This window comes from Sinohyriopsis cumingii, chromosome 14 (genome assembly GCF_028554795.1).
Source record: "Sinohyriopsis cumingii isolate HCF-2022 chromosome 14, ASM2855479v2, whole genome shotgun sequence".
Classification (NCBI taxonomy): domain Eukaryota; kingdom Metazoa; phylum Mollusca; class Bivalvia; order Unionida; family Unionidae; genus Sinohyriopsis; species Sinohyriopsis cumingii.
Genome location: NC_142974.1, coordinates 83460327 through 83532415, shown reverse-complemented (window position 1 = coordinate 83532415; position 72089 = coordinate 83460327). Strand labels below are relative to the sequence as shown.

The following is a 72089-nucleotide window of genomic DNA, read 5'->3' as shown; positions in this document are numbered from 1 at the left end:
CGGGCCTACATCCTTTCTGTCCTGAGTCCGGAACGCTAACCACTGAACCAGAACTGATACGGTAATAGAACAACGCATACATCTTGACTAAAAAACAACATAATCTTCAGATTTCATGCAGTATTGCCGTATAATATTAAAACGTTCTTTACTAAAGAGCTTTCATGTTATATTACATATATTTGTATGGATATTTCTTCTTAAGATCTAAGAAGACGGGGAGGTTCTAGGCAAACGCGATATATAGAGAAATCGTATTTCAGAGAGTCCTTGTAGAGAGGGAGCACTATATAATGCAAATAGATTTAGTGACCGTACCTTTAATAATTCGATATCTTGAACAGTTGATATCTTTCCGTCTTGCAGTTTTTCCCATACGGCCTGCATCTGTATAATAGCTTATTCTAGTCTTAATTTCTTCTTTTCTATTTGCTGCAGATTCTGAAGGCTGTTTACTGCTAACACGCGGCCAGAATCAGACGATCCCTCTAGGAATATAAATTCAAACCATGTTGTTGCATGTAGTTATTTGTACAATTGTAATTCGTTTTCTTATGCAGATTAAGCAACAAGGAAAGAACAAAGACCGATATCTGCCACAGCCCACAAACACTGAATCGGAATGATCTCTATGAGACAGCCCATGATAGGAAAGCAAATCGGAGTCTAACTATTCAATGTTTTGCGTGCCATACACAACCGATTATAGTTTATGTCTTTATCTAGTTATTTTCTGCATAGATATTAATATAGAATACCACCGAGTGACTTAACAATACCATATAGCAATTTAACAATGACGTAATCTTATTAACGTTGAATAACACAGACTGACTTAACAATGATGTAATGTTATTAATGTGGAAAACCACATAGTGACGTTTAATGACTTAACGTTATATATAACGTGAAACACCACATAGTGATTTAACAATAAAGTAACGTTATTAATGTGAAATACCATATAGTGACTTAACAATAATTTAGTGTTATTAACGTGGAATGCCACATAATGACTTAACGTTAACGTAATGTTATGAATGTGGAATAACACATAGTGACTCAACGTTAACGTAATGGTATGAATGTAGAATGCCACAGCATGACATAACATTAACATAATATTTTTAATATAGTATATATACTAGAATTAATAATAATGCAACATTATTAATATATAATACAGGGCCCTGGTTTGGCCGAGTGGTCCAAAGCGCTCAAAAGTAACATTGTCATTGTCATCTCACATCTGTCCGTGTGGGTTCGAATCTCGGGATCCGCCAATGTTGGTATGTGAGAAAACATTCAGTACGTTATGTGAGGTGGTGTTCCTTACCCGAGTTTTTCTCAGGTTCTTGTCCACCACTTATACTGACCGTCATATATATAATCGCCTTGCACTGAGAAATAACGTTAAACCCGAAACAACAACAGCATGTAATATGGAATTATTAATTAATATTAATAATTAATATGGAATACCTCAGCGTGACTTAACAATAACGTGATGTTTATGTGGAATACAACATCGTGACTTAACAATAACGTAATAGTATAAATATGGAATACCACAGTGCGACTTAGCAACTGGCACAGTCATCAAGTACTGTCAATGGGCATCACAGCATTTTCAGCTCTGTGATACATATTAATTAGAAAGTGAGGAAAGCAATTTAATAGTGAATCATGTGATCAGTGATGGAACACAAAATTATGCGCCACCTCCCCCAGCCGTCGACATCCAAAATTATAAGGCCTCTCCCGATGGAAGAAAATAGAATCATTTGATGGGAATATGGTTCCTACTGGTCCTGCTGCAGACTCAGTAGTTGTAAAGGTATCTGGGAAGGTTACTACATCGGTGAGTGCCATTTATTATATCTTTCGTTATGTCTGCATATACATGTTTGCATATCGATAACCTTCTATGACTTATCTGATTTTCTAAATTATATGTGCAGATGGTACTAATATTGTCTAATTTAGATGGAGAGAAAATATTTGACCAACTTGATAAAAATAATTTTCACAACATGAAGTTCCTTCAGTGGCCATATGCATATGATTTATAAGTATGATTTATAGTTAAATGTGATCTAAAAGTGACTTCAAATAAGTACTGTAACGTCTACCTATATAAAAATATATATTATGAACAACGTTAACTATTAATATTTCGAATAAAACTATGTACAGTTATTAGTCAATTAAATTAATTTAAAAATACAAAAGAGGAAGGATTTATATGATGTGGATAATTTTATTTGTGGGTTATCCCACTCTAAAGCAATTGGATACGTGGCACCTGATACCCTGTGCAAAGATGTCAGCACACTAACGATACCAGATGCGAATGGAATAGTCTGTGATATGTATTGTGACATGTGCTAATTTAACCAGGTTTCAGATTTCAGATTCATATCTGATCTGCTATACTGTTAACTATATTCCGTCACTGCTTCTATTTTGGTACGCCCGCTAAACGAAATTCATTGTCAACCTGCTACACAACCGCACTTGCCATCATTTGGAATGGCTAGACAATACTCACCCTTATGAATCACTCGTGAGTGACAATTAATATGCGTACTAATTCTGAAGAACACTTTGTACCTTGACCGTGTTCACCTCCATCAACCCGTGTCCATTAGTCGTATAAACATGAAACCGACTGTAGGTATTCGTCGGCCATAGCGTACTTTTTGCGACAGGTTAACATGGATAAAATGATCCTCAACTTTAAAATTTATTATTACATACCACTAACATAAACAGTGATCAACGGGTAGCCTATTAATAACGCTTAGAATACAATTACACATTTAATTTACTTCTTTTTGGTAATTCTTCCGTCTGTCTGCCTTTTGTTTGCTCCGCTTTCGGCTCGTTTATCGGCTGGTTTATCTTAACCAGTAATCATCCATTTGGTGCTATGTTTCATTGCCTTATACCGACCCGTTTTCAGGGTAGCTGAATTAGTTTGAAATCCTACCCTAATTTGTCTGTCTTTATGTCAGTATTCACATTTGTCCCGTTGCATGTTTTTATTTCTGTACTAAGTTAACAAAATTCTCCAGGAAAATTGCCACTATGCCTCCATTCAGACCGCTTCCCATATTCGAGCCTACTCTGATGGTTACGGGTCTTCGTTCCGTCCTCATCTTTCATCTTTCTCCGATTATCTTGACCGTAGCATCGTATTGGTTAGAGCGTCCTCCTCGAATGCTGGAGGACGTAGGTTCGAACCTCGGCCGAGTCATACCAACGATTTATACTAACAGCTACCTCGCTAGGCGTTCAGCATCGAGAGGTTTGTGTTAGGACTGATCGACTTGGTGTCAGGATAATGTGATTGGGTGGGGCATGATGCTGTATATTTGTGGCACGATGCCTCAGCGCTAGACATCACTATCAACTGCCACACTGCATACGTCATAGCGATATGATTTAAAAATTGTTAATGCTGCGCTAAAAGTCCCCCCCCCCCCACACACGCTCTCGTGCGCTCGCGCGCGCGTGCACGCGCATTGTCTGTTGAGTAATATATTCGTCTCTTTCTAGCGCTAGTCCATATAATTATTTTTTAGGTTGTGTCCGAAAGGAGGCAAAAATGTATGAATTTTGTGAACAGTTACATTTAAATAAAATAATTTTTCATTACCTTGCCCACTGTCGCGATGAAGTATTCCTCTCATTTTTGCTTTTGTTCTCTCTGGATTCGTTCAGTTTCAATCGGAATTCATCTAAGCGCGCGAGAATGTTCTCTCCATAGCTAGCTATCTTGTTGGTAGTTTCTAGTGCTTGAGAGATTTTATTAGCAGCATTTTGTTCGAATTCTTTGATCTCCTCATATTCATCTGGAGGTTGTGGTAAAGACTCAATTGTCTTAATTTCCTGGGCAATACGATTCAATACGTCAATATCCTCCATCTTCAGTAAGGTTCCTTTAATATCTTAGCATTTTTCTCGATTAGATTGCATACTTTAGACATGTCAGTCTTACTGCTGACATATATAACCCGATCCTGCAAATTTCTGCCATATTCGTAGTATGTATCCATATCTGAAGACCCCATTGCGCATGAATGTCACCAAGACACTGTTAAGGATTGTATTTCGAAGTGAAAAGGTTTACGTTCTTCGTATTATATTTCCTTACAGTCAAATAACTGTCGATTTTTCGTATGTATTGTTTGAAGGTGTCAGATCATTCCAAAAGATGCACGCTTACAGACTTGATAGTACTGTTCAAATGCAAACTCGTCATGGTCATAGCTCATGAATAGTGACACGAAATATGACAAAAGATTGAAAGAATACAATAATATAATTTAGACAGCTGATTGAAAATAACGAACTTGGCGACTCTTTGAAAGTAGCGTATTTAGCTTCAATGTTACAATCGTTACATTACCTGGAGGATCAAAATCATCATTTTGGGTCGGGTAGGTGTGTATGGTGAAGAGTGTTTATGCGTGTGTGCGTGCGGCCGTGTGTGTCTGTGTGTGTGTGCGCGCGTTGGGGACGGGGTTGGGTCCAGGGAGGGCCGATAATACTACTCGGATATCCACCTAGAAAGAAGAACAAAAGACAGGGACCAGTGGTTTAGTAAGTTATTCTCTATAAGAATATATATATATATATATATATATATATATATATATATATATATATATATATATATATATATATAAGCACGTGTTTGTTATATTTGCATTACATAATTGGAGCAGAAGATATTAGAGTATTTGTTTGTATTAAACGTATGGTACTGCTGCCAACTACCCATACCAGCGTGAGAAAATCCAAACGTGTGAATCAAAGATTAGGGTGTGTGTTGTCCATAGTTTGATTATAGGAAATGTATTTGTTGGATTAAAGAACCAGCTAGCTGACAATAACATTTGTCTTGAGGTCATTTGGGTTAAAGGGGAAGGAACGACTTCAGGCCAGAGGATGGATGTATAATGTCTTCTACATCGTGTACTCTAGAAATAGACCAATCAAATAATTCTAACACATCAACAGCACAAGTTATATATAACTAATGCTATGACGATTTAACACCTAACAAGAGCACGTACATTACAAATATTAAATTAGCATCAGAATCCAATTTCAAATTTGTTCAGTGCTCATCATTTTCATTATCATCATCTCTTAATTAAAGTTACTAAACATATTTTGTTTTATATTACGTTCAATTGCTATTTGCAGTTACTTACGTGCACACATATCGTTTTATTTCGTTTTTTTCTTCTTTAGAATATACTTAGAATATACTTCTATGATGTCGTATTTAAAAACGCAATGGAAAGTATTGAACGTCCAAAATGGTCACGTGAGTATGGATCTAACCTGATGGTCGGTTCGTATCATGTCAAATGTAATAGAATATAATGTCAGATCCAAACACTTCCACTTTGGACCATCCATTAACCGATTACCTAATAACCTTGATTCCTATGCAGTTGTGGGCAAATTATCATTTTGACCTGCTGATGTAATTACCATATCTGACCCTTTAAGCACAAGTTGACTCCTCCCGAGCGGTTGGAACATGTCGCCACTATACTATATATCCGCTTCGTCATCATTCGTCCCATGCGACATAACAGTAATACTAAAAGAAAACAAAACATAAAATTTTCCTCGTAAGAGTCAATACAAATTTTTTCTTATGCAATAAGTCGTACATTTTATCATACTCTTTTCGACCTTTGTTGCGGTGAATTTAAAGTTGTTTCGACCAGGAAAATCTAATATTGACACATAACTTCATGTTCTCGGGAAGAAATGTCTAATTCTACTTTGTTACATGACTTGTGAACAAAGTGAAAATTGACCTGTTAACGCATTCCACCAATAAAGTAAACTGTTATGGCGTATGTTGTTACTACGATCCGATCAAATCAGTTACCTTTTATCAGAAGACATGCATCATTCACCTGGATCATGTCATAATAAAACGAAGCCGTCACCAGCGTTAATGAAGACTACCTACGTATTCAAAGATTCGCATCAAACGCGAATGAGTGTGGCAGTCTTGCAGTGACAGGACAAATATTCAGTGCGTAATTAAGCTGTTGCATCTTGACGAAAAGTTCAATCCCCAGGACATTATCGTGTTAACCTGTAAACGCAGCATAGAAACATTTCATTGAGAATACGTTATGCTTCGACTTAGGTCAGAAATGTTTTCTCGTATTCGTTCAAAACAAAATATATCTCTTTTTTAGTGTACTGTATAAGGCAAAAACCATCGATGTGCATGGCCAATGTTTCTCCATATACTAGTTTCAGGACAGCGACTTTTTTATTCTCTGTTTTATCGTGTACATATATTGCTTCGAACTGAGTATCTTGTCATATTAATGACTTTTGTCATACGAAAACTAAGGGAATTTTGTTTACGTTGTCTCATTTCTTATGCGGATTGATATAGCGAGCATTGCTGCGGTGAGATGCTGTAAACACGTGACAGTACTGTCGTATCCAAGGGACTTCAGATTTTGCATCATTAAACAACTTTGTTAATGTTTAGTTTACTTGGTGAAATGTTTGCCTCCTATTCATCTATGTTTGCATTAAAAAGAGAATTTTGATATGGTTTGGGCAAGTTTGCAGTCTATTTCAGAAACAGACGCTGCATCCAAATTTCGACTATAATTTATTTTCATTTTTCAATTAAGGGGCAGGGACCAGTTTTTATGTACACATTAAATGCCGTAATCAGCGAACTAGTAAAAAAAAATCATAAAAAATCAAATACGCAAGTGAGGTAAAAATGTCCATATTATTAGATACCTATATTAAAACAAAGCATAAGAATATTATACACTTGACCAGACAAGTCAATTGCAGTTCATAGCAGAATAAGTTTATGCACCCCAACTCCTATCTTTTATACATGCATTTTTCACATTCAAAGGCCATTTTTGACAGCATGTGGTGCTCACATTGCAAACGCAAGCCCTTTTCCTGGATGAAAATTTTGAAAAACACTGTCTATTAAATAGCTTGATTCAGTTCAGAATAGTTGTCATCCAAGCCGTTTTTTAGATACTCTACTTGCCTTGAACCCACGTGTCTACTGCTATGGGAGGCTAGCTCTTCTTCCTAGCCAACTATTGGTATTTCACTATCCTGCAGATCATCTATGGAAGGTGTACATGCCTGACATCAATTTCAAGAACAACACAAGCCTGAAACACTTAGTTCACAAATATATCCATATCTACAAATATTAAACAATACTAGCTGAAAAAGTCACAACATAGCCTTAAGTTAAGAAATTTGACAGGGGCCAAATTACGAAACTGAACCCTGTCACCTTGGTACTGATTAATGACTGATTTCTACATCATTTTGATACATGACTATGATTGTACTCAGATACAAAATGGCTAAATAATGAAGTTTAATTTACGTTACTTAAGTTTGTTTCATCAAAATAAGTACCGCTTGTTGCAGTGTTTTCTTTGTTTAAGATTCTGTATGGCCGACACCTGATATCGAATAGGTCATGTAAGTTCAATCACCGACAAGTTGCACAATTCATGGAGAAAACTTGTTATAAATATGTTTATTCTTGAAGCCGACATTTTGTTGTTTGGAGTTAGTGTGTAAAGTTTATTGGTATCGCCTCTTCATTGAATTTATCGAGATCGACACACACACACACACACACACACACACACACACACACACACACACACACACATATATATATATATATATATATATATATATATATATATATATATATATATATATATATATATATATATATATATATATATATATATAGACAGAGAGAGAGAGAGAGAGAGAGAGAGATTAAATATTTATAACTATGGCAATGCAGGTTTGATTTGCTATTATTGGGGTTATTGCCATTGTTCAGCACATGATAGATTATACATGGCGGCCAGTACATTCGGACGAGGAAGAACACGGCAGTTTTCAAAAATGAACGAATGACCCACGATATTCTACTGGCAAGATTTCCGTCATACCTTCCTTGATCGAGCCGATCCATGCTGACATGGATAAATTGTGAGTGAGCAGTGAGGTCGAGCGCATGATATCACTTCCCCACCCCCGGTCACACATACACTTTTAATAATATATATAATATTAGCTATATTTACTAAGTGAGAATATATTGCTGCAAAAGATATATTCTTTAAGGTAATACAGATGTTTTGTTTATTCCTCTGATTGATTTTAATATCTCATTACAAAATATATCATACAAAACCATGGATACACTCTGGTCTGGTAATGTATTTCAAGAGACTACAACAAAAGTCGCCAATGATCCGATACCTGTGTATAGCTAAGAGTTACATATGATAGTCTTGATGCAAAAGAGGATGATTCGAAAGTGGACTACCCGGATGCGAAAGGGGACAACTGTGATCCGAATGGGGACTAACCAGATGCGAGAAGGGACTATGCCATGACAAATATCTCTACTAAAAGGTTAGGCCAGTGGAAGAGGTTTAGCTTCGATCATTTTTCAAAGATACTGTTTGTTTATTATTGGAAGACCAATTTAAGTTGCTAACCTTTAACCCAATATTAACGGTGACGTATCATTCTGTGGCCATTGTATTATTGTTTAACATTTTCAGATATTTGAACGTGCTAGATTTAGGTGACATCCATGATTATATCCTAAGCCTACACAATATTGTCTTTGTAGCATGTTGTTGTTCGTCCTTTGAGTTTGACGATCAACATAGCATGACAATTGTTTGCTTCTTGAGAACACTTGAAATATCGGTCCGTTTTATTTTTCAGCTGTGTGCGATACAGTGGCTTTGTCGCTAAATGGTAATTTCCCATTTCTGTATATCGAGCTAAATTTTAAAAAAAATATCTCTGAAAGAGTGTAAACTATGGGCATGATTGGGTCGACCATTTTGCCACTAAATATATTGTGTCCCTTCTCGCAGCCTGTATTATATTCGAGAGCACCCGAATTAGGTAAGTTAAACATTCTCAAGATTAAATTCATTGTTGACAAAGAGTTACGTTTTGTAAAAAGATTTATGAAAATAGAAGACAATCAGTTAAAACCAATACCTCAAGTATAGATTTTCATAAACCTAAATTACATTATCTCTATTTGAAGAGCACATGTCACGAATTATATTTGGACCACCTCCCCCTAAAAGTCTGGTAATTGTTAAAATCAATATTGTAATGTGTTATTGTATCTACATATTGCAACATAATATCGAAAATATAATTGCGAACATTATTTAAAGCAAGTAATATACGCAAATGTCATAATAAAACACATTTCCTCGGTACTCGCGCCTCACCGATTCAGCAGGTAAGGGAGGTAACCTTAATGTAGTTTGACAGTAAGCGCAAAGAAGCCTTCAGGTCTAGTATATTTCAGCAGACAGTGTCTACAGAGTTATTCCCCTTTCGGCGAAATAAAATGTAGTCATCACTATCAATTTCCCTGAGTTAAATACATGACACTTAATTCAGGGATTAGTTTTCATTTTACACTGCCATTGAACAGTTTAATATTTACACTGACACTGTATTTTACTACATGACTGCAGAAACATAGTCTACTATTTGACTATTTTACACTCTCATTGTGAAGTGTACTATTTGTCTATTTGACTCTGCCATTGTACAGTTTACTATTGACACTGCTCCTTCATTTTGCTATATGACTCTGCCAAAGTACAGTTTGTTATTTAACTATTTTTGACACCATTAGCGACATTACAATGCATATTAATCTCAAAAATAAAGTTTTGTATATAATTGCTTACCCCCACCCCAACCATAGCAACAAAATCATTTGATTTTGTGTGGGAAAATAGATATAATTTTCACCAATGTAGACATGAGAAAATTAATCTGGAACATGGCATGGTAGATGCAATCTTGCTAATCTTTATCGCAAACGACGCTCTGTACTTTGAAAACGTGTGGGAACTTTAAACTCACGCAGACATGTTTGAAAAGTATGTATATTCTACAAAAAGTCATAAATGGCATGGCTTTCTTTTGTTTCTGTACAATTCGTCCTCCTGCCAAACTGACATAGAATTGTTGTTGATTAAAAAGTATTATAAACCAGGTGAACACAAGACATGACTTATCCTACTATCTCATTCCTATTTGAAACTTGTTCACATTTTATTCATTGACGGTCCCATTTAACTGCATCAGATATTTACATTGTTTTGCCGATTAAAAGTACTTTCCCATTGTAACTAAGAAATACTTAAATGTTGGCATTGATTATTCTGCAATATAACTAAAAAAATACCAAAACCACAAAAAGCTGCAAGGAAAGCAAACAAGCGAAATATAAAAAATAAAACAAAAATACAATCCACACACAAAAAAATCCAAACCAAACCTAAAACAGAACTCATCATATTCTGGACTCCCACTTATAAGCAGTTTGATTCATGTTTCTAGTTTTTGCAAACTGCGCGATCTAAGTTATGAAATATTTATTTTTATTGTCAAAGTTTAATCTCTATTGTTTCTTCTTTCTCTTGTTCTTATATCTTTTTCCTTTTGGTTTTAAGCTATTTCTTCATTTCGTGCTAGTTTAGTTAGTTTTTTCTATGGCATGTATACGTGTATAATATATATATATATATATATATATATATATATATATATATATATATATATATATATATATATATATATATATATATATACTTGTATTTGTAAAGCAGAATACGCATGATAAGTATTCTGAAAAATTGTGATTCGAACCATTTTTTTTAACCCATGTAGACTTGAGCAAATTCAGCTGGAACATGGCATGGTAGAGGCAATCTTGCTAATCTTTATCGAAAAAGACGCTCTGTACTTTGAAAAGGTGTGTGAACTTTAAACTCACGCAGACATGTTTGTAAAGTATGTATATTCTACTAAAAGTCATAAATGGCATGGATTTCTTTGTATTTTGTCCAATCGAAATCTCATTTGAAAGAGAGATAACCTCTTGTGAAATCCGAACGACAATCTGCAAATTGTATGATAGGAAAGTGTTCTCCAACGCAGTATTTTATCTTGTGCTTATTTCTTCTTTTTGAGCAGCTGAAGAAGATGATGTACTATTATGATGATTGCAGAGCCTATTTCGACTGTTATCCTGCTATCAACATGTTTTAATTTTTAATATTAAACGCATGAATATTTGTGTCCGTTAAAAGTGATACATTATGGTCATGTAAGGTCATGTCTATTTTCTGAAAAGTAAATGGCTCATTTTCACGACTTTATATACTTAATTTGACTGGATATAGGAATTCGAAATAAGGTCTCAGAACTTTTACAGAGTTAATAGCCTCAAGGAAAGTTCCTTGCGATTCGGCAGATTTCTCTCTCTCTCTCTCTCTCTCTCTGTTACGATGATATGGTCTTAAACGAAGTAACACATAGAAAACGAAACCAAGTTTTGTATACTAAAAGGGGTATTTCATTCTCAACCTTACGTAGTGAAAATTTTAAAGAATCATACAGTATTGTGAATAATATCCCAGACAATACTAAATATTATATTACAGGTCCGAAATTATAGAATGTTCCGAATGAATTCCAATAGTCCTTAATGTCTTGTGTGCCATAATGAAGTATTCCATATTGTCTTTGAATGCATTTACAATAATCCTGAACTAATGCTAATCCAGTCGATAAGCACTTGAACAATTCCATGATTTGAATAATTCCCGTGTAATTATACCTGAACACAGTAAATAACTCGACATACTGGTTTTAAAGTTAGAAAGAATAATTTGTTGTTTACTTCTGCTTTCTATATAAACTTGAGACACAATTATATGGCCTATATGTGGGTTATAAGTTGGTTTTCAGAACATTCTACGGTCAAAGGACCATGTTAACATGTTTACAAAACTGTATTATATTAAAGTACTATCTACAATCATGGACAAAAGATAGCTTTCTAAAGATGATGTTACAAAGGACCAATCATAGATAATATTAGGCATGCAGCACACACACACACAGACACAGACACACACACATTCACACACACAGTCGCTTTCTGTATCTGAAACATAGGTCCACGTGGTTGTGACCAACTTGTGCTGTTGATATGTTAGAATTATTTGATTGGTCTGTTTCCAGAACTTACTTGATTTGTTACGAGATAGATTGTCGTCGGTTGACCTATACAATAGCCGAATGCTGTTTTGAGTGATGTCATACAATATTGTTTTCATTGATATCTTATTCTAATACTCAGAGCAAAACACTGCCCAACGGCTACAACTAAAATGTAGTATACATAGTTCTTGTAACTCAAGATATGACAATTCATAATGGCCATACGCTGTCAGGACCATACATAAACTCATTAATAATTATATTTGACCTATGTTGGGACAAATCTAGATTGCGTTTGTTCTCTCGTTTGAATACTATAATGCTGGTACAGTTCACTTCGTAAGTGCGCAATTAATAAAAGAGTCTCTAGCGTTTTGTGTTGTATTGAAAGATAGGCCATCTATTATCGATTTTCCGAATTTGTCTAAATAGGAGGATACACTGTACAAAACAAGCAACAACGTGCGTTTCGATTCGTATGAACTATTTATCATTCATTTAAATTCAATTTGGGTGAGAACATTTAGACAGGGACGCGTGGTTACCGAGTATTGCCAAATTAGCCACAGCCATCGATCTTGCAAGGAAAACGTACAAAGGAAACCATTTTTGTCCTGTATGGAATGCTTTTGTAACTAAACTTTTATTCAGAGGAAATATAAGAAAGTGATTTGTGGCAATCGAATATATTTGCCTTGGATACATAATTACTGCTGTACAAAATATTGAACATTACTGAAAAAATAATAGACTCAGATGATGGAGGACATGCAAGCGTTACGACTTCTGACCAAAGAAATTCAGAACATTCAAACCTTGCCCAATCCTCCTTCATGTCTTGATGGGATAGAGAATTTTGAGACTACAGTCACAAAGGTACGTATCATATGTTTAAGGAAGAAAAATCAAATATTACTTTGGGCGGGGACCGTAATATCATTCTCTCGGTGTGCCGAATTGTGCCAAATCTTTATACGATTACCTTCTAATTAATGTATAGCAATCACTTCAGTCTGACGGATCATCTGTTTGTCTCTTTGTCTGTCCGATTGTCACTTAATTCATCGATCTTGTGGCCGTTTATTTCACAATGCATTTGTCTGGTATAATGATTAATTAGGAGAATCATTTAAATGAGGGCATCGCTTTTTTTCAGTGAGAATCACGCTACTTTCTCGTGGATTAATAGTCTATGTATTTTTTTTTATATGTCCTTGATAACAAGATTTGTTCACAAACGTCGATCAGAAAATGACGATTACAACATGTTGTTGCCTCAAGGCCTTTAGAAACCATTAGTATTCTTAATATCGCCATAAATGGTCATTAATTGATGAAATTCTTAATAGCTTTTGGAAATAAAAATTAATCATTAGGTACGATCCAAAAATTAAAGGCAATGTTTTATTACCCTCAGTATAACTGCTTATAAACAAATATCTCAGCTGCAAGTAGGGATCAATTTTGTAAATAAACCAAGACGGTAATTGTTATAATTATCGACGAAAATATAAAAATATTTTGATGCTGTACGTGTTTGCTCAAGTGTGCATAGAAACAAAATGGAACCTTGTCCATCAGAGTTACAGATAACAATTCTAAATAATTTGGGATCTACTATTGCTGGTCATGGTTTGCAGATATCCATTAACTGTGGTACAAGATCGATCCTGTCTATAGGCTTCCAGGGTAGGAACTTTGGGGAAGTGTCTCAAAAGCATTCATTAATTTAACATTTGTTGGTGAATTCAAACAGGGAACTGATATGTGGCACCACAGCATCCAGATATAACATTATTTCTTGCGTCTAATAGCATGCTCATGTATGGATACATAAGAGGTGTGTATCTGTATCCTTATTTGTTCCCCAGGAGGCGGCTGACGCATTAAACAATCTTACCAGATTATAAGAAAATATAAAGCATGTAACTATAGTCATGCATTGGAACATTTTGTTTTAATATTTGTATTTAATCAGTAATAAATAATGTCAATATATGCCTCGCTACATTGCTTTTGGAGATTTGGCATTTATTTCTGGAATTAAATATTAAACAAACTCTTATATATATATTTATTTATTTATATATATTGATCGACTTGTTATTGAAGTCGAATCCTCTGTTTTATTGATATGGCCGATTAATATTAAAACTTGGAGTATGTAGTCTTGCAGATGAGAGACGCCTTGATACAAATAGTTGTGACGTCATATCGCTGATAGACTACTGTACTGATTCGCTGATAGAATAAATATTGTTTTTGAATTGTTGGAAACAAAGATCACACACACCATCTATGTTAAACATATGTAGTGAAGATCAATACGTATTACGGAGACAACCGAGCAAGCAATTAAAAAAATGTGTTGTATGTGTGCAACCTACTCCAGGTGCTTACCGCCATATACGACGATAAATGTTGGAAACTCCACATTTCATCAAGACAAGTCGATATACCGCTTTACCGTGTATTTTCAACCTCAAGAAATTTCGGTCGAAAACGATCTAAAATCGATATCAGATCTAAAAAAAAACAAAGAAACTAAAATGAATCCCTTTCAATCCATTGACACATGAAAGGTCTTTTTGATGTAATTCCCGCAACAGGAAAAATCAGTAAAGTACTAACGCGTAAGAAATCTGCACTACGGCGTGAGACGTTGAATTAATCGCGTTAATTTTCATTTCTAACTTGTTACTTGTACCCTATTGATTAGCAAATTAATGCGTTATAAATATATAACAATTGCTTCCAACAAGTTAGAATGTCTGTTTCAAAACAGCCATTTATCCAATTCAATTCATTCTTTGATATAAAAAAGAGAAAATATTACGAAGAAGGTAGTGTGATTATGTTTGACAAACTGCGAGTATTTGATGTATCTTTGCAGCTAAGCGTTTATCAGAAGCCCTCGACACAGGTCTGCAGATTTCCAACATGGTCGCTTCGTTGTAGCAGATTTAAAACTTCTCGCAGGAACACCTGAACTTGTTCAAACAGTCGATGGTCGACACACACTGTACTGAACGTGTTAATCTTTTTTGTGTCAATTCTATTTTCGTTGATGTGACACGCTCTGACAAGATTATGTTGTCGGAGGATTCAGGTGGCTGAATGATGTCATTGAGGTACCTGTGGAGTTATCACAGAAACACATAGTGATTTGCGCAAACTTTTACATCGTAATTAAATATGTAATGTTTTATTTAAACTTGTCACGTTGAGTCTAGTTCAAATCGAACAGATTGAAAAAAGCAAAACATTTTTCATTTTAAATATTCACCGGGAAAATAAAGCGACCCCACATTAGCATTCGAAGGGCTTAATTCAGATCAGAAGTGAATTCCCGCTTAAATGCCCGCTCGAAAATAGATGACGATGACCTTTCTCAATATTTTTGTTAAACTGCCGACCGTGTTTCTCATATACCATCCCAAATGTGGCACTTACGGCAACTAACGCAACAAATTGTTGCGTTAGTTGCCGTAAGTGCCACATTTGGGATGGTTATGAGAAACACGGTCGGCAGTTTAACAAAAATATTGAGAAAGGTCATCGTCATCTATTTTCGATCGGAAGGGTTCTTTTGCTACAGCCTCGTAGTATATGATCGCTTTATGTTTCTCGGTCAACAGATGACCAATTTTAAACCCACGATGACACAGTTAGTTACATATTTCCGATGGCTTTCAAGCGGGTTGAACTTGCGTCAATTAATCTCCGCAAGTGCGAAACCGGGATCGCTAACCTGAATCCATGAAGGAAATATGGATCTCATTGGGTGGCATACTAGGCAAAACTTTCACACTTGTTTTATCTTTTCGTGGCTCGAATGGGCTTGCACAATCACAAGAAGTTGTTTATTGTCTACGTAGCTCACCGACTGGACGAATACCAGTTGCTCTACTCAACTGTGCCTTTTCTTATTCAAACAGATGGTACAAAATGTGAACATCTTTTCGAATCACTGCGTGCACTTGCAATACGCCTGACCCCAAAAGAGCTTGTGGATTTTGCGTTATCAAGTTTAGGATAGGCATGATATTTCATACAATATATATTGATATTTACAAACGTGGGAGCGCAGCGACCAGAACCAAATTTGGTGAGCTGAGCAGCCATATCCTTAGAGGCGTCTATCCAAACACAGTTGTGATTTTTATGATCGAACTAGAAAATTGCAAGAGTGAAACATGGATGTCAATGACCGTTTTTAAGCAGCCATCGCCAGAAACCGATCATAGATCATAAGAGAAAAGGGAATCAGAGACGCTGAAATGGCGGTTGCTTTAGCTTAAATTACGTGGACGATACTAATGTTGAGATAAACGATACGCAGATGGAAATACCACCTATATATTGTCATAAAGAGTGGTCGACTTGTTTTTGTTAGTGTCAGTAATGTCTGTCATAAGCATATATGTCACATCTTAAAGGTGTGCGAGTCAGGATCGTATTTATCCCTATTAACCTGACTCGGTGCCTGGAACGTATGCACATTAATAGATACTACACCAGAAGATAAACCAGAGATAAGAACAGCTATAGCTGGCATAGATCTGACCAAATTCAACATTACTACACAATCCCGGAATAAAACTCGTCTAAATCAGAGATGAAAATTCACCGAATGTATGAACAATGTAAAACTCCATTTTGATTGGCCAAAATAAACAAACCAATAAATCTCTCAAAGAGCGTGAACGATGTACTAATGCAAATGAGAAAACTACTGTTTGGGAGAAAGACACGCAACTATCATCAGCGTCAATGCATCCATTCCAGTTTATACCAAGGGCACATTTTCTAAAGACCAGGAGTCCGAAAATGACGAAATACCAATAAAATCAATCATTCTTGGTTACACCAATGCTAGATTTGGTACAGATCAGCTAACATCGTCAGGTGTCATTGACAAAATTAAAATCGGGTTGGCAAATCCAACAACGGACTTCTCTTATTGAGGAAATGCGCTGAACCGGAGCAGGAAGTCTTGTATGCACCAATGTTCCAAGCGCTGGCACCTTATTAAAGCATGATCGACAGGAGCAGAGACAGCATGTCAAAATGATGAAGACCACGTGAAGTGCAAAATGCTCGGCTTACCAATATGTCATTATTTACACGCTCAGTATACCTCTTTTACCCAGGCGACAACCACAAGGCGCAAAAGTCCACCATAATATCGTGTTGCCAAATTAAAATTAGAGAATGGGAAACATTCATGTGTCGAAGAACTGTTTAGCCAGCTGCATACAATCAATACAAACTCCGAAAATAGGAAGGTTATCTTAGCATCTTTCATTGACCGTGTACTCAACTGAAAACAAAGCACTCGGTCTCACTAAACCGATTGGTTAGATCAGAACGAAGCGGGTACGCAGAGACTTATGAATGAGAAATGTCAGCTACAAAATAACTGCTTAGAAGAAAGTAATTTAAGATTGTCATTTTATAAATCTTGTGAATCTGAATGGCAAAGAGACGACAATGATTTCGAAGATTTATATGTCCATTTAAATGTTTGTGTACAGCCTGTTATTAACTTTCTACACATGGGTCACGCTGCATATTTGTCATTATTCTGTTTAACCTTTTGCATTTTTTAAATGTAATCTAATGATTAAGTAGACTTAATTGTTTGATCATTTAATCGTCTATTGAACGAAATACAGATAATTATGACATAACTTTACAAGGAACTAAACTGAATAAAGACTATTTTGTGCACCATTTTTAAAATGTATATATTGTTAAAACTATTGGTTCTGTATACTTGCTTTAGTGAAGATAAAAATGAACCTCTCCGTTATTCGCTGTTTAAAGAACGAAAACGCTCCTGGAACATGTTGGAAATTCCAGAATAAATATTTGGGAAGTTTATATTTCCAATGATATACAAGCAATGTCTTGCTCCACGAAGAAATTTCAGCGGACTGTTCGTTGTCTATGACAAAGCTTATTTTCACAATATCAGTTTCGGACAATGTGGTGCTGATAACTAACAACTAACATTCACTACTTCGACGGTCAACGCAGTGTTATTGATTTCTTGTTGGTACTTCTGTCTCCACTATGATCTATCAATAGTACTGCAGTTTCCACATCATTGCTTTTCTATTTATACCAGTATTTAACTAAAAATGTTCAGAAGAAACAACAGCACACAAAAAAAAAAAATACTTGAAATAATGTTATTCATGTATTCCGTACATTTCTAACACGCGTTGTGCACATGGCTCAGTGTTTTGGAGAGGATCCGGTGGTATAATAAAACACAAAAACAAATGTGATCATAAACTATGCGCCGTTTATTTGTAATATTATACTGCATTACGTTCTTGGGCATTGTCATTGCATGACATGCAATATGCAGTAACTAATAGAAACACAAATATATTATTCTTGCTTACATCTGAAGTATAACAACATGATTTACTGTTTTACTTCAGATACGTTATAAGACAGGCCCTCATGTGGGGACATTAAATAACACTCCACTCTAGTATATTTTTTCACGCACATACAGACACATCGGAAAATATTCCTTGCTCATATCCATATATTAAAGTTAAATCCAAAATAAATTCAAGAAACTTTAATTTGGTTGATCTTTCTTCACGTATCATCAATATTAACCTTACATAATGATGGCCTGCACTGTACGATACTTTCATGGTGTAAAAGGATTGTATCTAAATCTACTTTAAAGTATACATTGTGCCTATCTCATAGGAAATATGTACACAATACTTCGTTGCATTCAAAACTATGAAAACAAATTTACATTTAGAAAAAATATTACAATGGTCAGCTTAAAAGAGGTACCGTTGAACATAACTATATGTCAGCTTCAAGCTTGACAGTGAACGCCAATCTATCCGTTGAACCTAAACCTTGGTAAAACGTCCGGCTTCCATTCGGTAGAATCAGGTTCGAAATGCGCAATGGCATTTATTCTTATGTATTGTACTAAAGCTTTGAACGTGTCATATGCTAGATAATGTTACTATGTTTGTGTGGCCATTTGTGGCATGTTTTGTTTGTTTTCAAAAGCACTTTAGCCCATTGATGTCCATATCAAACCCGCTATACCCTCACAAGCTAGCATCCGTGTGTTCTTGCAAAAACTGTATGCTCCCATCTTCCAGTCATGACACGGCCACTGATGTGCTAAAAGTGCCGTTAAAAAGAGTGATCAGCAGAAATGACCGCATCTGTATTACAAAGATACTACTTGACCTGGCATTAGTCACACACACACACACACACACACACACACACACACACACACACATATATATATATATATATATATATATATATATATATATATATATATATATATATATATATATATATATATATATATATTGGAAAAACCGCTGCAGTGTCTGCCATATTTACTTACAGGTGCATTAATACATATATTTAAATATCTTTCGATGAAATATGCAAGCATCATTGCTGGAAAAGATCCGATACTTGCTACAGCAAATAATTATAGATGAGTTGCATTCCCATCAAAACAAAGAATGATACGGCCACTGATGTGCTAAAAGTGCCGTTAAAAAAGAGTGATCAGCAGAAATAACCGCATCTTTTTTACAAAGATACTACTTTACCTGGCATTAGTCTCTCTCTCTCACACACACACACACAGAGACACACAGACACACACACACACACACACACACACACACATATCTATATATATATATATATATATATATATATATATATATATATATATATATATATATATATATATATATATATATATATATATATATATATATATTGATTGGAACAACGGCTGCAGTGTCTGCCATATTTACTTGCAGGTGCATTAATAAATATATTTAAATATCTTTGGGTGAAATATGCAAGCATCATTGCTGGAAAAGATCCGATACTTGCTACAGCAAATAATTATAGATGAATTGCATTCCCATCAAAACAAAGAATCGCAGTTCATTTAAGTCCATTGAATGACCATGTCACTGTATCTATTGTTCTATCTCTCTCCTTCTTTCTGTGTGTCTCTCTATTAGTAGTAATAAAACACTAACCGTCTATTGACTCATTTTGGTGGATTTTATGTTCGAAGGTGAAATCACGCCTTATATAATGACGACTAAAATTTCTTCGTTGGTAAGGTTTAAAACTGTATCCCTACACATAAGATAGCGTTGACACCACGAAATGCGCGTGGGGTTGGACATCAGTAATGGAGGTTAATATTTGTTCAGGTATATCCAAGCCTCAAATGCGCCTTCTTCCTGCTAACCGAGACTACTCCAACGTGAAAGATTACAGGTTGATTAATGTACGAAATTTATCTTTCAAGTAATATAAGTTACGTACTTCGGTTCTGATATGAAACATTGATTGATGTTTAAACAGTTACATTACTGTGTCGCATGGCACGTATGTCAACTACTTCAGACTGATAGTACTGTTCCACTTTAAGCCACGTTCATAATGGATTATTTTCTGATAAGATATAAGCTACACGGAAGGAAATAAAATTGACCCCCTTGTTTTTCATGTTTATGAAGCAAATGTTCTCGATAATGCATTCACAAACAACAGTCATCCATGAGTTAGGCTTTTAGGAATGCAATGCAATCATCTTAATGGAAATTTAGGAGCTAGGTTTTCAAGTGTGCAATATATGCAATACATGCGATCATCATTCAGCAAGGTGGAATCCAAGAGAAATCTATAATATTCCCAGTCTCAAAATAATACGCAAGTGGTTCACGGTTTGCTGAACAGTCTCATCATATCATTTCAATACTAATCCTTTAGTTACACGTAATATGTTCATCCACTCGCACCAATAAACCTACAAACCAAATAATTAATTCCAGCTGTAAATCTGAAATTAAAACACAGTTGAGCAATAAAACGTTTACTGTTTTTCGTTAAAGATATAGTTATTTCGTTTTAGTTATATAGAATAATCTGTGGAATGTTCTAATATTCCACTTGATAATGCTTTTTAAGGTACATTGTATGACATCATACATCATTTCGACTATATTTCTTTCAAAATTAAACAGTAATTAAATTGATTGTTCAAAGACATGTGTTTTCTGTTAATGTGCCTTCTTGCGAGCATGGCGCGTGCATGTTGACAAGAAAGTAAGGAAAACTATTGCGAATGAATATCTTTCATATCCAGGACGAAGAGGACGAATATCAGTCGTGAATACGAGATCTCAGAAGTCTCCAGGCCTCGTCATCAATCATATCAGCCATCATCAATCCTAAACAAACATTTCGATGTAATCATAAACTGACTTATTTGTGCCATGGAACTTAATATGGCCGCATATTGACTTGTTAGTCAGATTTGTCCATCGTACGTTCCACTGGTTTATTTCTGATGATTTTGTGGCAAGTTAAAACATTGTTTTACGCAGGTTTATATTAGAAAAAAAAGTCATAATTAATAATGTCTTTACAAATTTATTGAATATTTTATGGATAAACCTTATCCATGTTAAATACATGGAATAATGAGAAATGTGCATTATTTCAATACAAATCACTTAACTACCTTTGATATGACCCATTAATCGCTTCACATCGCCAAGTGTAAGTAAACCTAAGAACAAAATAATCTATTTCAGCGGAAACTTTGACTGTAGTCTACTAACCTATCGTATCAGTCATCAATGATAAACAATGATTAAATATTGTTAGATGTTATGAGTGACTGTGTTATTTATACAAAGGTACTTAGCACAGTTGCAGATTGACATTTAAGTTAGATTTGTTCATGATAAGTTACTCAGGTTTATTTATCGTCAATTGTTTACATGTTAAAACCTAGCTTCATGCAGCTTTATAACAGAAACAAACCAAAATAAATAATGTCATTTTAAATTTATTGAATAGTTCATGGATTGTAACACCGATAAATAAGTGAAAGGATGAAATCTTTGTCTTTCTTTTTGATATAACACAAAACTTAAGTCAGAAATTCAATCAAACAGCCTCATACGTATACTAAACATCACATTTTCTTTTCTGCGTGTACATACTTTCAATTTGATGTCGATGTAGTTTGCTGTTAGTGATACAGGCGCTTCATATTCCAATTAAATGATATATTTTACATCTGTTTTTAGAATGGATGTTTAGTAAACTTTATCCTGTCATTATTTTCTTAAGGTGTATATGATTTTCAAATAGACTATGTGGGGAGCCCCGAGTGGTCGAGTAGTCCAAAGCGCTCTCCGTTACGGATTACTGCTATCTCACGTCTGTCTGCGTGGGTTCGACTTTCTGGATCGGCCGATGTAGGTACAGGAGAAAGCTTGCCAGTAGCTTTTCGTGGGTCGGTGGTTCGATTTGTAACTCGACCCAGATGAAAGATGTGAGTAATATTAAGATGGATACTCAGTACATCAGCAGGTCCAAAGTCACAATTTCATATCACTGTTATAACACGTTATGTATAGCATATCACAGTCTGTGAGGAGGATGTCATCTCTTGGAGTGAAAACTGCGAAATGATTAAAAAGTACGTGCTATTTATAATCACAGCATGCGCTCTAACATTGCAAAGAGAATATGCTTGTCTCTGCAAAAATGATGTCTATGTTGGGCTTATATTCTTAAACAAGAGACCCAATTACTTTAATGTGCAGATAAAGAAGATGAAAAAAGTATGTATGCGTTTGTGTGGGTAGCGAAGCATTAACATTTTTTCAGTCATTCCGCTAATATATCTGCATTATGGCCGTATATCATGTTGACTATCACTGTGTCATCATGCCATAGGCATGTGATATCACGTCCTACCTAGTCACAATATCCTGACAACGGGTCTGCCAGTCATAACACTAACCTATTTATGTTGAGCTCCAACCGAGGCAGTTGATAGTACCGTTTTTATAAGTCTTTTATATGACTCAGCCCGGGTTCGAAACAGCGACCTCCCAGATCCAAGGCGGGCGCTCTAACCACTAGGCTATCAAAGCGGACTGCAATAAAGTAAATGTTCACTGAATCATAAAGGTCTTAGGAAGACGAATAACACAAAATAAGGAGAACTGGAATGGACATAGTATTTTGTCTGGTATACTATTCAAAGGATATAGTCAATCGTGCATTTTATGAAAATATCTGGGTTGTATTAAGAGCAATTTACATGCAATTTACATTCAATTTCTTTCAAATCTAGATTTGAAAAATACAGTTTACAGTCTCTCCTGAAGACCTTGCCTATTACGGCTACCATCGATTGTCATCAAGAACTTGTCCCGGATGGATTTCCTTAATATCCATTAGTGACATCATATTCTGAACAAGGACTATTTGGATGAGAAAAAGTTAAAATTCTTGTGTCGTGTTGAATATGGTAGGACAAATCGAATAAACAGATTAGGCAATACCATTGTTCGCATCATCATCAAGTGTAAAGGAAGGAATTGGGAAAACGTCTAACATTATGCAGAGTTGAACAAAATAAAATTACTGTCAAGAACATCAGAGACATTCGTCAGAAAGGGGTAATGCTTTGCTAAAATATTAGGTCAACATTTGTCTACTGGGTGGTTTGTAATTCCGCTTTTTAACTAGTAATGGTTATCCATACATATTCTGCAATGAAGTGAAGTGGGTGTGGGTTTGTTTTCGGGCATATTGTGTGTGTGTGTGTGTGTATGTGTGTGTGTGTATGTGCGTGTGTGAGAGAGAGAGAGAGAGACGAAGAAAGAGATGGAGATAAAAAGCGATGTAAGAGCATATGTAGCAAAAGATCGACAGGACATTGGAAGTGTACATATGAACAGTTATGCAAAATGACTCATATGCATTAGGTACAAACTATTTATGCATTTAAGTAGCTTCAATGAAAGCCATAGGGTCAGAGGTACAAGATGGAATCTCTAGTAAGTAATGCCACACTATGTTTAATGGATCACTCGTTTGTCTGGATGTTTTTCTTCTCAGTAGTGTGAGAATATGGCTTTTCAGTTGCACATATTCTAAAATTGAAACATTTGACGTTTTGGCCTAATGCACAGATCTGTAAAATGATGACAGGATTTGTAGGTGACACGACAAAATATATAACACGGTATTTCACGTAAAATATTGAATACACCACGATAAGTACCTCAGCTTTACCGTAGTTATATTAGTGATCAACTACATGTGATGGGACCTTTGTTAAGCCAATTTTCTGGCTCTCATATTGCTGAAAATAGTATAATTCTCTGTTTAGTTACAAAACAACACAATTTTATATCCGTTATATTACTTGAAACACCGTCCCCGAAAATACATGGTCCGTACCTTATAGGACATGAACATCGGTATCTTAAGGAAAGTGGGATGATTAAGCTTACAATATAACTGATACACTTTAATCAAATCTGTGTTTACTTTCGATAAAACGAATTGTTGATGCGGAAGCCTAATGTTCACTAGCTACACTACGAATATAATTGGCTGTGAAACTTTGCTAGGGACTCTTATCTCCAGATAAATTGTATATTAGAGAGAGCCAGTAAATATTAAGCACTCGGATCAAAGAATCTACATCAATAGAGGTAGAGTGAAATGTAACGTGGTACGCATACACCATCGGAAAAATACCGCTGTAAACCGGTATAATATGCATCTCCAATTTGTGCGCTCATGCGCCCTGGCAGCATGCCACATTGACCTGTTAACAGTAAATCAACAGGACTCTTTCAAACAATGTATGCACGCCCTGCATAAAATATGGCAGGTGGAGATTGTTAATAACTCAAATTATGCAAATAGACGAACATCATACCATAGTCTGATGTGTCTTAGACAAACAAGTCACGTTATTCAGTCGATGACACATTCCATGATAAACGTGAAACAGTATTTTAAATAAATGGTTGCTTTAAATCTACTTGTTTGGAGTTTGGACATTTGTGATGGCATTTGTACATTGCAAGCACAAATGTAGTGTTGTTACATTATGAGGTATGTTAGTTGTATCGAGGAGAGAGAAAGATCTTACTTGGGTCTACACATTACATTTTAAGATGAATAAATGCAATAAAATTACTAAATGGGAAATACAGTAGTTATTATCAAAATGGGTACAATATAGTATTTCGTACCATGATATATTTCCGGTTTTTGTCAGGGCGTGAAATGTAACCAAAATTAAAATGTTTAGTTGAGTTGCCTTCCTAACTTTGAGTAAAAGCATTATCTTGTGAACATATTTTATCAGTCCAGTCTACCTCTCTCTTATTAAGCATTGAACTCCTCATGACGATGGTCATAGATGAATTTGCGCCATTCATGACCAGTTGTTCAACATGAAAATGAAAAATAGGAATAGTATGATTACTTTGGAAAAACTTGGGAGAAACCGAATGATACTCAGAAAGGATGAACTAGAAAAAACTAAAACGAAAGCAACTTAAAATACACCGTAATAACTTTTATTTTGAGAACCTTATTTGAATAGAACTTTAAGTTTAAAGAAGTGGTGGTGATTGCTTACAACAGCAACGGAATCAATACCAGTTTATCCAGAGAATATGAAAATCCCGCAGTTTTGTCAATACAATTTTAAACATGCATGAGCCAAATAGGACATCACTAAAGCAACTTTTGTACTGTTATTATTATAATGGGTTTTATCTTCTCGTAATGGCATTATTGCTGTCCGAAAGATGATAAGATTTGCATTTCATAACAGATAATACAAAAACTGAGGCAAACAAAATAACATGATGGAGGTATTGCATACGCAGTCCTTTTTATTGAATCGTTTAAGTTGTTTTCAAATTATATACAAATTGATACAATTTTCGTACATGTTGCTGCTTTAGTTGCAGTACTTGCACAAATCTTAGTAAAACCTATAATTGTTTAACGTTCTTTATTACAATCCCTAGGATGAATTTTTATTTTTATTACCTGACCAAGATCTCCTTGTTTCATTTTTGTTTTGCAATTTTATGTTCCCTATGCTACAATGCTTCTACAAGATATTATCTCTGTGATTATCAAAAAGTATCTTTTCTGTTTTGATTTTTTTTTTTATTTCTTGAATGGCATGGCTCCGAGTGGCAGTCTTGTAAGAGAGAGATCATACTCACGTCTTTTAATAATCAATTGACTTAGTGTTGATCGTTGTGTCGGCTCAACTTCATGTTGTGTGTTACTGATTGAAATTGACAGTTGTTTGATATGTGCTCATACATGTGGTAGTATTGTCTTGATCATTGTAGCGATCAGCGCTGCCTTTCATTATTTGTATCTGTCTTGTATTCTTTATTTGGGTTATTTAGAAAAGTCAAACAACAAATTAGGTGCCTAGAACTTCGACATGTAAAATTAATTAGGTATGACTAGTGCGCAGAAGGAGATATTTCTGAACTTACTGTTTGCCATGTGCAGGATCTGAAGGACGTGTTTGGGGAATATTGTGTGCTTCACTCAATTAGAATTCAGCACATACCAGCATTCGTATGAATGTCCACATCTGAAAATGTAAAGTCTTTGTGAGATAATGCATTTCTCATTACAGGCACATACATATGTAACATAAATAACACCCGTTACAAAAATCTAAATGTCCCGTCTACGATTTAACAAAGGCTAAAACTGGTCATGTAAATGTTTAACTCTGAGAATAGCCCCGATTACTAAAATATTGATTGCAATTTTGAAAAATTCTGCAAATGGACAATTTGTACTTCCCCAAAAAATTGTATTTCCATTTAATAATATTAGTGAATGACAAATCAAAATGTTAAAATTGATAAAGAGTTTAGAATGTACCCAGTGTTAAACAGTTGTTTGACCTCAGAATAAATGTGGCAAATGCCGAGATTCACATTAGTGCAATTTGAGTCTCGGATTTTGTTGCCGGAAAAAGTAGTAATGCTTTGAAAGTTGAAAGATGTGCCAAATAACTCTAGCTTTTTGTAACTGGATCAATTTTTCACAAGAAATGTTTTCAATTTTATGGGGCAGGGCCATGGCTGAAACAACTCAAAATAATTTGGCCGATTAAAAGTAGTTCAACCACGAGTTCAATTAACACATTGTTCCACAGAACAAATATGGAGATAAACATTTCTTCGCAATCAAACAAACTAATCGTATTAACGTTTTAAATTGCAGTATTCTGAAAGCACGTGTGAGAAAAAAAATGGAACCTATTTGGCAATGAAAAATGTTTCCTAATATGTTAAAATGAAACTCAGATATTTACTATTCCCTATAAATTGTTTCATAATGACTTTGGATCAACAGTTGTAATAGTCAATATTAGCTAACCTTGTTTGAAACCCTAGTATCGGCGGACAGGCGGCTAAATCAATCCCTGTGTAATAAAAAGCCATCTCTTTAGGGTCCGGCCATTTAATTGCTTGTGACCATTTTTGCACACCTCGGGTACCCAAATAGATGGAAAACACTAATTGTTGGTGAAAATTAATAAAATGTACAAACAAAACATACAATTAGACCCTCTCCATTAGCTGCATAAACATTATCTTCATACAAACTGCAAAGGAATCCTTGCTCGAAAAAAATTCTCACGTGCAGATAAAACCAAGACCAAACATCCTACATCGATGTTTGTTTTGGTCACATACAAAGTTTTCTTCCATAAATCGCTAGACGTTATCTTACACTGTTTAAATAGCGAAGTCAATCAACTTATGAGACATTTGCCTGACGTTCACTACTCATAGAATACCCTAAATACTGGGAATCATTTTACCTTTAATTCTTAATTCACACTTACGAACCTTTTGCTTTTCGAAACGAAACTTTGAAGTATTGCATATCTACTGCATTCATCTTACGAGTGCTGGAACATATTAGCAATATTCTATAACTACTCAATAGTGTGGATTAGAGTATCGAACAAGTAAATGCCTCAAGCTAAGCTAGTTGTCATACCATGTGAATACTTAATACATTTGAAGTGTCGATACTCCACCAAATCTATGCACCGGCTCAACTACTTGGGAACATGACTATGATTTACGTTAAAAAACCGAACCAAAACTTAGATTTATCGCCGAAGATTACGACGTGGTGGATGGCGAACCTAAAATCCGCATGATAGTTTGTGTTGAAGAAGAACCAATGCGATACATTTTCACTACGACGTGGAATAATCTCAAGGAGAGCAAAGACAACAAAATAGGTGTGGGTTCTTTGCTTCATTGTAGATATGCTCGACTGGGCATGTTGACATAGTGAAATAAAACATATACGTGGAACGCATTTGCTCAAATTAAGAATTTATAAAGGAAAAGTACTACCACTGACACGTGTAGCATTCAGTTTTACCACGTAAATCGAACATAATCCCCATCACAGAACAATATAAGCAGGTCGTTGACAACTCTATAAAATAATCGTATCAGGCCACGTCACCAGCTTTATGAAAATGGAGCATGAATATATCTTCCTTGATGTCAGACTTTAGACAATGAAGATGTATTCAAAAAATAGTACATGCCCTTAAAATGCATCGCCGTAGAACACGTGTAAAAGAACAAATGATAACGACTGTTTACTAAAGTCATGTCGAATTTAATATTGCCTTAGACGGAATAGTTGTTGGATATGTCAACACGTTCACGATTATCAACGCTAATGAAAATATGTTAAACAGGTGGATATTACATATGAAGATTTATGAAGAAGTCGCATAGGTTTTACCTCCAGAAAGTATGTAAGGATATAGCGTGTGTATAGACACCCATGTTGCCTGAAGATGATGGCGTGCTCGGGAAAGCATATAACAAATATGTTGATTGATAGTATATCGTAAGATGGATTACATTGAAACATAAATAGCAGTGTGTGTTTGTGTGTAAGTATGTGTGTGTGTGTGTGTGTGTGTGTGTGTGTGTGTTTGGGGATAATATATAAAATAAGCCAATGCCCGAAAGTAGTGTGTGTTAGTGTGTGTGTGTGTGTGTGTTGGATTGTAATCAAGACGTTGGTGATGGATATTAAGGTATTTGTTTGGTCGTATATTACACAATTTGAACAGAGTATTTAATTCCCTTTAAGTATCTATATATTTTGCAACATTATAAGATAGGACTTCCAATTGTATACTGAGTGTCTCATTTCGAGGTCACCTCTAACACTTCAACAACATGAACAATTTCACTCAAAATGCATAAATGATGCATTAACACAGCCATTATTTTGGTGAAGTAAGAAAATATACAAGAGATACATATCGCAAACATATTAATACATGCACGTTTAGTGAGTTGATAAATAATGCAAATATTACCGTTTATTTCCCTGATATAACATCATAATCAGATTAAGCACATTGATGGATATGACCTTTAGATAATTATATTCATATTCTAAACTCTAAATAGTTATGTATAGTACCTTTACATCCCATTGTGTTATGCGCGTAAATTATATTGACCCTAATATTTTTATTTATGGATTTATGTTCTAAGATTTCTTTATCTGCTTTGCAACACCTATTCATAGTATGCATTTGCTCTTTATCACTTGTGAATCTATGTTAAATCGCGGATACCAAAGAAGTTCGGTTACTTTTGTTCGTTAGTGATTTATTTAGATGCATCAATAAAGTAATCCTCTTCTTAGTCGTTCATTGTACATTGTACATGTTACACTTTTTGCATAGGGAACAAACCTTTAATCTTTCCTAAATGTAGGTTTTAGAGAGGCTAGAATTTCTTCACTAAATTTAATCCGACACATCTGGTGTTTGTTTTATCTTGACACAATTATGGCATCTTTGGAAAAATCACCTTTTAAGTTAGACAATGACATATGGATTAAGGGACTCATTAATATTTATTCTAACAACGTACGCATAATTCTAAATTTCCACCAAATAAATATAATGTTTACGACTTGAAATGTTTGTTTTAAAATGATATTAACTATAACGCGTTAGAAGCAGCTTAAAATAACTAGTTGCAATAAATAGCTTGTTTGTGTTTACTTAAACGACATCTGATATTCGCCAAAGTTCAAATATTGAAGTGGTATACATTTTATATTATTTAAATCGATGCAATTCCTTTTAATCATTATGAGATTGCGGACTACATATCATAACTACAAATCCCTAAAACTGAAGTGCTTGACAATGAAAGTGCTTCATGAGCATGGGCAATTTTATGTTTTCGAGAAGCACATATTTATATATTTTTCAAAATAAATTAACTTAGTTCTAATTGCAATCAAGACATATTGTATTGACCTTAGCATGTACTGTAAAGAAGTCAGGTGTGTAGAACTATACTGTTAGAATCTTAATGTAAATGTGTTGATGACGAGATGGTTGGCATAGGGACAATACTTAAAAAACTAGATTAGAGAGGGTTTACGTACCGCGGTTGCAACAATGGACTAGAAAAGGTCAATGCTTTTATGTGCATGTTACACATCGTAGAGTGTGGAATATAAAGTGAAACACTAATACTTTAAGGAGTGCAGAACAGAAAACGAATGTGGCAATTATTTAATTCAATGAAATACGATCAATTGACTTCTAACAGTCCATTTACCCCGACAAAAACTGCGCATTATCGCCCGAAACACTGTTGCTCTTTGCAATTTTAAGTAATAATTATGAGAAAGGTCCACTCTTATCTACTTTACCTTCTGATAGCTTAGAACCATATGAGGACAAATTGTATACATTTATTTGAAAATGACGTAATTAAATCTATATGCAACGGCAAAACAGTAAAACAAAGCCAATCTATGATGTTTGTGTTCAATCAATAAGGTATTCCATTATTTGGAATAAGTAGGTTTACACATTCAAATTATACATTTAAAATTTCCTTGTTTCCTAGGTGATCGACCATGCGCTCGGTGTGGCACTGAAAGTCGCTGGATATGGGGAAGCAATCACTGCCAAGATGGAAGTGATGCGATCAGCAGTGGAACAATCAACCAAGAAAATACAAGAACAGCTCAAGAAAACATTCGAAATAAAAGGCAGGTCATCTAGTTATACAATCTGGTCACAAATATAGGGTGAAATATCATTATTACTATATTAAGTCGTGTGTAATTTGATCGCACAGAACATGGAATTAAATCTGCCGTGAGATAATATTCCAGTAGGTCGGAATGTACAATGTTTGGCTGGAAGAGTAGAATATATCTAGGCATCATTCGACTGAAGATATGGATCGGAATTATTAGCAAGTGCATAAGCGTTATGCATGGACGTTGCTGTTGTTGTTGTTGTGGGGTTTAACGCCATTTTTCAGCACACGATAGGCTATACATGGCGGCCAGTAATAGTGGTGGAGGAAGAACTCGGGAAAACCCCGGAAAGAACCACCGACCCACGAGAAGCTACTGGCAAGCTTTCTTACATACCCACATTGGCTGAATCGAGACTCGAACCCACGCAGACAGAGGTGAGATGGCAGTGTTCCGTAACGGAGAGTGCTTTAGACCATGACGTAAAAAGATTTTGCTAAATTCATGAAAACATTTAGAGATTTAGAAACTAATTATGGTCATATTATCATTTGAAAAATAAATGTATATTTCACATTAGTACAACTCATTTAGAATGTTGTTTTTAAATTAGATTCACCCAGGGCATACTCGTTCGATACATTGGTTGCAGTAGTGGCCCACTATTCAAATATGTGAGTTTGCCATATCCTATTTAGTTTCAGATGACGTTGGTATTAACCAACCTCCATTAAAAGTAATAGACTATGCGATGCGGCTTCAGAAGTTGGTTGTGAAGAATCAGAAATTAGAAGAGTCCGTTCTTAAAACCCAGGAGATAATGGATAAGATACAACAGGGCGTCGCTGTTACCGTTGGCGACATTGAACAGCTTCGAGGATCTATAAACCGATGGCATGAGGAAAAGGAACAAAGCAATCATGTAGAACGCAAATATAGATTTTATTTAGCTAGCTTATTTATGGGCAAACTGTGAATAACGTAAATCCACTTATATTGATGCATGTGCAAAATGATGCGAGTAGGGACTATGAAATTTGGGTTACATTCCAAATAGTACCATGTAATAATACGGACATATTGGTGCGATGTAATAATACGGACAAATTATTATAACACTCACTAAATAATTGAGATACTCATTTTAAAATGTGATGCTTGGCAAGATTGATCTAGTAATGAACTAAAGTGGTACACTTTTTAAAACTAAACTTAAACTCAGATTACTTTAAAGTTTAAAAAGGAATTAATCTTTACCAGCAATGGTACTTACGTGCGATTTGAAAGGAAATATACATATTTCGTACATTTAGCCTTAGACTTAGTGTGAAGTTTATAAGGTTCGTTTGTTTCATATCGTGGTTGATTCCGAAAAAAATGATTTTTTTGTGTGTGAGATATCTCATTGATTGCCTGACATCAGCGAAACATGAAACGTATTGGTGTATGATGTCCAGGTCTGCAATGAAAAGCTTTGCTATGCTATTCAGCCTAACGGGTAAAGATAATCTGAATGAAGTTGCATCTTCAGGTGCAGTACAGTATGTATACAGTATGCATATTTTGTATCATTAGTAAGGTCATCTCCATAATTTGTATACTTCCATATGTATGTTTGACAAATATGTAAACAAAATCTTTATTTTATAAACATTTTTTGTTCTTCATGAGGATAAAGGAGTTGTGTGTTTAACATTTGTCCATGATTGTAAACTTTACATGTCATTTGTAAACAAGATCGTACATAACCTACATTTGCCCAAAAGTGTATATTTTGTGTTTATTTTAATCTGATTTAGTGACATTTTGTACCATTGAAAAGTATGTTGCCTGCCTGATTCGTATGATGTTATTTACTTAAAAATAAGTTCAAGCCATGAACATGCTTACGAATTTGTTTGGAAGTGACCGACATCCTCGTCATCTGATTGTGTATATATGCGGGTTTTGTCATCAAACGTGTTCATTTCATTTTCGAATATCACGTTTGTTGGCTGCGTTCAGATAGAACATGAGGAATGTTGTATTCAATTTATGCACGGGACATATTTCGTGCTCATTAGAATTATTGTGAATTTATTAAAATGCTTTCTTGATTATGTCATTGTGATACATCAAGATGATTGATATATTGGTATATTCGACACTATTACTACACCTGCGCAATCAAAATTGGTGCTCATTCCGAACATAATACACTTTTGAACTTGTGTTAGAACATTTCGAATTATTTGGGTTTTGATGTATAAAACTGTAAGTTCATTTTAACGTTTTCCTTATTTAAAGTATGCGGTGAAGTTTACAAAGGTTGCTGGATTTGCTTGTCTTGTTACCCAGAGACTTTTTTAATCGTTTTATTGTTTCCGCCTCTTTATATATGGAATGCTGCTGAGAGATGTATGTTTATTTTCCTTCTACCAAAATAAGTAGGTTTATCAAATTAGATAGATACCCATCTCCTCTCTTTGTAGTATCGATAGAGGAAAACATTATTAAATTCAGCACAAACAGATCATTTCGCTATCATTTTCCTTAATGGCAAAACATATACTTAATTAATTCAAAAGACATACCCCAGTTGTATTCTTTATGGTCAGTGTTTTGTTAAAATGAACTGTTTTGGTAAAAATGAAGATCAGAAGAAATGTTGGGCGTATTTTAATACAGCTTAGGAACAAGCAACGACTGAAAAACATTTTTAGCTAGCATTTAGAAGCAGTGAATAAATATTTCATCGCATGGTGTACGTGTATGTGAGTGTGTACGTATATCAAGATTAAAGTCTAAATTTAAATTGGGTATTTGGGGTAAATACGTGCCAATAATGAAAATTAACTTGAACATTCTAAGGAAGAGCTGAAAAGTCTTGAGACGAAAAATAAGGCGGAAGAAGTAAGGAAACGAAAAGAAGAGGAGAAAATGAAAAAGAAGGAAGAGGAATTGAGAAAGAAAGAAGAAAAACGTAAAAGAGAAGAAGAAGAGAGGCAAAATAAAGAAGATGAGAAAAGACGCAAGAAGGAAGAAGATATGAGACAAAAGGAAGAGAAGAGGAAAATTAAAGAGGAAGAAGAAAAAAGAAAGAAGGAGGTAGAGGAAAAAAGAAAAAAGGAGGCAGAAGAAAGACGTAAACGATTAGAGGAAGAGAGACAGCGAAATGAAGAAGAGAGAAAACAAAAGGAACACGAAGCAAGGGTGAAAAAGGAAGAGGAAGAAAGAGCAAAGAAGGAAGAAGAAGAAGACCGGGTAAAGCATGAAGAAGAAAGAAGAAAAAGAGAAGAGGAAGAGGGCCAACGGAATGAAAAAGAGAGGAAACTGAAAGAGGAAGAAGAAAGGAAAAGAAATGAAGATGAGGAAAATAGGAAAGCAGAGGAGGAGCGGTTAATGAAAGAAGAAGAAGAAAAACGTATAAGGGAAGAGAAAAACAGGCAACGAGAAGAAGATGTGAGGAAAGAAAGATTGGAGGCTGAAAGAAAGAGGAGGGAGGAAGAAAAGAGGAGGAAAATCGAAGCAAAGGAAAAAGAGGATAAAGAGAGAAGGAGAAAGGATCCTGCCAATTGGACACCTTATACGTAAGTCCTTAAGTCAGATTCTTTTTGTTGAGACATTTTAAAGTTTCAGCCCCTAATTGAATCCCATTTTGTTTCGAGATAATAATTTTATAATATTAATTGCTGCAGTTGAATACAGAAACAAACATGCAAACAAACTAACCTGAAAGGTAATATAGAGCAGTGTACACAGGCATATACGTGATATGTTTGATGGATACTTTCCACAACACTTTCACCACACTACTGACTACATCTTGTAGAATAAATTATAACTAAGTGGGCATATAGGTGAAGTCACGTGCACAATTTGCCGGAATCAAATCGATGAAAGCATCTTTTAATGTTACGCTGTCGGGTCTTTTGACGTATATTAATGTGATGTAGTTCTGGTTTAGAAGAGGTTAATTGGTATTCAAGAGTGAAAGCATGGTATGGCGAATATTCCTTGGAAGGGGTGTTGTAAAGTTGAATATTGTAACATACATTACGGTCAAATGCTATATCGAGTGGTGTGACATTATTAAAATATAAAAGTGTTCAAGAGTGTTATATTGGCTTCACCCATCCAGAAAAAAAAAACAATACATGTAGCAAATTAATATTAGTTACAATTGCAGATCTTTCAATGTATCAGATTTTTCAGACATTACTGGAACAATCAGACTTTCCTTTTCTTTACAGATAAACAGTCAATAAGTCGAATTTACAAAACAATTAGCGAACGCAAGCAAATAGTATTTTTATCGTGTTTTATGCATCACATATATTATTGTACAAGGCCACATTATGTTGATATTAACAATGTTCAAAGATTGGACAGAATTAATTCAGTTGAAAACGGCAATATTGTCATCAAGTAATTCTGCGCAATTAGTCTCCATTTATGACAGGGCAAATATGTATTCAAAACGTGTCCTATTCAACTATCCTTATTGCCCTGCTTCTGTTATTTGCACATTTGAATTTGGAGACAAAATAATGATTAAAGCTGTGTTCGAGTTTAATTATCAAGATAATAAAATATGTTGATTTAAACAAAAAACGATTTGCAAATTATTTATAATGAATCTATCATGTTGCTATTAAAGTGATGAGGTTGGTATTGATGTCGTACCGTCTCATATTCGCCTATACGGCTTCATGCCTTACCCTGTCAAAAGGATTCTCGGAATCCACGAATTCTTCGTACATATATTTCTAGTGTTTGAGGTACTTGTCACACAATATCCTGAGTTTGAATATCTGCACTGTTGTGCTTCGCCCTGCTCTGAACCCCGCCTGCTCCTCGACAATGATCTTTTCAGCCTGTTGTTTTAGTCTATTCAGCAGTATCTTTAACATGACTTTGCTTGGATGGTTTATAAGACTGATTGTACGGTGGTTTGGACACTGTTGCAAGTTGCCTTTCTTGGAGAGGGTGATGATCAGTAATTGGGTCCATGCCGATGGTCATGCTCCTGTTGTTCCAGATCTTGTTGCAGATGTTTGTGAGGGCGCTAATCATTGCTTCTCCCCCAGCTTGTATTAGATCTGTTGGGATTTTGTCCACTCCTGTTGACTTACACTTTAGCAATGATATCACTGCGGTTTCTACTTCGCGTATGCTAGGGTGGTTGTCGTTGTTAGTTGTTGAAGGGACGTTCAGTACCTCAGGATCTATTGTAGCTCGGTGGTTGTAAAGTTCTGCGCAATTCTGTCCTAAGTTTCAGAACATCCTTTCCCTCTGTGATGTAGTTTCTGGCATTTTCCTGTAATGAGGTAACCCGCCGTTGTTTCGTTCTTGTTAGAACATTGACCATTTCGTATGCTTTCCTACTGTCGTTCCTGTTCAAGTTTCCCCCAGCGTCTTTGTACATTTCTTCTATCCAGTTCTCTTTTGCATTTTTCAAGTTTTTCTTGACTTCCTGCTTGTCTGCCTTGTACTGCTCTGCCCCTTTTGTGTAGTTTTTTTTTTTCTTCTTCAGTTCCCTCCTCTTGTCACACAGGTTCAGAACCTCAGCTGTGACCCAGGATATTTTGCCTGGGCAATGTCTACCGAGGATATCGCTGGCTGTTTCGGTCGCCGCTGTATTAAAGGTGGTGATCAATGTGTCCATGTCGGCATTGCCAGTATAGAGGATAGTGAGCGGTTCAAATTTCCCACCAATAATTGCCTGGAAGGCTTTTACTACTTCGGGATACTTCAATTTCTCGATATCATTTTTATTCTTGTATGGCTCTCTTTCTTGACCGTCTATGCCCCTCCGGGAAAACTTCTTGTTTGGCGATGTTTATATTCGACTGTATACGCCTCACCATGATGTCGATCTGACTGTGATGATCTCCGCTTGGGCTGGTGCATGTCGATCTTCTGGACTTTGTGCTGACATAAGGTGTTTTCCAGCACAAAGTAGTTGTAACTAGCGAATTGCAGGAGCCTCTCTCCTCTCTCATTTATATGTGCATTGCATCATCGCAGACATGTTCCTTTCCAGTTTATGCAAGCTTCCTGGCCTATCTTGGCATTCCAATCGCGCTGCAAAACCAGAAGGTCTATGTTGGGTCTTTTATCCACAATTTGTTGTAGCTGGTCACATAAGTCTTCCATATCCGCGTCATCATAGTCTGATGTTGCGGCGCATGCCTGTATTATGGTGATGTTGAATGAAGTTGCACTGAGGCGGATGGTGATAAGCCGGCTGGATACTGGCCGACATCCCATGACAGTACTCACACAGTCTTTGTGTACAATGAGCCAAACTCCCTACTCATGTTTGTCTTCGCTGCCACTGAAGTACTGTTTATCTCCTTTCAAGGTAGTTGCTTCTCCAATGTTCTTTCATCATATCTCACCGAGTCCTAGGAAGTTTCAGCGGTATCTGTTAATTTCGTATGTAAGCACCTCAAGCTCTCAGTGTTCTCATATTCTAGGTGCCAATGGTGATGTTGTTCCTGACACGAATGGTGCTGCTCTAAGCACCAGTTTCCACCTCCGATGTGGTGCACGATGGAATGCGCGGCCCTTGTTGAACCGAGCGACGACCGAGCCGGTATGGGAAGGGTAATGGTTGTCATTTATCATGTGGTGTGTCTAGGGCAGCTGTCACCCGGTTGTGCCTAACCCTATCCAGGCCTGACCAAAGTCGTTTGCATCCAACTTGGTGGCTCGCCTTGGTCAGGAACACGTAGCCGTTGAGCTGTTTGGCGGCAGCATTTCTGCTTGGCCGTTGCCTTCGTATCGGATGTTCTTCCGCCCAGGAATAGAGTCCCTCTGTGACAAGGCCACCGGTGCAGTATACTTCAACGGCAAGATAGGGGAGTGGTACAGAAAGACAGTCGGAGTCAGACAAGTCTGTTTGCTTTCTCTCATACTATTTAACATCTTTCTGGAGAGAATTATAGCAGAAGTGCTCGGCAGGGTGAGTCAGCATTGGAGGCAGAACAATCACCAACTTATGTTTTGCTGATGACATTGATGGACTAGCAGGAAACGAACAAGAATTAGCTAGCTTAATAGAGAGCGTGGAAAAGACCTCTGCAGCCTATGTCATGGACATTAGTAGAGAGAAGACCAAAGTGATGACCAACAACATCATGGGCATCACCACTGACATCAGGGTCCGAGGTATAAAGCTAGAAACAGTCCACAGCTGCAAGTATTTGTGGGCGACTGCAAGAGGTGAATGATCAAAGCCTAAAATACTCTCCAGGATTGCACCGACAACGGCAGAGTTGATCAAACTGAAGCCCATCTGGAAGGACAAGAACATCGCACTCAGCTCAAACGTCAGACTGATGCACTCACTGGTGATCTACATATTTCTATATGCTTGCGAATCATGGACCATACCAGTGGACTTGGAGGAAATGATACAGGCTACAAATATGAGACGTTTCCGAAAGATCCTCCGCCTAACATACACATAACATCATCAATGAATAAATACAGCAAAATTTAAGACAAGCCAATGGGTCTTAAGATGACCTCCTTATCATAGTGAGAAAACGGAAACTGCAGTGGTATGGGCATGTCTCACGATCATCAGGACTTGCCAAGACAATCCTACAAGGCACTGTACAATGAAGAAGAAAGACACACAGGCAAGGAAAGAGGTGAGAAGATAACATTCGAGAGTGGACAGGTGTGAAACTGAGCGACTCACTGAGAAAGGCGGTACATTGAGAGGAATGAAGGAAGCTGGTTGTTAGGTCTTGAGCGGTGCCCCAACCGTCTTCCAGACTACGGGACTGATGATGATGATGATGATGATGATGATGATGAGGATGGTGATGATGATGATGATGATGATGGTGATATATTTTTTATTATGAAATATCAAGCGCTGCAGCAAGATTATAAAAACCGGGAAGTTAGATAAAGGAAAAGCAAACATTGTTTAGTTGCTTTGGGGAAAAGACAAAAAATTTTATAGCGTAAATTTTACAGTAGAATATAAAAATTTCTCAAACACTACGTAGACGATGTACACAGATTCGATGATATCAGATTAAAACATTTTGAAAAAATCTGCAATTGAGAAGAAAAAAAAAACGAATTATGTCTTGGTATATGAAGTAACAATAACATAGACGGTCAAATGTATCACATAAACTATAATCCTTAAAATCCAGTTGCTTATTCGAATCAAAATCAAATTAGATAAAACATTACCAAGTTAAAAATAAATGACACATAATTCACCGATTACAAGAAAGGTCAACTAAACAACATCCTATACTTATGAACGACAAAATCAAGCTCGAAAACAGAATGTCATATGGAATATGTGTGTGCATGAGTATGTTAGCATTACATTAAAACGATACAGTTTGGTGAAGGAAGAGATCACAACACCATATATACTAAATAAATATTGGAGACGGTACCATTAAATATATGTCAACTTACTCAAACAAAAATTCATCATTAGTTCAAATATTTAGCAGAATTATAAAGACTACGATGTGAAAATATTTGAATCCGATTGATTCCATAATGTGGGTTGACACTTATTTACCAACAATATGAGGCAAATCCAAACACTCATGTCATACTCCAGCTAAAGCAAGCAATGACGAAACTACATACAAACGGTTCATTCTAATCAATTATATTGCAACTAAAACCACATCAAAAAGTTACTTTTACACCTGGTAAGGAATATAAATTTCAACATGCAGTACACTTTACTTTACTAAAGTTACTTTTTTCCTAGCTGTAACCAAGGAAACATTTAATATCAAGCAAGTAGTTTAAGGGGATTTTGTATACATATATGTATTGTTTGCATTCATACGTTGACCTTTTTCATCAAAGTTTGTAAGCTTACCATCACGATACCCAAGTAGCATGCACATTTAAGCGATTGTTGTGGAGCTGCACCATAGATTATCGATGAGTAGAGGTCGCTTTACTACAGTAGCAGTTATCTACATCCCTTGATCAAACACATTCTGTTTAATACATTGATGCTTATGTTAGCTTTTTGTTTGATAATTGGTCAGGCAAGAGTAGCATATTTAGTTCACCATACTATCGTTTCTTTAAAAGATACTGCGATCTTATTGGTCTGACTCATCATCATGTTGAATTATACACACCAAAACACAACAACGCCCCCTACAATATTAGCTTCCAGTTCCGAACTGAAATTATGATGGTATTTCAGTTAATGGATAGTGCTAGATTTATACTCATTGATAAGAGTTGTAATTTGTTTTAATCCCTACCGCATAGGCTAACTTGACGATCATTATGTTCATGCCTGACGAAAGGGGCATGTGTCAGAGTTATGCGAAGTTAGGAAAATATTTCGTGTTTTACATGAATGTTGTGTACACTATTGACGATGTTACAGTGTGTCTTTACAAATGAATTATCATCATATTGAGAGAGTATGCTGTTATTGGGATTTACTTGTGCATACGTCTGCAGAAAAACAACATTAACAACATAAAATGAATTTATGGGGAGAAAATCTCCAACGGCTGTGATCTAATTATTGCTATACGTTTTTTTATTGACTGCTAGTTATAGACGACCGGATGAACAATCCGATGCTTTTCATCGCGGTATATGTTGCAAGGTTTCTGCCATAGACGGGGCGCTACTGGAGGAGGATTTAGAATGTCTCGCCAGTGACGAGTATCATGAGCAAGACAGACTGACTCTTGAAGTCGGAGATAAATTGGCGAGTTCCCTTATCCATGTGCTTGTAAAGGAGAAGGAGAAAGACCTTAAAGTAAATATGCGTGAAGACCTATCAATGTTGACGCTTAAACATGTTTATTCTTCTCTGCTAGCTTTTGTAAGGTTATGTCGATGGTCAATGATATATATTGTTTCAATAATGAAAAACTCTGGAGAGAAAACAAAAAAAAAAAATATCTGTGCTGAAGAAAGTAATCAGTGTACTGTTAAAAATATTTCAAAGTACTGGATAATACGCGAATATTGTGCTATCTATAAAAATACTCTGACGTTTGATCGACGTATTAATTAAGTGATAAGTAATTGATACTCTAGTATATACGAGACAAATTGCAATATTATACATTTGCACATATCCTATCCGATGATATAACTGTTATATCTTTCCAAAGAGCGAATGTTTCTAATAGATAGTTGGTCAACCACGTAATGCATAAAAGAATCGAACAAATAGCAATACAAAATAATAAATAATACATTCATTGAAACTAAATTGTAACTACAGTTCTTATTGGAGTTAACTACTAATTTTAACAACAATTCTTATTCACGTTAAATACTCGTTGTATTTCTCATCCAGTGACATTTTGTTTAAGAGAATGGTATAAACCTGACACAATTCAAAAGTTGAATAGTTGTTTAATTTATTTATATGTGATTTTTCTCTGATACACAATGTGATATTATTCACTAAATGTATATTACGAACTTGATGTTCTGATATAGTTCAGTTTTGTGACTTGCTTTGCTTAATCAACATTTGCTCTTGATCTGCATATTTATAATAGCAATACTTATATTTTATATCACTTGACATATAATTTTAATAAACTTTATGATATACTTTGCATGTAGTTTCCAATGCGAGTATCCGTTCCACTTTGCTCAGTTTCCGACAGCAATGATGAAATCATCATCAAGACATCCATAGATAATGGCAACTGGATTGACCGGCAACCTGTTAATATTCGGGCAGCACAAACAAGCCAGTTGGTAAGCAAGCATATTTAGAATCCTTTCTTTACAGCATCTGTATTATGTCATTACTGTTCATTCACCCTTTTCAAAATGCTGTTTGAATTTGTTCACTCATTCGATCAGGTGGTTTACTTATTTGTTAATCCATCTGAAACTTTCAATTAGATGATATAAACAAACCTTTTTAATGTGGTATTGTTGGTATAAGATTAAAACATTAATCATCAGAACAGAATAAACATTTATTCTGAAAATCGTCAAAGATTACATTTCAGACAGATAACTAATGAAATGATTCACATTATAAACTGAATACATGAAGTTATTTTTTCCGCCTGCAATATGAATAATATTTTGACGTATATAATATATTACGCACCTGTCATGTGCATCGATTATGCATATTTTCTTTCTTTTGAAAGAGTTTTGCTGGTCAAAAAATTATTCTTTAATATATAATCGGTTATGAATCCTACAGTGTATATGCTCTGAGGGGCATCACGTACAGTTATAGATTATATTCAGTTTTACCTCATGATTTTTAGGGGCCCCGAGTGGCCGATTGGTCTAAAATGCTCTCCGTTACGGTTCACTGCCATCTCATCTCTGTCTGTGTGGCTTCGAGTCTCGGATTCGACCAATGTAGATATCTGAGAAAACTTGCCAGTATCTTCTCTTGGGTCAGTGTTTCCTTCAGGGGTTTTCCCGGGTTCTTCTTCCACTATTAATACTGGCCGTGTGCTGAGAAATGGCGTTAAACTCTTCAACGCACAATAAACACAAAATGTCTTCCTTGAATAGAAAAGATACATTAATTGCTGATTAACTGTACAGCCCAGTCCTCCAAAATTTAATCTCATCCAATAAATGAGATTTGTTCCTGAATATGCGTATTCTTTATCATTAGAAATGAATCAATGTATGCACCTTACCAAACTATATATTTACATATATCATTCTTGATGACGTAAGTAATTCTAAACAGCTGAATTATTATTTTAAGGATGTGAGCTACGCCGAGATAGATTTGAGCAATTTTCACAATGTAAAATTGTTGGCTGTGGCGAAGAGTCGGAGTCAGGAATTGTTGGTTGATAAGGGTGGAATCAGCCAAGATTCCACCATAGATAAGAATATCAAGCTGTTTGTACCAAGGGATACGTTCAGTAAACCAACGAAGATGAACCTAAACGTAAGTGTAATGATAGTAAACATTGGTAATAGGATTCAAACAATATTCTGGTGAACAAGTCATGTGTAACTTTGCAGCAACCAAATACCAAAAGTCTTACTGGCAAATGCAATCAGTTCAAAACAGGATTCTACACTCTTCTTATATCATATAGAGATTACACTTGAGTTCAAAGCCATCTTTATTAACATCTGCATTATTGTCATAGGCATTACGGTTTGATTTACTGAGAACCCAATTATATACATACGTTGTGATGTTTCATCACGCCTTATTACCTCTGTTCCATATTCTTACGCCAGAAACTGTTATTATTTTGTGTAGAATCAATATACAGTTCTTGTGTAAAGAAATAAAATAAATGTATAATTAGTGTACTAAGTTAATGGTGGAAGATTTAATATCGTCAGTGTGAATGACACGTTAGAAGATGACACACACACACACACTTTCTCGAATAACGGCACTCTTCCAATAATGTATTTAATGTCATTATTTGTCTGACTATATCATGTCCATTATTTTCAAATTACCTACTTGACTATAAGTCATATTAATTGATAAGAAAGGTAAAAGACAAACGTAATGTATTTGTAATTTAAATATATTAGTTAAACTTTTGTTCTTGAAATATCGAATATATTCAGTTTGTAGTAATTATAACTCGATTTTTAATTGTACTGACTCTTCCTTCATACACATCTTTAAAGGTGCCTACGTAGGGTTCACAAAATAATAATTGTATGTAGCCGGTAAGTTATCAAATAAGCGAACTATAAATAAACAATATTTTCTTTTCGAAATAGTTACTTTAATATTTATTTGACATTGAATCACAGCGCACGTTCTTGAAGAAATATTTAAGTAGCACAACTTCTTCACTAATAATCGAATATAGATATATTTTTTAGGCAAATCTAATTGATTGGAAATTATTAATAATTTAAACATTATTTTCCTATATAAAGATTCACCAAATCAAGGAGAATTGCTTAGCCTTTGCCATCCAGTACTACAATCATTGTCACAATGTGCTGTCAACAAGCTCTGTTATTGCGATAACATGTGAGACTCCAACAGAGAATGCCATTAAACTAGACTTGATCAGGAATGCCACGAAAGGTGAATAGTTTGTGTCCCTGAGGAAACTTTATGTGTCAATTTTAATATTGATATCATTCGATCTATAATGTGCAAATATGAACGATTAGGTCCCGCGGCCTAAACATGTGCTCTCCTTAACTCGCTAAACGTAGGTATAACATAATCTAAATGTGTTCATATGTATTATTCGACAAATAGTGTTTATACAACATGGATTGTGCCTGCTAATGTATAACTGAGCCAGTTGATTTAATGTCAAAGGTTTATCTGACGTATCCATATTAATTAAATATCAGAACAGATTCATCAAAGTCCTTCTTCCTCACAATGCTATAATAAGGGTGGAAATAGACGCAATCACACACACACACAAACACACACAATCGCACGCACACACACACACACACACACACACACACAGATATATATATATATATATATATATATATATATATATATATATATATATATATATAGTGAGAGAGAGAGAGAGAGAGAGAGAAAGAGAGAGAGAGAGAGAAACGGAGATAGTGAGAGAATTATAAGTATGAACCAGAATAACGGAAAGTGCTATCTCTTGATTCTATTGAATGCTTGTTAATAGTAGGCAGAATTAATATTTTCATATAAAAAAATAATATCATATAGATTACAACCTGCAGTTAACAGTCTATTATAACCAATACTACAAATGCTAATTTAAAGATTAATGTAGATGTTGAACTAATGTATAAATAACAGATTAGTAGAAACGAAATAACAACATTCAATCTTAATTTACAGATTACTGTAGAGGTTGAATTAACTTATGAAGCATATATTGGGATAAACGAAATAATAACAGTCAATGGAAATGGAAGTTTGAATGTGATGATGTAGAATAAAAAAACCTGTGTGGAAACTTGCATAACTTGATATGCAACTAACGATACCACCAACTTAGTTTCAAATCCGAAAAATAATTAATTAATATTACTTCATTAATATTATATAAAACGCAAGAATAGTGTTCGAAGAAATTATACTTACTTTTCTTGTTTGTTTCATGCAGAGACTAGATCTAATTTATTATGGGACTGTGAGATACCTAAACTTTTCAAGTGTTATAAAAATAAAATAATGCATATTAACGCAAACAATGTTGAGTTAATTAAAAATAATTGTATTCTTTGGAATTATTGGCAAAAATAGGCTGACGATGAAACTAATAACTATATTTGCAAAACATTGAATTTATAAATGTAGACTTATGTAAGATATTTTAGTGTTGTGTCACCTAAAAATATATATTTTTAAAACATATATAGTGCTTAACAATTTTATCGGCAATGTTAAGTCTCGATTTGTGGCAAATAACATTGTAAAAGTTTCAATGTCTTAAATTATAACTACTGCTTGTCTGAATGTTTGTTTACTAGGTCACCTATTTTGACCCTGTTCAGATGAATCGAATTCAGCCTATGACATCGTGACCTTTATACTCAAGAAAAAAATATATTGCAGAGCAACAATACTAGCAAATATAAATGCCATGTTTACCGATCAATTTAAATGCAGTTTATCATAAGTTTGGTTTTTATATCCATTTTATCTCAAACCTAAAATATTTAAGTTGTTTGAAATCCTGATGGAATATTAATACAATACTTTCGTATATGATGAAAACTATTAGACCAAACTACACATGTCAACACCAGCTTCCGACAATTGATTTAGACAACTGTAGATGACACACAATTCCAGGTGAATATTATTATTTCATCTTTCGTTGATAGAGAGAATGATGTAGAGCCAAATTATTTTCCTAGATATATTTGTAATGATTATAGTCTTTTATCTGATCCATATTATTTTTGATAATTTTTAAGTTCACATATTATACAAAATCGATTGGAAAGATTTAACTTCTGAAGCGGAATTTCTGCTGAACTGCATGCTTGTATAGTCTTGTTGATTAAATTCCAGAGCAATACACTATACAATACACTCATTCTAAATCTTCGACATTTAGCTTAAGCCTTTCGCATATAGTGCATAGCATTGCTTTGTTTGACAATATTATATAGCAATAGAGTGATTACATTTAGACGCGTTTTAGTGGTTATGTTTCATTCTGACCTGGACAGCGCAATATAAAGTTAGATAATATGTAGCGCTGTAAATATTAACCTGAACATTTGAAATAAGATATTGTGCAATTAGAATAACAATTAAGGAAGATATATCATCTCATATAGAATACATTGTTTAAATTAGAAAGTTAAAAGAACAAACCCTTATATCATTCTTGTCTGTGCTTTGCTAACTAGAATCACAATCCTTCAGATAAACGGACGAGTGAAAAGGGAAGATATATTCACACGTATAAGTGCAAAGGCGACAACTGGAAAATAGCAGACAGTGAAATGAAGGGAAAAAATATGGATGTTTCAATCATATTGCCAAGCAGAAAGGACAATTATATGTAAGCGTTAAAGACAAAAGCTACTCAACAATTATAATTAATAATCCATTTATTGTATGTTAGTTGCCAATGTTAAATCACTGGCATTGCGTCTATTGCAAGATTCCTCAAATAAAATCTCTGTTACTGAAACAAGTATCAATTTTATAGTAAATGGTTCACACTAATGCAAACGGTTTATGTTTAGGGAAATAATCTGTTTTGAATAATTGACTTAACGAAGTAATAATTCTGGTGTTAACTATTATGGTGATTACCATATTTTCATCATCAACCAGTTTTTACAATATTTCTTTTCCTTATACTCTTTTATTTTCTTATCCTTCTTAATATCCTTTAAAGTCGTATCTCCCTTATCATATATATGGTGCTGTGTCCCGTCTATGCTGCCATACATTTTATTGTCTTTCTTTTTTGTTGTCACGGCCAAGATCCAGAAATATTCTCAATACGTTAATGGTGGTAGAGCTTAGTATCTGATAAAGTACTGATATTTTAGGCTTTCCTGGAATACATAAATATATATTTAATCATTTTTGAATTTTAAAGCATTATTCAAACATTACAGGTTCATTATAAGCTAAGCTCAAATAATGCACGCTGAAATGTTGTAAATTACGATATAGTATCAGGTTTTAAACTCCGGCGCTCCAGGTGACAGGATGGCTTATAGCGTGCGATTTTAACAATCATTGTCATCTCTATTGTGTCAGCGCGGAGTCTAATCTTAGGCTGGGCTAATATGGATATGTGAGAAAACAGCCTGAAGCTTCCTATGGGTTGATGATTCCTACCGGGATTTTCTCAGGTTCGTTTTCCAGCTATGATTTTGTTCGCTATGTATAACCTGTCTTGAGTGGAGAAATGACGTGAACCCCAAAACAACAAAACAACTATATTTATCATCTGTTTGGAAACATGCGTTGGGTATTTATGAGATGATATTGTTAATATATCCTATTATTTGATTTAGTCAACCACAATTTCAAAATTAATACGTATTCAGCTAGATGATATTTGATGTGAAAGCTGCTTCCGGACGATATATTTTATTTAGTCGCTTGCGTCGAACGTTAGCGTTCGCATGTACTGTTCTTGTCTATAATGTTGATCCAGGTAGTATCATTCGCAACATGTACTATCACTGATTTCTTGTTCCTAATATGTTGGTCATTCAGCATGTTATAATAATTAAGATGTGTGCTTTGATATTCTTCATCAATTAGCAACACCCGATTGGTTGCGCACTAAAGCTCAATTTAGTGAGTAAGTTTGTATTTTATAACTTAATCTAGATTTATCTTAAGGCTGTTGCAACTCAGCTATATTTCTTTACTCACTGACAGGACAAATGGCTATCTCATCTGCATTCATCAAGTCTACACTGTGGTGAGGTTGCTTGATTTCATTCACTTACTATTATGATACTGATAATTAAAGGATTCTTCAATACTACCATTACAAATTGATCTAATATTTCTTGTTTGTCAAGTTTAAGGTCCCATTTCCGGCGTTTTGTATACATTTCATCCTTCTTACAGTCTAATTAAAGTTTGGAATGAAGGAAATTATTTGTTAAAAAGAACTATTTCACATAACCATTTCTTGAAATAATCAAGATATTAGGTTTAAACATGTATATTCTGTTTAGATTTAATAGCCGCCACCTCGTAGTGCACTCATTGAAGTCGCTCGATATTCCGATCTTTATAGGGAGTGATCCAACAGTAATGATGTTATATAAGATACATTCTAACAGCAGCTGATTGAATAATATTGATTCGAGAGGGAATGAAGATATGAAAAACGAATATGTAAAGGAAACGTGTGTATTTGATAAAAGATAAGACTTGGGCAAATATTGGTGATCAATTGGGGCACTGGAAAATTTGAAGGGCAAATATCGGCTGAAGATAAACCCAGCTGTTGATTATTTCTATATTATTTGGTAAGCATACACAACGGACTTGCAAAATATACTGTGCATCAGTTATTCCTGTAAAGAAAAAATACTCGTACATTTTAGGCCGATTACTGCATCAAATCGAAAGCAAAATTAGAATATTTTGTCACATATAGATCACGTCCCGCATCCGACATATCGTGGTGCTGACTTATTATGTTAACAACGGTCACATAAACATATATTGTGTTCCAGTTTTCGACTGATATCTGTTGACCCACGGATGTCTCCGATCAAGACCGCATTGATTCGTACGCATGTGAAAATTGGCCGTGTTTTTCAGTTCGTGGTATAAATGTAATGGTTCATTTTGTGATGACATATCGATATTATCTAGTATTATTGGATGTTCAGTATCATTATCTTTCAAATTCGGTATTGTTTAATTGATTTGGTATATACGAATCTACGTGTAACAACCGCATTGGGATTTAAATCATTTCCAGATACGAAATTGGGCTGTTGTTACGTTTCAATATAAGCCTATTCATGTTTTATTTCATCCTGTATCGTCTTTCTGGTCTCCGTTTACTAGTATGTTTTCTTTCCTTGTTGTATTCCTCAAGAAATCCATCTAGTCAGCTGGAAATCGTGCTATGTGATCTATGTTGTCAAGCATCATACCTGCAAACATTCACTGAGGACACTACAGTCATTTCCTAAGTATATGTTAAGCGTGGCGTACAGTTAAAGCATATTGCCATTATCTTTGTTCGAGTAGTGCGATTTTGTGTCATTGATGTTGGAATAATTCATGTTTTGATACAATCATATGGCTGGCATACGTATATATGATAACTGATTGTGAAAGTTTAGCCAAAAACGTTGTTTTGCTTAAAGTTTGGGGCAGATTTAAATGTGGGGAATGAATCTAGTTAGGCATTCCTTTTAAACATTTAGTTAGGGTGTTCGTTTTGTTAATATAGTTTCTCCATTTTGATCGGTACCTCCTAACGCTCTTCGCTAACAAACATACCCACTGCTGACCTATGCTTCATATATTCTTTAGAATGTCGTGGTTTACTGCTTAACTGGAATCGATGTCATTTATGTCATATCGATGAGATCTTTGACTTTCTTCTTCTTATTATTATTATTATTACAGAGTGCTAGAAATAGAAGGACGAATGGAAATTCAAAATGAAGAATTTCTCAAGGCAGCGGACGAACTAGTCTTTCACAGTAATGCATCAATTGTGCGAATCGTAGCCAAACAAAAGACAGAAAATCCTCACATCTTATTGATTCAGTGTGTAAGAAGTGAGCAGGTTTCCTCGCGCGTGCTTGAGATGGAAAGACGTGGCTACAATCACGGTCCAGACACAAGCAAGGAATTTGCTTTGATAGACGGCCAGATTATTATTATGTGGTGTTCGGGAAATATTGCCATGACAGCGGAGTCAGAGGTAAAAAAAGCACTTTAATTACCAATAAAGTTCGCTAACATTCGTCACTTAAATCAATTTAATCTATTATATGCATCACTATGATGTTGAAGCATGAAAGCAGCGCAGTACCACAATGTAGGAACGACGCTAAAAACTAATGCAACACATTTTGTGTTCCACACCGCAGCTATAGAATAACTACTGAAGAGAATACATGAGCCAAAAGTGGCTTACCTTATCTTTGGAATAGTTGACATTCTTTGCTTTTCATTTAACAATTGCATGCTTAGAAATGGCTCTGAATGACACACATAATGGTTATTAAGAAGTGTTCTTCTTTTTGTGCTCGAAATAGGAATGTTTAATATTTTCCTTGTTCGGATAATACAAATAATTCTTTGTCAAAATTGGATCATGTAGCGAACTATCGGTATATATCTTTGATGCTTTGTAATATATTTTCAATAAAATATTGGTAAATATCTTATTTATATGAAAGGTCGAATATATTAAAATGATATCATTTACTGCATATTCCATTATAAGTAACAGAGAATATGTACATAAGTTTTTATCACACTCTAAAACTGTAATTCCCCTACCAAGGTAAGTTATCTAATTGTTTTTTATCAAGGTAAAGCTATCATTTCACGCCTACATGGACACAACCAAACAAGAGGTATGTTTGGAGGTCTTAGATGAATACAGGCAGAGAAACCTAGATGTTTACCACGGTAACCTACATTTTGAAGTTCTCAATGATGACAGGAAAGAAACCATCTATCTCAACACCAAAGGAAGCCTTCCAATTACTTTACCCAAGGTAATATTTTAAAAACATTTCTTTGTTTCTGATAGCCATATTTCTTGGTAAATTTCAAATGTTTTGATAAGCTTCTTTACTAATGGACACTGATATTAATACATTAAAATATGTGTGATTTAAATTCTAATTAAATTTACGACGTATTATTGAAAAAGAACGAGCAATGATATAGTCGTACAAAGTTAGAAATGTGTTCAGATTTCATAGGTATTAAGTTAAGGATGTTCCCCGCATGTCTTTTGTTCATCTGTCAACATATTTAATTGTTGCGTTGTCCCCGTACAGTCTGATGGACGAAGATAAATTAGTTTTTTGTTCTGTCGTCTACTCCAAAAATATTCTTCCCCCGTTCCAATTACTCTTTCCAATGACCAAAGCAAAACCTAATTTTGTTCTTCTATCTGCAATAGGCAACTTAAGTCGTCTATTTATATTGTCTTTCTCTCTTGAAAGAAAACGATGTCTTCCATAGACATCGTCGTCGGTGGAAATTTGAAATGAACGATATAAATTCAGCGCAGGCTATCATCACTACTGCTACTTGAAGCAATTTAATATAAGTTGGTATACTTCATGTTAAAGAAGTGGCAAATATTTTCGTTATAAGAAAATACATTTATTGCAACAAGAGAAGTCGTGAAGCTATTAAAGTATCTCACAAATGCCACCTATTTTAATTGAATTCAGGGTTGATTGCTGTGAAATATGCGTCATCTGTAGGAATAATGGATAACTAATTATATATCTCAAATATACTCCCGACCCCGTGCTTACCATATGTTGCTCTGCACCTGTACATGACGTAGAGGCAGCTCAGAAGATGACCTTATGACCGTAAATACAAGTATGGAAAAATTAAATATAGTTGGTCCTGTTTCATATCTTAACAAAACAGTTTGTAGCTCCTTCTTAAAGCGCACAGCCACTTTACCATATGAAATGTGATATTCTGACAATTGATGACACCACAGAGAGAGTATTAAAAGCATGAAATGTAGGATGGAGACGAAACGTTTTAATTACAACACTTTAAAAACATGACCATACTTCAATTATTTATTGGAATTACAAATTGATACATTTCTTTTTTGTGATTATTGTGAATTAATTTAAAGATATTTTGCATTATATAATTGTGATACATCAATTTTGTTTGCACGTCGGTGCATTTTAGGTTACTGACACATCAGTAAATTCATGATTAAATTCATTCTGAACAATATATCCTTTTGACTTGTGATAGAACGTTGCCAACTTCTTGAAATGTAGGGAAACAACATTATTTGTGGAATATTAGCAAAGTTGATTGTTTTCATTTTTTCGTACTAATGATACCATGTACAACATAGCTTATTAAAGTTTAAGACATTAGCGACCGTGGTATACGCATTTAGATGTAATTGAGAATGTTTTTGGCGTAGGATATTTTAGCTAATCTTGTGTATTTTGTTTTAGGTTGCTAACGTCTTTCACTTCATATCGTTCTACAAGTTTGATTTTTGTTCTGTAGTGGTTTATTTTGTATGTTGGTTATGACATAAAGTAATATAGGAAGCTATTGATAAATACAAATAAATGCTGCTAATATACGACATATTGTGCAGGATTTTCACACGAAGAAATCGCATGCACATTGTAATATCCTTTCAAGGACCTTCTATGTGAAAATTGTATGTCTCATTTATGTTTACATACTGTTATATATTTCCCATACACACGTATATAGGAAACATCGTAAACTATTTTTTTTTCCAGACCGTTATGAAAAGACCGAAGACATGTAGAGCAACCATTCGACTTCCTCATTATCGTAAGCATCTGTTTCCTTTATTGGACACAATTGAAAGCACTTATATTCATCTGCTTTTTCCATTGCCATATTTTTCTATAAAAAGAGAGTTAACTTTAATTAAGAAAATACCATTGCCGAAAGCAGTGTCGGCACCTTGGGATGAATTAGGAATTTCTGCATCGTTCGTATCCTTTGTATTATCCCACCTGTGTATACAATAAATCAGGTGGATTTTGAAATGAAAGGTCTAAGGGTATTCAGACTGAGAATAATTGCTTCCAAAATTTATAGTTGGTTCTGTCTTACTGCTTTGATATACTTCACTGTATTAAACATTTTTTCGTCAATATTCAATTCAGAGACAAATGTCGAAATACTACTGAAAAGAAAAATGTATTCATTATGACAACATTCTGTTCACAACTGTAATCTGATTTCAAATAAGGTGAGTTCAAACTAAATAGAGACTCATTTTCTCCGCAGTTATCTCCCTGGCAAAGTTTCTCGCAATGAAATTGACGGCGCAATCAAGTGGCGACACATGGCTACAAGTCATATACAGGTACATCAAACTATAACTGTCCCTTATCTATTATATTTATATAAACAGTGATATTGTATGCAGGGACTACTTTCCTTAAAAGAACGCTTTGCGAGCTCTTGTCAGCAGGGACCTTGACAAATGTTATGACAATGTCCACCATTAGCTGATATAATTTATAAAATTGATATAATTTAAAGTTTTCAATAAACTTTGTTAAATAACGACCTTAATCTTTAGTACAATTAGTTTTGCTTCAACAAAGAATGACGGTATTATCGAATACACTTGGTCTTTTCGCAACATGACGAAGCGCACTCTTAAGAGTCGTTCGGCGTAGATGAGCATAGTTTAGACTCAACGTCATGTAGCTTTCCGTGTAGGCTTTAATAATGTTTCCTAAATAAAAAGGTCGTTAATATGCAATGGTAATTATGCTGGGTTAAGACATTAATGGTAGAAATATTACTCGTTGTCTTCATAATCAGGTTTCGTCATATTTACTTTAACGGCTTTTCAAAGTTATATCGACACTAGATGAACTGATTTGAACGACAAAAGAGTGTATTGTAATTTATTGGCAGCTTTTCGACTAATTTACAGACTAGGATCCCACGACGATATGGAGTACATCCGGCGAAGGGCAATTACGCGATGTGAAACAACCCAAAATTCACTCCAGATTTGTGAGATAATTTTGCAAGACTGGATGAAATCCAAACCTGTCCAGGAAGATAAGGCAATAAGGCTATTGTTTCATATGGTTAAAGCACATATATGAGTGGAGTTGATCAGATTCATGGCGCATATATATATATATATATATATATATATATATATATATATATATATATATATATATATATATATAATGATATGTTGCCCTTAGAGCTACTTCAAATATGACACAGTACATGTACAGTATTGTATGGGGACGATTTAGTCTCAACTGGATTTCCATGCAAAAAGGTAAATACTGAAATAGCAACAAGGGGAATTTCAAATGGTGGGGTACTATATGGACGAGGTGTATTTAACACGGGTGACGTCAAGGTTCAGAAAACTATAGAAAAATGGCAGCAGTGTTACTTTTGGCTGATATCAATCGGGCAGTGAATTTGTAACTGTGCTGGAGTTGACCTCAATACGCGCTATTGTAGGTATGGTAAAGACTGTGTGAATTGTATTATGGGGACAAGGGTTTATAAAGTAGTTTAGATGGGCAAACACATATTATAACAACACCTTTTACATTTGTGACGTTAACATATCTGTTTGTTTGTCTATTTGTGTATGTTTTGTTTGCTTATTTGTGTATGTTTATGTTTTGTTTTTCCATATAAACACCTTTACATTTTTTTGTACCTATAAACCTCTATATAAACCCTAAAGCTATTTAATGTTGCGCTAAAATTATAATTTTTTTGGGTGAAATTACATTAGGTATACTTTATTCCAATTTAGATCAAGCCAATAATCTTGGCTCTTCGGGGTTGCCAGAGGATGAAACTGTCTGACGAGTGCGAGAAATATGTCCATATCCATACGAGTAAGTCCTGTGTAAAAGTCCATATATACATGATCAATTTCTGTGAAGAAATATGTTTAAATTTATCCATATACACATGAATAAGTCCTTTGTATAAATAGATTTAAAGTATCCATTTACACGAGTAAAAATATGTGTAGAAGTAGATTGTAATATTGTGATGATTAAGCCTTGTATATACGTATAGTTAAATTGGTTCATATTCACATGAGTAAATCATGTTTAGAAGTAGATTTGAAAATATTCGTATACAGATGAGTTAGTCCTGTGTAGAAGTAAATTAGAGTTTGTACATACCCACGTGTAAGTCATGTTTATAAATATATTTTATGGAGCCATGCTGTACACTACATTAATCATTTATGTAAGGGTCAAGCCTTTTCTTTAGTAATCATGATATGCTGCATTTATAACACTTCAATTTTCATAAGTATGACCTTCGATGATAAATACGGACTTAATATCAAGACGGCATTCATCTAATTGATACATTTTGTTACGAATTTGCTAAAAAAAAGTAGCATTTTATGGCAGTATAACACTATGTTTCATATGTTTCTTTGTCTTCAATTTGTTTGATTATAAGATTTGCCGAATTACGGTGACAAAATCATTCTTGAGGCTATGTTCTGTTTCTACTCGTTAGATTACTTGTCTGACACGTGCATGTCTGAGATGGCCAAGAAGATAAATGACGATGATTGGATTGTGCTAGCTATTAATCTGGGTCTTTCTGATGAAGACATTTCGGATTGCAAGAGCGGTAGCGAAGGCTCAAACGAGGAAGCAACGTTCATGATGCTGTGTAAATGGCATGTTTCTGATGCGGTCATTACCAGCGGATTGGAGGTTTTTAATGACCTACTTGGAAAATTGGAGACCACGCAGATAAAATATATGGGTCTGAAGAAATACATCAGTCATGTGGTGAAACAGATAAATAAGGAATAACTATCCTTTATTTACGTGTGATACATACCCATATAAACAAATATAAATCAAGGAATATAAGACAATACAATCTGTTTTGTGGTAAATTTACCATTTTATATAGTTGGATGAAACATGCGTATTGTTTTATATAAGCTAAAGATGTTCACAAATTAAATATTCGTACAGGAGTCGTACATCTAGAGAGAACACTGTTTTTGCTGTTGGAGAAAATGCTATCATTAGCGAATCTTCTGAAACATAGTTCCAGCAATGAAAGACGAGAGGAAACCGTCTCCAAAGAAATGCCAAAGAGTAGATATGACCGAGTAGCCTTAAATGCACTTAAACTACTAGTGGGATTTTCTCCCATGAAATAATGTTACCGCGAAATGCAATATCAAGGAACTCGTGTACAAGTATTCATTGGAAAAATAACATTGGTTAACTCACTATGATATGAGACACTGGTAATATATTTATGTGTATTGCACAGCTGTCTTCATGATTAATTTCCCAGTCTTGTTGCAATTTCTGCTTTGTTACCACTTTGTCAGTATAGTTCAATGTTCATATATCTTTAGTTTGCAAGATAGCCCTTGCATAGTATCTAGATAGCGTTCAAAACAAAGATCATTGAGTCTGCTACTTAATTGGTCTGATATATTACAATCGTTCATTTTATGCTTGAGGAAACTTTAAATTGAACTTATTTCTTTCTATGTAAATTTACAGGAAATGTGTCAGTTATTTAAAATGATTGTCTTCTTCGAAGCAGGCTTATTACATGCACAACATATCATTCATAGCAGTATTGATAAAACATACCACATGCGTATATAACGGATGTAGGACAAGAACCCTTTTTATATTATGTATCTATCCTTCTTGACGTATAAAAATAGTCTGCTTAAATTAGTGCCAATTATACTTATTAGGAACAATTTTCAATTTTGTCTTTTAATTTCTTTTTACCTGGAACAACATAATAATGGAATGTCTTTCAGTTGATTTAAGATGCGTAGATAAATTATGTATAAGTACTTTTTCACTCATTGTTCAAATATTTATGTCAGATATAACTTCATAAATGGCTTGAATGCTATGTTTCATTATGCATCGAATCTATCTAGGCGTAAACAATATTTTCGACTGCCAATACACACATTAAGGAAGGCACTCTTTCCGTATGTACGGATTATATCCCAGATAGGTAGTGACGTCATATGATGATTCTTTTCAAGGTCAATGAAGACGTTCAAAGAGGGATTACTGTTCTATTAATGCAGTTATTTCATTCATCTATTTTGTAATTGTTTTATAATATGTAATAAAGTTAACTTTCTTCTATTAGCGTTTGATGTTTTCTTTTATGTAAGTGTAATTTGGTTAAATCAAGCAACGTCCGATATAAAAAACGTTCTAATGTTGGACCTTAATAACCTGACAAATAATGTCATATAATTGTTCATAAAATGTTTATATATATTTATATGTCCAGACACACGCTGTGCTAACTATCACTTTCAAGACGCAATATATTGAATTGCAATTTCGCTTACAGTTGTAGAAAGATCAACAGGTGTAGTGCACTGGGTCCACTTGTCAGAATTTTCTGACTTACAATTTCAGAGTGACGCTTACGAGAAGGTTTCATCCAATGCCAAATAAGTCATGTTAATTACAAGTCGTGCTTAGTACAAGTTATATTTAGTGGAATATGACTGAATGTCTAATCGAATGACTGATTGTAGTAACCTTTACCAATTTCGTTGATATGTATGGCAGTATGTTACTTGACCATTAACTATCTGTATACTAAACTTTAGCAACGAATGCGACAAGACAGGGTGTTATTAAATATTCTGTATATACCGTGGCGGCTTCATAGGTCTTCACTAACTTCTTTCCAACATACAATAAATATATTACGTGTAAAATGAAGATACTACTTGTAGCAGATACAAAAATAAAAAGTTGCAACTTATGGTGATATTAATTTATAACTAGAAATCTAATCAGTTATTCAGATCTTGTATGATACACCAAAAAATTATGTGTTTGAAAGGCAACACTACAGAAACATGTCGATTTGGATGGACACATATTAGATTGTCGCCGAATAGAAACCGAGTGGGTTTTTGGACTAAATGAATAAGACAAACACAATGTGAGAAAGATGGAAATTTATGAAATGAATTAATACAGAAAAATATGCGATGTAAAAATGCACTGATTCTCTCGCGCTCTCAACATACGATTGACTCAATCACTCTATACATCATTCACACATTGAAATAAACCAAAATATTAAATCAATATGAAGTACAGATCCAAAAAATCTCATTGACTGCAGATACGCTTCAAACAGTATTTTACACTATAATAGAGATTCGCATAATTTGAATATGAACTCTATTAAGATTCAAAATAATCTTATGAACACAACCGATATTCAAAACAATCGTATGAACACAACCAATATTCAAAACAATCTTATGAACACAAAAAGATTCAAAATAATCTTATGAACACAACCAAGATTCAAAATAATCTTATGAACACAACCAAGATTCAAAATAATCTTGTGAACACACACACAATATTCACAATAATCTTATACACATAAAAATGCAATTGGAACAACAATTGATCTAAGCGTATGCTTCTAGACATCTTGTACAGTCGCACGATTCCTTCGGTTGGCCCACACTCTTATCAGCCGCTCGCACACTTTATGGATCAACCACGAGTATATTCATACGTATACATACGTACAGACAGCATATAACACCTTTTTTACTTTGCTACGTCTACGCCCGTGGCATAGATATAGGTACATACATACATACGTATCGACAGCACGCAGCCGTAAATACTCTGGAAACTCCAGACAGCTTTAAACAACTTTAGACAGCTTCATACAGCTTCAGACAGCTCTAGTTATATTCGCAGTCACAATCACAGCGACAGACACAATCACAGCGACATACACAATCACAGCGACATACACAATCAGCTACAATAAAACCAAATTGGTCATAATAATAGTTTCTGTATAATCTCTAGATATATTATAATACTTTTTACTCTAATAGTGACTTGTAATTCAAAGTTCAAATCTGCGTTGTAATACATTAATTATTACGCGATAAGACATTACAAACCGAATAAGCTTCGCATATCAAATGAAAATGTAAATTTAACACTAACCCCTATGTCTGGAGAACAATGGAGAGCGTACACTCCTTGACGTGATCCAGAACTACCAGTGTCGGTTTTAGAAATTGATCTTGCTTAAATCCATAGGAGAGTGAGCACAAGTCAGGGTAGAATACCCGTGCTTATCATGCTAGTAATGTTACTTCGTCACAAGTAATTTCTGGCGAGGTACATGTTAATACAGTCGCTTACCTGGAAAAACACATATTCTCCCTGTATAACGTTGTACGCATGTACAACGAGAAATAGTCGAATAGTTCTAAGGCAAAACCAAGTTATTTCTTTGCCTAATTCTGTGACAATACCTCCCCTCTAAGAAAAAAAAATGTACACATTTTTTTAAACCCTCACAGAATAAAAGAAAAATATTTACTAATGATATGTTACACTATTTACACAGGTAATACTGCAATCTGGATTTTCTACACTGGGTAAAAATGTATCTAAATTTCCAATCATGCCCTACTCTAAGTAGTCTTCCCCTATATTTTAAACTACTCTTATTGCCTCTACACGGTAGCGATAGGTTTGTAGTGTCAGCGCCCAACACATCAATCGAACGTTAGCGACCTTGGCCTTGTTTAAAAATAGGAGTTGGTGATCAGTCTCGAGAACGAACTCTCTCCCAAAAGGATACGCATGATACTCCCAAATTCCCCACACTACGGCAAAACACTCTTTCTCAATAACGGAATAGTTTTTCTCCCTGGCTAGCAATTTTCTACTCGAGTAAGCTACTGGTAACTTATTGTTATATTGCTCTTGCAGTAAACCTGCTCCCAACCCAGTTTCAGAAGCATATGTTCCTAAAATAAAGGGTTTGCTGACATCTAGCAATTGTAATATAGGTGCACTGATTAGTTTATCTTTCAGCGCGCAACAAGCTCTGTCTTGTGGCAGTCTCCGCTCTACTGCGTATTTGTCGATGACTGCCGTACAAACGACATTCAAGACCCCTTTTTCTACATTGTCGCTCTGTCTCTTGATGTACAACTTAAGCGTGTTAGCATGTAATGTCTTTAAATTACCGTCTATGTCAATTTTATAGTCCATGTCATTCTTGACCTCTTTAACTTCGTAGGGACCTTTCCACGGGACTAGTAACTTATTTGTGCTAGTAGGACGAAAAAATGAATCTGATCTCCTACAATAAATTTCCTATTTCGCGCTCTGCGGTTATAATACTTGGCATATCTGCGTCCCGTTTTCATTATTTCGTCGCGTGCCATCTGGCATGTACTTTCCAGTTTCTCTCGCAGATCTAACACGTACTGGTAGGTAGTTTTTATTTGTTCGCTCGCGACGTCACCTGTCCATAGTTCGCGTAGTATCCGCATCGGGCCTCGAACTGTTCTTCCGTACAGCAATTCGAAGGGTGAAAACTCTAAACTTTCTTGCAGTACTTCACCGTACGCGAACATAACCGCGTTCAAATAGTGGTCCCAGTCTTGCGAACGTTCCGCGCACATCTTTCGTAGCATATGTTTTATGGTACCGTTAAATTTCTCTACCAGTCCATTGCACATCGGAAGGTATGGGGTAGTGTTTAGCTGTTTGATTGATAACATCATACTTATTTCACTCATGTTGTCGGAGGTGAATTGGGCACCAGAATCCGTAAGGGTTTCTTCTGGCACCCATACCCTACTGAAGATGTCAACCAATGCTTCAGCCACCCCTTCCGTTTCAATAGTTGGTAACGCTGCGGCATCGGGATATCTGGTTACGTAATCCACAAGAGTAAGAATATACCGGTTCTTCCTTTCGGTAACTGGTTGTATTGGGCCTACAATATCCACCGCCACTCTTTTAAACGGTGTATCTATTAATGGCATCTGTCCCAAGGGTACCCTTGTAACCCTTCCCTTACATACGGTTTTTTGGCATACGTCACAAGACCTACAGAACCGTGTGACATCGCCATTAACACCAGGCCAGTAGAAATCAGCTACTACTCTGATGGTGGTCTTCGTCTTACCTAGGTGTCTTGCCATGCTAGACTCATGGGCCACCCTAAGTACATGAAATCTGTATCTCTGGTGTACGACCACTTGCCAATACCTCTTACTATGAATTAGCTCGTTCCTGCGAACGAATCTCGAGCGGCCCTCCACCCTTGAAGTGTCTAATTACGCCGTACGCGATTTTCTCACTACAGTTATGATGGATTCGTCACGTTCTTGTTCTCGTTTGAATTCATCACGCGAAATTCCGGACATCGATTCAGGGTCTAATAATGTCTGAAACGCGTTTTGTCTCTCGTCTGGTTTGCGCTCGCGTTTCGATTGGTGGGCCATAGGTATCCTGAAATCTGCAATAGTTGGAAGACGGGAACCTTCAACATTACCGATCGTCAGATCGTAAATAGGGTTTTCCATACAAAGGGCATCTACAGTTCCGTGTAGGAAAGGTGTTTCTACTGTGATCCCTGCTACGGGAATGCGACCGATCGTTTGATCAAGTAGCATACACGGAGACTCTCACCCGATCAATTGGTTATCATGCACGAGACTACGTTTGATCACTATAGCTGTGCAACCAGTGTCACATAATGCTACGACTTCTCGACCGTTCACGAAACCTCTCGCGGTCGGTACTCGCTCTTCGGGAAAATGACACGTGCCATGAATACCTGGTTCTATCTGCACCAGATTATCAGATATACTTATACTTTGTATAACCACGGCTACCTTATGCATAAGTCCCTTCTTTTTAGAACATTTAGCTTGAACATGACCCCATTCCTTACACAAAAAACATTGCATACATTGACGACCTGTATCCCTAACTGACCTACTTGCCTCAGCCGGTTTCACAAGCTCCCTAAACATCGGTTCCGTAGACTGGTTTTCAGACTTAAAATCTTTTGAAACCACGTTCTGGGTTCCCCCATGAGCCTCGGCATAAAAATCTGCTTGTTAAGACATATCATGTACCTTCTAATAGACTTTCTCTTTCAGAAACTGACTGAGTTCCCGCCCAGCTGTGTTCAACAATCGATCTCTGAGCAGGAAATCAGTCAACAACTCAAACCTTTTCACCGCTTTGCCGCATTCAATCCACCGTTAAAAATAGTTCGATATTCTAACGATGAACTGATCAAAGGTTTCTCTTTTCTCGGGCATGCTATACCTGAACTTTTTACGAAAACCCTGTTCAGTCAGCTCGTACCTTTTTAGAAGTGCTTCCTTCAGGACGGCGAATTTGAATACATCGTCTCTAGGAAGTCGCGAGTGTACATGCAGCGCTTTACCGTTTAATAAAGTACTGAGATGCAGGGCCCAGTCATTTCGACTCCACTTCTGGTTCTCGACATACCGCTCAAACCGATGAAGATAACTATCCATCTTATCTTTTTCATCAACAAAGGGAGGTAATTTGGGACCATCTAATTTACTAGAGGCAGAATCGTGTTCCCCTTTCCTAGCTGTTGCTAACTCTACCTTACGTTCATGATCTCGTTGCCTTAATCTCTCTTTTACCTCCAAAGCTTCTAACCTTGCTTGTTTTTCTAACTCTCTTCTCCCTATCAGCTCCCCTTTCCCATTCTATCCTTTCCTTTTCGACATGTTTTTCTAGTTCTATCATTTCCCTTTCGGCCTCGTTTTCTGGCTCTATCTTTTCCCTTTCGGCCTGTGTTTCTAGTTATATCTTTTAACTTTCGAATTCCCTCGCCCTTACCCTTTCATCCAGCTCCCGGGCTTATTCTTCCTTAATAAATTCCCTTAAACTTTCTCTCTCATACCCAATATATTTGCCTAAGGCGACCAAGTCCTTAAGGGATGATATGATTAATAGTAACAAAACAAATTTAATTTTACAAAAGAAACTATTCCTGATGAAGGCAACCGAAATAAAAATCAATATGTATTTCTACAAGATCCACATACCTAGAACTACTGAACAAAATAAACATCTACTTGATGATTATCTTGTCAAGAAGGTCACACTCGAATATAAACAATAAGTGTAGACTTTCACAAACAATATGATGACGATTCACTTAATCCAAAGATCCCCACTTCTGACACTATTGTCGCCGAATAGAAACCGAATGGGTTTTGGGACTAAATGAATAAGACAAACACAATGTGAGAAAGATGGAAATTTATTAAATGAATTAATAAATAAAAATATACGATGTAAAAATACAATGATTCTCTCACGCTCTCAACATACAATTGACTCAAATCTCTCTACACAACATTCACACATTGAAAATAAACCGAACTACTAAATCAATATGAAGTACAGATCTAAGAAACCTCATGGACTGCAGATACGCTTCAAATAGTATCTTACCACTATAAGAGAGATTCACAATATCTCGAATATGAATTCTATTAAGATTCAAAATAATCTTATGAACAAAACTAAGATTCAAAATAATCTTATGAACACAACGAAGATTCAAAATAATCTTATGAATATAAAAATGCAGTTGAAACAACAATTGATCCAAACGTATGCTTCTAGACCCTTTATACATTTGCACGATTCCTTGGGTTGGCCCACACACTTACCGGCCGCTCGCACCCTTTATTGATACACCACGTGTACAAGTCATACGTATACACACGTACAGACAGCATAATCACCCTTTTTAATTTGCTACGTCTAGGTACGTGGTACAGCCATACGTACATACATAAATGCGTATCGACAGTACGCAGCATTAAATATTCTGGAAACTCCAGACAGCTCTAAATAACTTTAGACAGCTTCAGACAGCTCTAGTCGTATTCACAGTCATATTGACAATCACACTTCCCAGCGACATACACAATCACCGCGACAGACACAATCACAGCGACAGACACAATCAGCCATATGGCTGGAGACCAATGGAGAGCGTACACTCCTTGACGTGATCCAAAACGACCAGTCTCGGTTTCATAAATTGATCTTACTTAAATCCATATGAGAGTGAGCGCAAGTCAGGGTAGAATAACCGTGCATATCATGCTAGTAATGTTACCTCGTCACAAGTAATATCTGGCTAGGTACATGTTAATACAGTCAATTACCTGGAAAAGCACGTATTCACCTTAGATAACGTTGTACGCATGTACAACAAGAAATAGTCGAATAGTTCTAAGACAAAACCAAGTTGTGTCTTTGCTAATACGTTAATGAGGAAAAGCAAATGCAAATAGTACAGGAGGAAAGGAAGATGTAAATGGAATTGGTATAAGAGGAGAGATAGAGAAATGCAGTTTTTAGAAAGAGGACAAACAGATGCAGCTGAATTTACCCTTTACCGAAAAAAAAATGCAAATGCCGTTTAAGGAAGATGAAATAAATACATAAAATTATATTTGGATACGGATATAAATAAAAGGGAGGAAGTTCATTTATTATGATAGCTGGTGAAACAACGTATGGTTAGAAAAATGTCAAACGATGCATTAAAAAAGCTAAAGTTATTATTGTTCCAAAGCTATAATAATAATAATAATAATAATAGTAATAGTAATAATAATAATAATAATAAAAGTAATAATAACAATTATAATAATAATACTAATTATAATAATAATAATAATAATGCAAATAATAATAACAATTTCATATGCCATATCCTTACATTTTCTGAATTAATAATAAAAGTTCCAGTACCGGCATGTATTTGGCATTCATGATACAGACTTACTGTGGTTCAAGTCCTACATGGTCAACGTGACACAACTTAAGTGTGCAAAAGGAATAAACAATTGATCCAAACGTATGCTTCTAGACCCCTTGTACAGTCGCACGATTCCTTGGGTTGGCCCACACTTTTATCGGCCGCTCGCACCCTTTATGAATCCACCACGTGTACAGTCATACGTATACACACGTACAGACAGCAGAGAACACCCTTTTTAATTTGCTACGTCTACGTCTGTGGCGCAGACATACGTACATACATACATACGTATCGACAGTACGCTGCATTACATATTCTGGAAACTCCAGACAGCTCTAAACAACTTTAGACAGCTTCAGACAGCTTCAGACAACTCCAGTCATATTCACAGTCGCAATCACAGTGACAGACACACTCACAGCGACATACACAATCACAGCGACAGACACAATCAGCTACAATAAAACCAAATTGGTCATAATAATAGTTTCTGTATAATCTCTAGATATATGATAATACTTTATCCTCTATATACATACATATATATATATATATATATATATATATATATATATATATATATATATATATATATATATATATATGCACAAATCCGACCTTTAGGCGACAGCGTCTAAATTGCAACCTTTCGGCGACATCGTTGTATACTGAATATGTGTGGGTCATGATTGTGCCTATATACTGAATACTGTACAGAATACTGAATGGAATATGAAAACACACGAAAAAGTGGTAAAATTATATAAATGACATACATTTTTGTCGCCATTTACTGTCGCCGAAAGTTAAAACTATATACGCTCATGCATAAAACCAACCTTTGGGCGACCGGTCGCCGAATGGTTCATTTGTCGCCCAAAGGTTTAGTATATATCTGGCTCTGATATAATTTATATGTGTCACCTAACAGTATTATATACAGTGTATTTCGCTATTACGATTACCAGCGAGACGGAAATAAACTGATCGCATGCGTTGGACGGTCTGAATATGGGGGTTCTGCTGTCGACATCCATACAATATTGGCTCATGTGATCACTTCTTGTAATCAGGCGACTGTTTAAGTATACTTATTAAACGGGGCTGGAATAACTGGCCGTAATCCGGAATAGCGTAATGGTTTTAATTTGGACTGTATACAGTTTTAATCTTAAAGATAAGCGCTGTTATTTATATATAGATCGATTTTGCAAATATTTTGTAGGACAGATTGTTGTTTAATTTTTTTTATTTGTTTACTGTATATAGCAATCGTTATGTACATAAATTTCAGATGATTATACGTATTTTTATTATATGGTAGTCTGCGAATTAGTGGATTTTCCATTTAAAATATCGGGGCCCCGAGTGGCCGAGTGGTCTAAAGCGCTCACTGTTCCGGATCACTCCCATTTCACCTCTGTCTGCGTGTGTTCGAGTCCAAGGCTCGGCTAGCGTGGGTACGTGGGAAAGCCTGCCAGCAGCTTCTCGTGGGTTGGTGGTTCTTCCCTGGGTTTTCCAGGGTTCTTCCTCCACCAGTTATACTGGTCGCCATGTATAGCCTATCTTGTGCAGCAAAATGGCGTTAAACCCTAGAACAACAACAACAACAACAATTTAAAATATCTTTTCATAATTCACTGGAGTCAATTATGATGGGGTCACGTGGTCTTATGCGCTCACCTTTATTATATCACTGTCACTACCCTGAGTCCGCATGGGTTCGAGTCTCGACTCTACCTACATGGGCGTGCAAAAAAGCTTGCCAGTAGATTTATGTGGGTCAGTGGTTCTTCACGGATTCTTCTTCAACCACAAATACTGGCCGCCATGTAGAGCCACATAAATTGGTGTTATGCACGTACATATACCAACCAACCAACCTACCAATCAAATTAGACTGGTTTTTGTCCCATTGGAATCGATATACGTTGATAACATTATGACCAAGAACATCGAAGAGTATTTTTGTAATATTCTTAGTTTAATGGTAAACATATCCACATATCACACAGGTGTACCATGCTGGAATCCAGCAACCTACTTTTCATTTTTACTTTTTGTGTATACGTTAAAACTAATGCATGGGATATACAAAAACAATAATATACCAAATTAATAAAACCAACAACAAAAATGAGATATGTCAAATCTATAGATTTTAAATATATAGTTAGATCAAGAAAATATGGACTGAGGGAAAGAATTTGTTTGGCAAACTGGAGATGTAGCATTTAGAAGATATTTTTAGAAAAAATTACCAGTATATCACCTTTACTAAAACAAAGTTTATACGCAAAAAGTCATTCGATAATGAACTGAAAAACAAATAAAGAGAGAAAGAAATTAACTGAAAAAATAAAAACTCAGCATCGTGGCTTTCAGATAGAAAGCCTACTATACACAACGGATAAAAATAGCAAAGGGATATACACAGAAATAATAAATTGCATTACAGATGTCTTGATCAGATGTGGTAGAACATCTTTTCCTGCTTGGAAGAAAAACAAAAACAGCACTATGGCCTTGTATAAACCCTGGAATATCTTATACATAAAAAACATATTTGTCTTTCTATATGTTCTGGCTGCCAGACAAGAGGTCACGAGCCTGAAACTTGTAGCGGCATTCGAAATATATTTTTTAATTACTTTTTAATAGTTGTCTTCAAATTTCTTTAAAACTCTCTCCACCAGTTTATTTATTTATTTATTTTATTTTGTTAAATTCCCGTCCTAGGAGGGCAATCAACCTAGTCATAAAAACACCCACATTTGTCTTTCTGTGAAATCCAGTCTGCCAAACAAGAGGTCGCGAGTTCGAAACGAGCGGTGGCATCAGAATTCTTTTAAAACTTTATTTATATTTGTATGTTTAAACTTTCTTTTAAAGTCGCTGATCCCAAAATATTTTACTTAATTTTTTTATTGCCATTCAAGGACGGGTAATTGACCTAGTAAATTAAAACCGAGTTGTCATGTTCGCCGAAACATAGCGCGGGGAAATGATGGTAGGGTTTGGTGCATTTCCAGAAAGGGCAGTCAGATATACCTCTTGCAGTAGAAGAGAGGAGCTCTAAGACATGAACTACACGGCTTCCCCGCCAGGAATAGGAGGAAAGAAACATTCTGAATAACAATTTACCAAATAGAAAAGGAAAATCATGGGATCAGGTACTCGAGTGGACATAAGATGCTCGCCTTTAAATTCACAAGATATTCTCATCTCGCTCGCTTCGGGTGACTCGAATTTCGGGCTCGAATTTAAGAAAACATATCCATCGTTAAGTCCACCAACGCGTCAAATCAGATAAACAATAGTAACAACAACAACAAGACAAACAAAGAAACAAAGAGCTTTAACATGCGCTAAATCTCGGGGTTCCTTTCCTAATTGACTCTTGCATTATGTATGAGAGAAACTTTTGTTACGTCAAAATACCATACCACTCAGATGTGATCTCTGGTTTGTAACTTTGAAGAAATATAGAAATGGCATGAAGGGTTATCAGCAGAGTTTAGACATCAGTGGATGTAACCTCACTGTGTGTACATTTATAATAATCAACCATTCTGAAGTTACGAATGTTGTTGATTAGCACACTTGGCCAACGTGTTTCTCATGTTATACACTACACCAGTGTTAAATCCATGACCAAAATATAATGAGGAGGTCGGGGTGGAGGGGGGGTTGGATTATATGTTCTATGTAAACTTTATTATCACACAATCCAGTGGGTAAACTGGAAGGACATCAATCAAAAGAGATTCACCTCAAACTCGGATAGAAGGTGATGGGGTTGGAAGGTTTTGTGTTGAGAGTGGGGTGGGTGGGACGTGATTATAAAAATCGATTATACCTAAACTCAATCCGTACTCGTATCTAATCACATTTCACTACACCCAAACCAAACGGGAGTCGACAAAAATGGCCATTTCACCAGTATCAAATAGATCTGGGTAAAACGTAATAAAATTATATACAGTGTTTGTCCTGGTGTCTAGGCATTTCTATACAGAAATAATATCAATTGGATATGGTCACCAGGGAATATATTTTGGAAATTATATTGTCTCTACCATCCGAAGATAATAGTCGTATCGACATGTTTCTTTCTAACACGGCTGACATTAATAATACTTATGTATAGAATATTTCTTCCCTCATTAATCTTTATTTCCTCCATTAGGAGATTTTGCTTAAGGCATCGAGTTAGGTACATGACAAAAAAGTTTCATAATTACATAAAAGAATAGTTTCATGTATACAAAATATACACATCACCTCCACGCACACACCCCCACCCCCGACACATTGCGTTTCCCTTTATACATGTAGCTTTTTGAGTGTACTTTTCAAACATACTCAGGGGCCCCGAGTGGTCTAAAGCGCTAACCAGTATGGATCACTGCAATACCAGCTGTGTCTGCGTGGGTTCGGCCAATGTGGGTATGTGAGAAAGCTTGCCAGTAGCATCTCGTGGGTCGGTCATTCTTTCCAGGGTTCTCCCGGGTTCTTCCTTTACCATTAATCCTGGCCGCCATGTATATCCTCTCTTGTGCTGAAAAATGGCGTTAAACCATACAACAACAACAAGAACAACAACAAACATACCCTAATGGTTTCTTTCATTTCCGCAGTCGCTATGATGCCATACGACTACCTGCGAGTGACCCTTGATGCATTTCCCCAAGGATCCGAAAACTGAATCAATTCACTTCTTATAGATGAACATTCAACTGAATTTATTAGTATCATTTAAGATTGAATATATTATATATGTATAACAGCAACACATTGTTGTTCTTGTTATTGCTCCTTAGATCAAAATTAAGAGTCATATTTTCAAAGTTGTCTGGCTTGGTAGGACTCATTGGTCTTAAAATAAGTAACAGAAATAAGCAAAACCAACACAAGAACAACGCGCTTAATGGAATAATACCTTATCATTGGCCAACTGAAAATCAGTTATAAATAAATACAGGACATCATTTTATTTTAACCAATGAGAGGACATTATTCCATTCAGCTGGATCTCACATATTAGGCGGGCGCGATTACGGCCATGTCGAGCAGTAGCGTGGGGAAATGATTTGACATTCCTAAATGGTATGATATTAAGTCAAACGTTTGATAGGGATACAGAGTCGACTGCCTGAGCTAAATATCGGTACCAAATTTATTAAGCTACGCAAAGCGCTTATTCTTATATAGGGCGCGAGTGTCCTCCCTTGTAGTTATTATAATGTACATGTATGACAGGTCAATTGCAAGCAATGATACGAGCCCCTGTGGTGAAAACGAAATGTCCGGTTGCAACGATATTTTTGTCATTTTCATGCGCATGAAATACCTTATATATACCGTGCCCAACGAATCAGGTGCTAGTCCCTAAGTCAAATCTATACAAAAACGAAATTTACACCAAAAGTATATTGTCTCTTTCTTTCGCAGAAATGTTACATTTCAGAATTAATTATGGGCGCATTAAAACTAATATACTCTATGTTATGGTCAAAAATTTCTAGATTGGTCCATATTTGTGCATATTATTAGTACCGCGAATCCAATATACATGTATACCGGCTAATTTACATAATGTCAATTGGTAGAAATTGAATTTAAGTTTTGATAGTGACTGTAAAGTATAGATACATTTTGGATCTAATTAGGTTTTACATGAACAAGAAAACGTCTTAGCAGTATCTAAAAGCAACTTCATGACTTTACTTTGAATTTTATGTAAACAATCATTCCATGTCTCCTATAATGAAATGTGATAGGTTCGCAGATTAGGATGTGTTTATGTGTGTGTGTGTGTGTGTGTGTGTGTGTGTGTGTGTGTGTGTGTGTGTGATTTGGATTTATAACGTAGATTTAACAATTATTCAGTCATATCGCTACGATGTATGGTGGTTTACAATGATGTCTAGCACTGAGGAATCATAAGGTAGACATGTAGGATGATGGCCCACCCAGTCACATTATCCTGACACTAGACCGACCAGTCCTAACACTAACCTCGTCATTTCTTTCTTGTCAATAAGCATATGCTGCATTGTTAAGTTGGAATCGCATGCCACATTTTCGAACCCATCGTCCAAGCGTTTTTAATGTCATTTGCATTATCTTAGTATCAGGCTCGGTTTTGATTAATCGGTAGCATATACAGTCATCTTCGAATAGTCGACGTTCTTAGTCAGTTTCAATTAGGATGTCACTGCTGTTGCTATGAGAAGTGTGCTGATCAAAGTATTATTCCTTGCGGTACTCTAGAACCTACGTTGTACTGGTATTATGTATATTTAATTTGCATTGTTTGTTAGTTTTTATTTTGTATATTTCATTATATGCTATTGTAAAGTAACATTGCATATTTGACATAACCATGTCAAAAATCAAGTTTATTTTCTACTTGACCTGAATTGTTTTATGTTTATATTTTATTCTGTAAACAACTAATACGTAGTAAAATATTCTCTATATGCATGAGTTATTATCATGATCATTATTAATATGAGCAAATACGTTTATTTGGGTCTGGGTCTATGTTATTCGCATTCCCCACAATTTACCTGATATTGTCCAGGTGATATATGATATATTATAATTTTAGTAACAGACTTTCTAATAATAAACAACATTTTATTTTGTAATCATTCAGAACTTTCTAGAAGGTCTTTTTGCACTAAGTAACGTTTTGTTTCTTCTGTTTTTTTTCCGTTTAATTGTGAACTGAGGTCAAGTATGGGACTATATAATTTTGTCATTGGAAAGATTATTCAATCGTGCGAAACAACTAATTTTTATTATTGTTGTGTCCATTATTAATTTGGAATTTATTTCTTCAAATTATTTAATTCAATGCACCTTTTTTTCTGGAGATGCAGAGTGCTCACAAAAAATAATATTCTTGGATAGAGACATTCATTAAGATTAGCAGTGAATTAAAACCTGGAAATTTATTAATGTTTCAATAAAAGACTGTTTGCACATCAATATGATACAGGTCATCACAGACAACCCAACTCCTTTAGCATTGAACTTAATTTGGATTTCTACTAAGTTTATTCAGAATTTTAAATTATTAGGACTTGTGTCTATAATTATATGATTATTTTGGATTTAATTTGTAATGCCGTAAGTTTTTTTTTTAATTTTCACTTTTTATGTTGATGTTATTTTTAGATGTTGTTTCCCCAAATATAAGCAGTGTATACAACCTCATATATAAGTAAGGTGTCATCCATTTAGTACGTTCGCAAAAATATAGCAAAGCGTGACCCATCCCTCCTTCCTGTGCACATGCGTAATTGCATACACCCCCCCTGATGGAAGGTACAATTACCTTTGAATAAAACCTTTCCAAGAAATGATCATCAGCGATAATCAGATTATTCACACTACACTTATTACATTTTACATTTAATAAGATCAACATATTGCAACTTCTTATGAATCTTACATATAAATTAATGGTTTAACCTTCTTAAAGGCATAATGTAGTGAACAGTAGTTGATTACAACTAATTAGGAGACGATTATGTGGCGTGAACTGACCATCTTTAATAATGCATCATATGTCGTCATATCTATCTATCTATCTATGTATCTATCTATCTATCTATGTATCTATCTATCTATC

At 35.3% G+C, this 72089-nt stretch overlaps 1 protein-coding gene across 3 annotated transcripts; it reads left to right on the top strand.

The window, feature by feature from the left end:
- The first annotated feature begins 12485 nt into the window (after nt 1-12485).
- LOC149784247 (death domain-containing protein 1-like) lies at nt 12486-56942 on the top strand. 3 transcript variants are annotated; one of them, XR_016413818.1, is made up of 16 exons: nt 12486-13008; nt 30987-31131; nt 31824-32047; nt 33976-34694; nt 40687-40897; nt 41722-41859; nt 42848-43036; nt 44005-44158; nt 46466-46604; nt 49673-49973; nt 50590-50778; nt 52537-52591; nt 53057-53135; nt 53718-54083; nt 54579-54663; nt 55310-55356. XR_016413818.1 is itself a non-coding variant. In XM_089932283.1 (16 exons), exons 1-16 carry the CDS (start codon nt 12889-12891, stop codon nt 55612-55614), a joined length of 3189 nt encoding a protein of 1062 aa, XP_089788409.1. In that variant the 5' UTR covers nt 12488-12888; the 3' UTR covers nt 55615-56942. The 3 variants fall into 3 exon arrangements, 2 of the variants coding, with proteins under 2 accessions (XP_089788409.1, XP_089788410.1); XM_089932283.1 differs by having other exon boundaries at nt 12488-13008; nt 53718-53853; nt 55310-56942; XM_089932284.1 differs by lacking the exons at nt 12486-13008; nt 31824-32047 and having other exon boundaries at nt 30994-31135; nt 33980-34694; nt 53718-53853; nt 55310-56942.
- Nucleotides 56943-72089: the final 15147 nt, after the last annotated feature.

Bases quoted from the DNA above. Each gene is read 5' to 3' on its own strand.
- LOC149784247 (XM_089932283.1), top strand. From the start codon at position 12,889: ATGATGGAGGACATGCAAGCGTTACGACTTCTGACCAAAGAAATTCAG. The intron at 32,048-33,975 runs GTAGAACGCAAA...GAACATTCTAAG, and splicing joins AAAAGGAACAAAGCAATCAT to GAAGAGCTGAAAAGTCTTGA. The intron at 46,605-49,672 runs GTAAGCGTTAAA...TTATTATTACAG, and splicing joins AGCAGAAAGGACAATTATAT to AGTGCTAGAAATAGAAGGAC.